Consider the following 72,089-nt stretch of genomic DNA (forward strand, 5'->3'; position numbering starts at 1 on the left):
AAATTCACTGAAGTGACATTGGTGCTTGCTAGTATCCCTATTTACCGCCACAAGTCAGGCCATTAATGAGAAAACGGAAAATCTGGGAAAAGCCCTGGGCAGTAGCGAGAGACATCTGTCAATTTCAATTTTTCTCTATTTTTCCTTTCAGCAATCTGTCAACTTTGCAGGCTGTCAAGCTTCTCCAAAAAAAAAGCATATTAAAACATTTGCACTACTACATTTTTAATGTACTTTGCTATGCAATTCTTGGAGCAGGCACATATTTCTCTAAAATACCCGAATTTTGCAAACTATTTTGCTTAATGCAATGTTTTGTTCAGTCTTTTATTGAGAATATCCTTTCTGATATGGACTCCCTTATACAAAGGTCCCCAACCTTTTGGGCACCAGGGACCGGTTCCGTGGAGAGAGGTTTTTCTTAATGGTCTTCTTTGAACTCTTTCCAGAATCTCAACATCTCAAAATATGATTTATAATAAATATAATTAAGGGACGCAGTGGCTCAGTGGGTTAGGACGCTGAGCTTGTCGATCAGAAGGTCGGCAGTTTGGCGGGTCAAATCCCGAGTGCCGCGTAGCAGAGTGAGCGCCTGTTACTCGTCCCAGCTTCTGCCAACCTAGCAGTTCGAAAGCACGTAAAAAATGCAAGTAGAAAAATAGGGACCACGACGGTGGGAAGGTAACAGCGTTCCGTGCACCTTTGGCATCTAGTCATGCCGGCCACATGACCACGGAGACGTCCTCGGACAAGCGCTGGCTCTTCAGCTTTGAAACGGAGATGAGCACCAGCCCTTAGAGTCGGAAACGACTAGCACGCATGTGCAGGGGAAACTTTACCTTTTTAAAATATAATTATTTGTAATAAATGTCAAAAGTGCAAGGATGAACCTCATGCTAATCAGGTGAAGAGCATCCATGTTTAAAAAGTTGGCCAATAGTGATGTTGTTAACTGACAATTTGGCAGGAAAAAGATGGCAGCCACAGCCAGGCCATCAAGGCCCCGCCCCTTTTTTGCATTCATATTTAAAAGGGGAGGGACTTCAATCACATGGTTGTGGCTGCCATGATGACTATTTTTAACCCTTCCTCTACTGCTCCCCTCCTACCAGTGGACACCCAATTGAAATCTGTGACCAACCTCAGAATTTCAGGGGCTCACATCCCATTTAAAAATAGGAGATTTACCTGAGGTTTTTTTAAAAAAAATCACTTAAATTTAATTAAGTAAAAATCACTGAATTAATTAACTGGGTGGGGTACAGACTCTACAGAGGTGTGAAGGAAGGAACATCTAGCTCGCCCTCCCCATCCAGCTGAAGGTCAAATATATTCCTTTTGCACACATTCCTTTGAGGTTAAATTTAGCAATCAAACACACGACTTAGCATGCAGGTGTCTCCTATCTTAAAAATACTTCCAAGTCAAGCCCCATTGTGATCAGACTCAGAGACAGCCGTTGTTTCTACAGTGATCTGCCAAAAATCTTTAATTAAAAAAAACCCGGTGTATAGGTTGATTGGCCCTGGAGACCAGAAATTAACATAACTAATCCTACTTTTAATCCACATTTGCAGATGCTTTGAATTTTAAAAGAAAAATGCTTCTCTATTTAGCTGGAATATTCAAGTGGCTGACATGTCACAGATTTTTTTTTTTCCGTGTGTACATGCGCCAGAAATAGTTGCAGGCACACAAAAAAAAAACCACCAACAGTTCCGGGCTCAACCAATCTAAACTCGTATCAATTTTAAACTCTACCAGTTATGAATGTACAGCTGTTCCCTAAAATATACCTGCAACATCCCTCTTGTGTGTAGTTTCATAGCAAGAGGCTAGATTGGTACAATTCATGGTGCTTTGCTGAACAAAATGACACCTTTTTCTGTCCAAGAAGACAGCCAGGGGGGAAAAAATCACCTCTTTTTCCAGAAGACTTTGCTCCGTCCTTACACTAACCCTCACTGTTCTGTATTTTTCCCCTTGGCTTTCCCTCTTCTCTGAATAACTCCTGATTCTTCTGAACAGGTCACTACTGCATCTTCGTTGATGAAAGGGGCCAGGATAATGACTACATAGACCAGGGGTCTTCAAACTTGGCCCTTTTATGACTTGTGGACTTCAACTCCAGTCCCCCAATCATCTTTGTTGCTCAAGATGTTGTAGCAAATCCAGCAGCATGCACAGCAGGGGTCTTCAAACCTGGCCCTTTTATGACTTGTGGACTTTAACTTCCAGAATTTCTCAGCCAGGCCCGCAGGCTGAGGAATTCTAGGAGTTGAAGTCCACAAGTCATAAAAGGGCCAAGTACGAAGACCCTGATGCACAGAATTGAATGTAACGACTGCTAAAATCCCTTCCAACACTAGGAGTCTATGAAGCTGGCAGAAAAGCCAGCCTGTAATAATTAGAGGGATAGTTTTGGGATCATGAGAAGTGATGGTGCCGCTTTATACTGTACTGCGCTGGTAAGACCACACTGGGAATACTGTGTCCAGTAATTCTGGTCACTATGATAGGAAGAAGATGTTGAGACTCTAGAAAGAGTGCAGAGAAGAGCAGTAAAGTTGATTAGGGATCTGGAGGCTAAAGCACACGATGAATGGCTAAGGGAGCTAGGCAGGTCTAGCCTAATGAAGAGAAGGACTAGGGATCCTACAATGGATGGAAGCTTATCAAAGAGAAATCGAACCTAGAATGAATGAGAAATTTCCCAACAGTGAGAACAATTACTCAACAGAACAGCTTACCCCAAGAGGCTGTGGATGCTCCATCACTGGAGGTTTTTTAAAAAAGAGATTGCACAACCATTTGTCCTGAATGGTATAGGGCCGTGGTGGCGAACCTATGGCACATGTGCCACAGGTGGCACGCAGAGCCCTCTCTGTGGGCACATGTGCCGTTGCCCCAGTCCTAGGCCTTCAGCTGGGTTTTATAAAACCTTTTCTCTTTAGGCTTCCGCCATGTGCCAAAAAAAAAGTTTCAATCAATCAATCAATTTCAACTTCTCGCGGGGAAAAAAAATCTCGCAAAGTTGGAATTGATTGAATTTTTAGTCCCACCCAGTCTGCCATTACCACCGCAGCCACACCCACCCAATTGGCAATGCCCATCCGGCACTCGACGATACACAAGTGTGTGTTGGGTTGCAGTTTGGGCACTCGGTCTCTAAAAGGTTCGCCATCACTGGTATAGGGTTTCCCTGCTTGAGCAGGGGTTTGAACTAGAAGACCTCCAAGGTCCCTTCCAGCACTGTATTCTAGTCCATTCTGAAGTTGGCATTCACCTATTGCTCATTCTTGTCCTGGAGGAATGTAATGATGGATGTGGGTGGCTGGGTCCTCCAAATTGAAGAAAAAAGCTGGACAGCAAAAATATCTTGTCAACTAAGAGACGGGCACATCTCTTGGCAGTCAAGATAGGGCCATTAAGAAAGAAAAAAGGAGAATTGTCTTTCTTGTCCTGTTGTAATGTCGCCTTTGTCGGCCATTTTGTTTTGTTTTTTTTAAGCTCCAGAGATTCATTCACAAGGTGTTTGATTGTGCATTTCCCAGCAGCCTCTTTAGCACAAGTGGCTTTCAGAGCGAACTGCTGGAAATGCAGAGAGAGAGAGAGAGAGAGAGAGAGAGAGAGAGAGAGAGAGAGAGAGAGAGAGAGAGAGATATGCGGGGGGGGAACTGATTGTGATAAAAATAATTGCCTTCACAGCCCATGCAAATGTCATCTGTTTCGCTCAGTGAAGCATGACTCACACCGTCTTCGCTTACCAGCAAAATAAAATAATGATAATAAAAGATTAAAAAATGGTCCTGTACGTATTCTCTTCCCCTGTTGCACTTTTAATTAACTTAAATCTTCCTGGGAGATGGTCTGACAGAAGCGTCTGGAAAGTCTGACAGAAGCGTCTGGAAAGGGAGCAGCTGAGGACATTTAAACCTCTCTCGCCAGTCCCTGTTATGGTGGAAGGGCGGGAATCCAACATGCACTGCCCGGAGCTAAGTGATAAACGTAGGAAAAAAATAAAATAATCTTTCCCCTCCGAATCAGGAGAGAATCAAGTTCTCTCCTTATCAGCTAAATGAAGCTTCTTCTCAAACTTCCTTCAGAGCAACTTATCACAGGAGCCAGCTTGACAAACAGCAGAGATCAATCAAACATCAGAAATGGTGACAGAGCAAATACAGGGATTCTTTTCACCCGGAATCAAAAGTTGTCAAATCTGGGGTGCATAAACTGGGGCAACCAATAGGAGGGCGGGGGTGGGGGGTGGGTAACCAAACATGACACAAAATCTAAACCTTTGCTCCCATCTAGTGGTGAATTTTTGCAATATATGTATGTCGTCTGAAAGTCCTTTCCTTTCCTTTCCTTTCAATTTTTTTTCCTTTTCCCTTCCTTTCCTTTCCTTTCCTTTCCTTTCCTTTCCTTTCTCTCTCTTCATCTTCTCTCTTTTCCCCTTCCATTCCCTTCCTTCCCCCCCCCCTCTTCTTGAATTGTGCAATGTTAGTCCCAGTGCATTTTTTTTGTAAAAGAAAAAGGTGCCGGAACTCACACGTGTCATACAACCCGCCTTGCCGACCCTACAAGGTTCCATCCAAAAAAGGTGCCGGAACTCCGTTCTGAACGTTCTATGAGAAAAAAAGCCCTGGTTATTCCAAATTTTGATCGTATGACTGCTCAGATCAGTGGTGAGATTCAAATAGGCGAACCACCGGTTCTCGTATGTGTGGATGCCACTTCCGGAAGTCCATTCTGGGCCTCGGCAACAAACAATTAGCTACCGGTTCTGCCGAAGTGGTGCGAACCGTCTGAATCCCACCACTGGCTCAGATGCTGTGACAGTTGCAACTATGAGGACCAGTCATAAGTCACCTTTTGCAGTGCCACTGTATCTCTGAAGAGTCGTTAAACATGTCGTCTGAAATCAAGGATTACCTGTAAATCAATTCTTAAAAGGCAACATTTTGCATTTAAACCAATTCAATTTATTTGGGCCAAAGACCAGCAGAGAAGAAAACCATCAACTAACTGTTTAGATATGAAATATAATCTAAAAGGGCAGAACAGAAGATTTTCCCTACAGTTACCAATATAAATTGTGCCCCTAAAGCTACAAAATAGAATGTGATTTTTTTTAAAAAAAAAATAAAACCACACCAACAACACAAACCTCGTCTGTCAATGGGATTTGTTATTTTTAAAAGAAATAAAGGAGGGAAATCAACAGATAACGCAGTTTTTAATTTCCAGTTCTATGAGATCAGCATGTCCAATGATTGCTATTTTTGGTTCTTCTTTTACAACCAGTCACAGCCAGTCTGGCAAAATAAATCCATCGGCAGTGTATCTCCACATAGGCTGTGAAATAATAGCATTAGCCAGATAATCTGTGAGTTGACACAAAAGAATTATCTAACATAAAAGAAGCAATCTGCCGTTTCCACAGAAGTACCTTATTTCTAGCTTTATGGGAGCACAAAAGCCACAGTTGCTGCTAAAGAATATCTTAAAGCAAAAACTTGTCTTGCTGTGGAGGAAAGAGGGCAAGCATGAAGAGATAACAACTCTCTTTCCAGAAAAGGACCTGTGTATTGCGTGTTTTCTTTTAAATCAGGGGAGTCCAACCTTGGGAACATTAAGACTTGAGGACTGCAACTCCCAGAATAGTCCAGTTGCCACAGTTGAGTACCCCTGATTTAAATATTACAAGGACAATATTTGTCATTTTCTATTTAACAGTTTCTATTTAACATTTTCTATTCCTTAAAAAGGTAAAGGTAAAGGTTCCCCCGCACATCTGTGCTAGTCGTTTACAACTCTAGGGGCCGGTGCTCATCTCCGTTTCAAAGCCGAAGAGCCAGCGCTTGTCCAAGGACGTCTCCGTGGTCACGTGGCCGGCATGACTAGACGCCAAAGGCGCACGGAACGCTGTTACCTTCCCACCGGAGTGGTCCCAATTTTTCTACTTGCATTTTTACGTGCTTTCGAACTGCTAGGTTGGCAGAAGCTGGGACGAGTAACAGGCGCTCACTCTGTTACGCAGCACTCAGGATTCGACCCGCCAAACTGCCGACCTTCTGATCGACAAGCTCAGCGGCCTAACCTACTGAGCCACCGCGTCCCTTTTCTATTCCTTAGTCCCGCTCTATTAAAACCTATAGGCAAACAGATTTACCTGACTTAAGAACCATTCAGAAAAAAAGCCTTCATTTGCTACTGATACTTCTTGACTACCAAGTGTCTAGATTTCCCCCCTCCCCAAAATGTCAACAGTAATAATCCACTGTTCTGGTGTTTTACATTCTGGTACACATTTTATATGGTGTTTTATGCATTCATGCTGCATTGTTATGCCATACGAAATAATAATAATCTGAATAAATATTAGCTACTGAATAAATATTAGTGGGAAAGAAAGAAAGAAAGAAAGAAAGAAAGAAAGAAAGAAAGAAAGAAAGAAAGAAAGAAAGAAAGGAAGGAAGGAAGGAAGGAAGGAAGGAAGGAAGGAAGGAAGGAAGGAAGGAAGGAAGGAAGGAAGGAAGGAAGGAGAGAGGGAAAGAAAGGTGGGAGGGAAGAAGGAAGAAAAGAATGAAAGAGAGAGAGAGAGAAAGAAAGGAGAGAGGGAAAGAAAGGAGGGAGGGAAGAAGGAAGGAAGGAAGGAAAGAAGGAGAGAGGGAAAGAAAGAAGGGAAGAAGGAAGGAAAAGAAAGAGAGAAAGAAAAAAGGAAGGAAGGAAGGAAGGAAGGAAGGAAGGAAGGAAGGAAAGGAAGGAAAGGATTCCTGGTTTGGCAGAGGGTTAGACTAACCAAACTCCAAGGTCTCTTGAAGACCTGATTCTATCATTCTAGATTCTCTTCTATTGGCGCCACGGATATTGTTAAAGCTAAAAGTGGCACTGGAGAAGAAACTCACTTGTTTGCCTTGGAGGTGTGGTGATTTGTAACTTGTTATGCATTCAGCAATCAGGGCTCCTTCCCAACATAACCAAATGCTTTTCTACCATTTTTTGGAAGGAGGTCCTAACCTAAACACCTGCTAAATATTATGAACCATCTTTTCACCAGATGCAAAGAATTGGAGGCCAGGTCTCTGCCCACAAAGGCTTAACATCTAGAAACAGAAGATAGATGCATCAGACAGGGGGTGATGGAGCCAGGGCTGGAAAAAAAAAGAATAGACAAAATTTTGAGCTGTGGTGCACTCTGGGTCTGTCTCCTGAACCAGAATGAACTCGTATCATCAGTGTGAATAAAAATCTGCACATGTAAAAAGCAAGGAATTATCGCAACCAGAAGCTTACATTGCAATAAGAGGAAATTGCAGATGGGGAAAAAAAACAGATTGTGACAATCCCTCGTGGTCCTCTGGCAGAGAAGACAACCAGGAGGTGCTGAGAAGCTTGATAGAACCAAAAGGGGGAATCAAAATTTGCCTCGACATTTTATTTCTCTTAGAGGTTGTACAATTTGCTTTATGCAGAAGAAGCTCAAATTGAAAGCTACAGTTTTGGAAACTTTAGGTATGCGTGCTGGGGGAATCTAGGCCAGATTGCTATAAATTAAGTCCCCAGCCATCCTTCCCCCCCAAAAAAGTCACAATGACATTTGTTCTTGCCCAGGCATTTAGACCCTTTAATGTAGCGTACTCCTGAGAAGCAGTTTGCCGTTGCTTTGACCCACTGACGACGTGCATTCGGCAAGCATCCTTTTTCTCCTTGAAAAGAACAGAAGGAAAAAATGTGGCAATTAGGGGGATGGTCCATGCTGACTGCCAATAATGAGAGTCTTGCACTTCTGGAAGACCCCAGTTCAGAAGCCACACTTAAAGTGAGTAGGAAAAAAAATACCTTGCTATGACAAGAAAGTTTAAAAAAAAACATGAGAAGTTGGCCACAATTGTGTGAAAAGGGCAGAGTTTCAATCATGTTGTTGTGGTCACCCTCATGTAGATGAAGGAGTGGTAAAAGCTGTGGGTGGAGTCAAAAGATAAATTAGCCTAGCATCCCTACATAGTCACAAGCAAACTAGGGAAGGAAGGAAGGAAGGATACTGTTGTTTTTTTAAAAAAAACCAATGCTAAAGGTCTTGAAAGACTTCCAAGGATGGCACCCAAATGCCATTGCGGGTCAAATATTAAATACTCAAAAAAGGATGACTTCAATTTGTATTGAGATTGAATGAGATCAGGAAGAACCATCCCATGGTTTGAGTGGGTCTGTATTTTTTCCCCACTCTTATTATGCAAAGACACACAATATAGAGGCTTGTAGTTACAACAGTACATTGATTTCCCTTGACGAGCTGTCCTCTGGCGCATCTCAGCCACCAAAGCCCACATGTATAATTTCCAAATCAAATCCTGAAATTAAATGTCACATCTGGCTAAATAAATGTGCCAAATAAAACAATCAAGGAATTGTGGATGCCCACCAATAGAAAAAAAACAACCTGGGAAAAGCTCAACATCAGCATTCACAGAAGAGACTTGGAAGAAGCAGGATACAAAGAGTATTGAACTTCTGAATGGCGTTGCAGAAAAACTCCTGAGGCTACCTTGGACAGTCAGGAACACAAACAAATGGATCACAATTTCACTAAATACCATGGCGACAAATAAGTGCTTCAATGTAATCAACAAATGGATCATTGAATAAATCAGTCTAGAGTTCTTATTTGAGGCACAAATGACCGTACATTTAACATTTTATATGTAGACCTCTCTCCCTCTCTCTGGAGATGTTTATAATACTGGGAAAGGAAGGAAGGAAGGAAGGAAGGAAGGAAGGAAGGAAGGAAGGAAGGAAGGAAGGAAGGAAGGAAGGAAGGAAGGAAGGAAGGAAGACCACCAGCAGACAGTTGGGTTGACTCAATTACAGTCTCAATGGATGCATTATTCCATCACTTGAGGTTTTTAAGAAGAGATTGGGCAACCTTTTGTCTGGAACTGTAAAATGTCTTAGCCCCAAGATCTAACCATCTCTTTCTCAATTGAGGACTTTGTGGAGGCACTTCCCAGAAACGTGGGACAGACTAGAGAAAAGTTGGCCTATGCCAACATGATGAGAACTTCAACCAGCTTGTTGACATGGTGTAACTGATATGTATTTCAATAGAGAACTGCTCTGTGGGTTTATTCAGAATAGCTGTGGGATCTGTAGCCAAAGGAACTGATAAGGAATTCAAATAACCTTCTGGCTGTGGGAAAAATGTAACCAGAGTCCACATGAATGCTTTCATCTTAGGCATGTGACAATGAAGTAATGGCTACAGATCAATGACTTTGACCTAGGAAAGATATCTCTAGATCAGACATGTCAAACACAAGGCCCGGGGGCCGGATCCGGCCCGCAAAGTGGTTTCATGTGGCCCACGAAGCCATCCTGGAAACAGTGAGGGAACGGCTCCCACTGCCTTGGCCCTGGCCCAGAGACCCTCCTTCTGCCAGAGACCCTCAGATATGTCCCACTCCTGCCCAGGCACCCATAGGCACCCTTGATGCAAACGATGTAGAGCTGGCCATGCCCACCCAGTAGGCCTTACGCACTCCAGCCATGCCCACCCTGGCCATACCCACCCGGCCCCTTGAGGGCAACCACAATGCTGATGTGGCCCTCAATGAAATTGAGTTTGACACCCCTGCTCTAGATCAAAGGGACATCAGTTTATGACACTCGTCTATCTCCTCAGAACCATCAGATTTCAAACAAGGATTCCATAAATCATCAAACTGCTCTGACTGTCTCTGAAGAGACCAGAAGACACAGACTCTGTGCTTGAGATAGTTTTACGTTTTATTACATCACAAAAACTTCCAAGGGTTTCTTAGACAATGGCTGAAAACTTGGAGACTGTCTCAGTAAGCAAACTGGTTAACTGGGTGAAGAAGGGCGAAGTAACCAAAAAAAGAGTAAGGCTGGCTAAGTGACCCGGAGGCTAGTTCACACAATACATTGGTCTAGATTGTGGTTGAGTAGCACAAAATTCTAGATCAGGAATTGTTTTCACAAAGAGGGTAAAGCAACCAGGCCATCACCAAATGTCAGTAAATGATTCATTGGTTTGGGTATTGCATCTTCATGGAAGCTGGCCTGGATTTAGGATGCAGCCACTGGCAGAATTCAAATATGTGAACAACCAGTTCTCTGCATGGATGCTGCTTCCGGAAGTCTATTCTGGGCCTGGGCAACAAAAAATTAGCTACCGGTTCTGCTGAAGTGGTGCGAACTGTCTAAATCCCACCGCTGGATGTCTATGCAATTTCCGAGTGGATTTTATTCAATGTACATGTGTGTCAGAGAGTGAGAAAGTTTTGGGAAGGAAATTAAATGAATAAATTACACACAGGAAATGTGGAATGAATGATAGCGTGAGCTGTGTGTGTGTGTGTGTGTGTGTGAGGAACAAACATAATAAAGAACAAGTTCAAACGCTGTTTGCCTTTGGCTCTTATTTTTTATTGATTAAAATAAATATTATTTATTTTTAAATTTATAATGTTTTTCATTTATTAAATGTACATGCCATCCATCTCACTGTTACACCGCTACAGCCACTCCGATCTGCCTTCTTTTAAAGTAGTGTTTTTCAAACTTCGCAATGCTAAGGCGTGTGGGCTTCAACTCCCAGAATTCAGATGCTGGCTGGGGAATTCTGGGAGTTGAAGTCCACCTGTTTTAAAGTCGCCAAGATTGAAAAGCATGGCTTTGAAAAGATAACTTGCAGTTTTGAGGGCCAAGGACACACATCCTTATTTGAATTTGAATGAGCACTCGATTAAGGCCACCAGGGGCCAATAATTGTGCCCCTCAGCCCTCCCATTGCTGAGTTGACTACATTAAGACTCTGTAAGTGCTGAAAGCTGAACACAAGGGTGAGAGCCAGGGGGAAATAAAACTCTGGCTACGTGCAAAAAACATCCTCTCTCTCTTTCCCAGAGAGACATTATTCCTATTTAAACCTTTTACTCCAATATTGCTAGCGGTAATGAAGTTGTCTGAGTCATTTTCAGGAGAAAAATAAAACGCTGCTTCAATCTCCCTTTCAACAAAAAGAATGTCAATGTTTTGACATTTTACAAAAAAGAAAAAGAAAAAAAGGAGGAAAAATAAATTTAAAATGCGCCGGCATTGGAAAACTTCCAAAGCCATATCATGCATTGGTCAGGTAGGCAAAAAAATAAAATGAAATTGATTACTTACCTACTGAAGTTATAAATTCCCTCCCTTTTTTTTTCCTGTGTAAGACACGAGATGACAGATGGGGAAGAATTAAGAATCTGAAATGGTTCTGGAACAAAACAGGGCAGAGCGTCCTAACCTGGTTCTCGGAGAGAGAGGATCTCCAGGGAAGAAAAGGGCAAACTATAAGTCTTTCGTGTGTCAGAGATCAGAGCAAGGCCAATAGACTTCATAAAGTCTCTTTATGGGGTGCTTGGCATCCATGAACACCAACTAGCAAACAGAAGACATGACGAAAACTTCTTAATTTCACGACGCATGGAAAGACTCAGTCATGGTTTCAACTGGGAAAACGAGCATCCTAAATCAAGCCAAGTTCAAAAACGCCAAAGAAAATTCCTGGAAGCTTGGCATTCAGAAAACAATTGGCCATCAACAGGCACAGAGAGATAAACAACCTCTACATGCCACTTAGAAGGGACAATCAAAAAGCAAGAAAAGGAAGCCACCTCCCTATTAGCAATCAATACCCATATGAGCAGATTAACACTAGACCAACCTCCAAGAAGTAAACAATACCCCAATAGAAGAATTATCAGTAAACAACAGCCCAATTGAGAACAACCCCAATAGAAGAATTATCAGTAAACAACAGCCCAATTGAGAACATTCCCACCAAGCTAGTACGCAAACAGAGAGCAAACCCCACTCCCTATTAGCACTGATGATGTTACCTGGTTTGGTAATGAAACGTCTGCCAGAAAACCACCCAGCTCACAGAGCACCAAGGATTCCCCAGTCTCTTTAATGCTACTCTGGGACAAAGACAGAACCTTGCAATTCCCATCCTCATTTAAAGTGGATTGGGCCAGGGTGGAGTCTATGGGAAGGAGTTGCAAAACTCATTCCCAAATTTCTCCTCCCCTGGATATTTATGCAATTAGCTACCAGCGGGTTCACCTTCTCTCTCTGGTTAATGTTGGTGTTTCCAACCTTTCCTTTCCTCGTCTTCCTTCAATCTCTCCCACAAGAGGACCCCTTCTGCCACACTCTGCAATAAAGGAAGCTCGGGACAGCTGCTCTTTTTCCATAGGAGAAATTTGGAAGAAGTTGCCAAGCACACTGACAACATGGATGGGCTGAGAGGGAAGGAACCCTTCCCCCTGCCCAAAAAAAATCAGCTTCCATGGTTGAATGTAGACTTGAATCTGGGTCTCTCCAGCCCCAGTCCAACATTTTAACCCCTATGCAATGTCTACTGTTACCTAGTGTGCAAAAGTAGAATGGAATGGAATGGAATAGGATAGGATAGGATAGGATAGGATAGGATAGGATAGGATAGGATAGGATAGGATAGGATAGGATAGGATAGGATAGGATAGGATAGAATAGAATAGAATAGAATAGAATAGAATAGAATAGAATAGAATAGAATAGAATGGAATGGAATGGAACGGAACGAAATAGAAATAGAAAAAGAGATAGAAATATAGAAATATAGAAATAGAAATAGAAATATAGAAATAGAAATAGAAATAGAGCTGGAAGGGACCTTGGAGGTCTTCTAGTCCAGCCCCTGCTTAAGCAGGAGACCTTATACCATCTCAGACAAGTGACTGTCCAGCCTCTTCTTAAAAGCCTCCAGTGATGGAGCGCCCATGATTTCTGGAGGCAAGCTGTTCCACTGGTTGATTGTCCTCACTGTTAGGAAGTTTCTCCTTAATTCCAGGTTGCTTCTCTCTTTGATCAGTTTCCAACCATTGTTTCTTGTCCTGCCCTCTGATGCTTTGGTGAACAACCTGGCCCCCTCTCCCCCTCCAGCCTCTCAGATACTGGAACGCTGCTATCATGTCTTCCCTATTTCTTTTCTTTAGACTAGCCAAACCCAAGTCCTGCAGCCGTTCTTCAGACATTTTTTTCTCCAGGCCTTTGATCATCTTAGTTACTCTTCTCTGAACTTTTTCGAAACTCTCAACATCTTTGTTCTGATATGGTGACCAAAACTGGCTGCAGTATTCCAGATGTGGTCTCACTAAGGTTTTATAAAGCCCCAAGGAAGCAGGATATGACCCTTGGGACATAATAGGATTAGCACACCACCATCGGAGTACCAAAAAGGCACACCCAGACTCAGGTCAGAATACGTGACACAGGAAATACAAAGCCTGAAACAGGAAACAACTCCAAACAAAAGGCTCCAGAGGGTATAAAAACCCACTCCCTACATGTGCTGAGCCCTTTTTTCTGCTAGAGCCATCTTTCTGTCTGGCTCTCCTCTTCAATAAACTGTAACCTTCTTCCTAAAGTAGTCACCATGTTGTTTATCCCCGGCTTGGACTGAACCATGCTGAAGACTTTTCCTTCAACACTCCCCTAGTGCTTCCTCTCTCCTTTCTATCTGTAGAATCCAGGCATGCATTTATTAATTTTTGGACCAAACGAAGAAGTCGGCAAACATGGATAATAAATATAAGCAGTTATTAGATCTTGACACTTTTACAGCTGCATGTTGAAAAAGTGAGTTCAGTTTGGATAGTAAATATTCCAGGGGAAGCCCTGCCCTCTGCTGGCTAGAGAAGGCAGTTCATTTTAGCTACTGATTAAACCAAGTTAACTCCCTTGGTTTATTTCTAGAAGAAGCAAAAAAAATCCCAGATCATCCATAGCTCTGTAAGATCATGCTAAACTGAACAAATCATATGCAAACGTTTGAAATTTCCAGAGCTTTTCATAGTACAAAATGGTACCAAAAATCTAACAGAAACTGGCCAACAAGGCCAGATTATTAAAGTGGAATTAAGAAGAAAGAGGCAAGAATTAATTGTATTGAGGATACATGTAGGACTTGCGTGCATGAAACATTTAACTGGATAAAGAGGGGCAGAATATTATGGGAGCTTCTGTAATAGGCAAGAGGAATAACCTGAAGGAACAGGAGGAAAAGTCACTACTAAGAGAATACAAGTAGCCCTAAATGTATGACAATTGAGCCCAACTTTTCTGTTGCTAAGCGAGACAGCTGTTAAAGTGAGTTCCCCTTCATGTTATGACCTTTCTTGTCACAGCTGAATCACAGTGAATCGCTGCAGTTGTTAAGTTGGCTGTTAAATGAATTCTGCTTCCCCGTTGACTTTTGTCAAGTCACAAGACGTGACCCTGAGACATTGCAACCATGATAAATATCAACCAGTTGACCAGTGTCCCAATTTTGATCACATGACCAGGGGGATGCTGCAACTGTTGGGTGAAAAACGGTCATGTCATTTTTTTCTGTACTTAACCTCAGTCACTAAACGAATGGGTGTTAAGGACGACCCGTATCGCCATTTGGAATAGGAGAGTGTTGAGTTGGTAATAGTAGTGATGGAGGTGTAAGGGTCAAGTATTAGGACACCTTCCTTGGGTAATCCCAAAAGAAAAGAATAAAGTGATGTGCTGGATGTGTGGTCGATCTGGCTGCTACATGTTACCCGACTGATTGCCAGGGTTGATCCAGTTGATCTTGTTGACTAAGTGGGTGCCCCATTCCTCCCTCACTGCTTCATGTGTGTCCTTCCCAAAGCTGACTGTACAGTGGAAGAGGATAGAAGTGTACTGATCTTCAATCAAGGGTACACAATAGGACAGGGGTCCTCAACTTTGGCAACTTTAAGACTTGTGGATGTCAACTCCCAGAATTTCCCCAGAAGACATGCTGACTGGGGAATTCTGGGAGTTGAAGTCCACAAGTCTTAAAGTTGCCAAGGTTGGGGACCGCTGCAATAGGACTAGGGATGACATGATAAGCAGTCTTCCAATATTTGAGCGGCTCCTACGAAGACAAGGGGGTCAAACTATTTTTCCAAAGAACCAGAAGGCAAGACAAGAAACAATGGTTGGAAACCAACCATGGAGAGAAGCAACCTAGAACTAAGGAGAAATTCCCTAACGGTGACAGCAATCAATCAATGGTATAGCTTGCTTTCATAAGATGTGGGTGCTCCATCACTGAAGGCTTTCCAAAAGAGACTGGACAAGTATTGGTCTGAAATGGCAGGGGATTGGACTAGAAGACCTTGGAGGTCCTTTCCAACTCTTATTGTTCTATGTTCTAGGCTAGTTTCACTCTCCTGCTAGAACCTCCCACTAAGGTCCACTTGTAAGAAAATGAGCTGGAGAAAAATGCTGTGGTCAGCCATAATGTGCTAAAATGGCCACCGTTTTATTTGTCATGACTGATCATTGGGAAGTTCGTGAGCCTAGCAGGGCACCAACAAGGGGGGATGTGGGACGTGGTTAGCCGTAAGCTAGACAGAGAAGCTCAAAATTCTTCCAAGAAGGCACCAGTCACAAAAATGTACAGAAAACTGCTTAAGAGCCTGCTAGGTGCTCAGAATGAGCCCTTGGTTCAAGGAATTTACCTTGGCAATTTCTAGGTAAACGGTATGCTCCTAGTCAGGGCGGGCACGTGTATATAATACTTTCAAATTACTCCCTGCCATTACTTTTTGTAGGGAAGGAGACATACTTCCTCTTCCTTGGTGATGCATAAGTCAGTTACACAACCAGGTGTCAAGTGTGAATCCAAAGAGATTTCAGCCAATGAAAAACTGTAATCTCCTCTCAAAGGGCTCCTAAAATATGGGAGGGTATAACACAAGCTTGACACATCCAAGAAGAAAGTGAGAACTTTGCACAACAATTATGGGTGTTGGACAGGCGTTGTGAGGTCTTCAAGCTTTCCCCACTTTACGTAGCCCCACTGATGTCTGGAACTACGGAGATTTGTTACGCTAAACCAGGAAGATCTTTTAGCTGGATTGAGGTTCTGCTCAAGTCCTTGAGTCTAATCGAAGAACTTCATGTCTGCCAATTTCACTGAACCAGCCCCCTATTTGGCCAACCCAGGGGGCGTCCACCAGCCAATCAGTTGATTATCTCATCTGCTGTCCAATTTTAGTTGTCTATCACAGATGAGGAATGCGGTGGCTCAGTGGGTTAGGACACTGAGCTTGTCGATCAGAAGGTCGGCAGTTTGGCGGGTCGAATCCCGAGTGCTGCGTAACAGAGTGAGCACCTGTTACTTGTCCCAGCTTCTGCCAACCTAGCAGTTCGAAAGCACGTAAAAAAAATTCAAGTAGAAAAATAGGGACCACTACGGTGGGAAGGTAACAGCGTTCCGTGCGCCTTTGGCATCTAGTCATGCCGGCCACGTGACCACGGAGATGTCCTCGGACAAGCGCTGGCTCTTCGGCTTTGAAACGGAGATGAGCACCAGCCCCTAGAGTCGGAAACGACTAGCACACATGTGCGGGGGAACCTTTACCTTTACCTTATCACAGATGAATCTTCTACACCCAGACCCTCCATGTTCACACTAGGCCCAAACACAAGAAAGCCATAATAACTCAAGTGACATTCTCTTGTACACTCCATACCACAGGCTTATTCCACGAAAAATCAAAACACACTGGCATTATCTATAGCACTTCATAAATTTTATTAAGTTATTAAAATATGACAAATGTGAAAAAATCTACTCATTCATACACAAAAGAAACAATTTATAAAAACAAGGGGCCTTGGCAGACAGTGTTCTGTACAAAATACTATTAGACCAAAAAGCAAATTCATTGTTCTGCCTCTGAAACTCTTGAGTGTCTCAACGCACTCAACACAAACCAGCTTAATAGCAAGAATTCCCCATTTGCACTTATTGCTTCTTACACAGTGACCTTAAAACTTTGCTGCAGCAGTAACACTTTAAGTGGACTCAACTCCCATTCAGCATATGCACATTTATATACATTCATACATATACAGAGATGTGTATGTGTATATATACACATACACACACATTATACACACACACACACACAGAGAGAGAGAGAGAGAGAGAGAGAGAGAGAGAGAGAGAGAGAGAGAGAGAGAGAGAGAGAGAGAGATACTGTATATATCTATAAACACAGAGACATATATACATTTATTCACACACACATACAAATGCTGGAGTATATATATAATCTTACTATATTTGGTCCTTAGAAAGTATTTGGGTTTTCAAAAAGCCAAACATCTGTATGGATTAAAAACTGTTTATAAGCACTTATGATTTGAGAGACATTACCTTGAGTCTGGGTGAGGGAATGCAACCTTCATACACTCTTGGTAACCAATAAAACCATGATCCAAAGAAATACATTCTAGGGCTACTAACCAAAATCTTTACCCAGTGAAAATGTGAATCTGAGCACTTAATTCCACAACCTATAAAGAGCCACCGCGTAGCTTCTTCAGGCTGACGCTTGGTCCAGAAAAGCAAGTTTTACAAAACTAATTTGCTACTTGAGATTTGTGGCCGTGACTCGTGGACAAATTAAGACACTGGGCAAGCTGGAATCTACTGAGGGTTGCGAGCCACCGTAATTCACAATATTAAATGGTAAGGCTAAACACTTTTTTTTTTACTGATCCTGGATTGCTGCATGCATAAACTGTGGGTTGTCTGAGCAAGATTGACCACAAATGGCCCAAGGATGAATTTTTCAGAGGATGACACTGCAAAGGCACCACATAGACAAGACGACAAGGGGTTTCCTGAAAGAACAACAAAAACCCCACAGCCACCACCACTTATAGAAGCACCAACAAAATAGCTAAGGAAGTTCTGCCTAATCTATATTTGACAGCTAGCAGAGGATGCAAATATTGACACAAAATTGTCAACTTACCTGGTGGGGTAGAAGATGAAAGCCTAAATCAGGGAGGGTCCAACCTTGGCAGTTTTTAAGACCTGTGGACTTCAACTTCCAGAATTCTGGGGAATTCTGGGAGTTACAAGTCCACAGGTCTTAAAGTTGCCAAGGTGGACAGCCCTGGCCTAAATGGATCAAGGATCGGAGGGAAACATTCTAATGGCACTGTTAAATTGGAATGAGACATGCCCAGAACTGTTGCTTGGGCAATGGCCTAGGAACAACCCATTCCTCTATGGGCATGTGTGCAATCATTGGATTAATATTAGGACTTAGTCTCAATTGAGATAAGCAGTGGGCCTATGTACATTTGGGGAGGGGGAGTTGCTTAAATTTCCCCCTTCCTGCACCAGGCATCTTGTAAATAGTGCTAGATAGCCAAACACTGAAGGAATTTCACATTCTTGTTCCAAGGATGGAGCTTCATGCCCATTCTCTACACCAACAAGCTCAGCCGAGTTTGCTATCAAGGCCAAATGAAGGATCTGCCCACAAAAGCAGCTTAGAAAAGTGCATTTCAGCCTCAGGGCTTCACCTGCCACTTAATGCTATCTTGAGGCTTTAAAGGCAGGCCCGATACGATGCAACAATTCCTATGAAACATTTCACCCTCTAATCAAGTCCAGGGAAGGTGGCTTTTCAGGTTGCATCAGCACAGAGATCCCGAAGAACTAGAAATTATGACCATATTAAGAGAGAGAAAATTCCTGACGACGTTGAGGCATGGCTCACAGCGTTCTCACGGAAGAAAACGGTGGAAACTTTCAGAAGTCTCCTTGGTTTGCCATGATTGTCAACGAAGTACAGGTATGATTGATCAAAGAAGCCAACACCAATTTGATGCTAAAATGCTTTTCTCAACTTGGCTTGGAGGATGGATTACACCCTGATCCGTGTGCAGGCAACCAATTTGGGTGTCTGTCCAAAAATGCAATGAACTGAACTGCCCTATATTTTACAATCTAGAAAAAAAAGGAAGATGATGAAAGTCACCCAACTAGCTTTCATCTAAGATGGCGGCGCCTGGAATGGCTGCGGCTGCATTGGCTCTTGAAGGCAAATAGTTTTGGGAGGGATAGTAAGGGTTATAGGCCACATGATCAGGAAATTTTAATGTGTTTGAGCAACATGGTGGAACTAAGGTAACACGACATACGACCGACAATCTCTGCTGGCATGGCGAGTTTCTAGTTGTTTTGGAACTGTTGGTGAGACCGTTAAAAGTCGTTGGTGCTGTTTGAATTTGTTCTACCAGCAGCAAGATCTGACTGCTGGCCTAGTGATGAATTGTATTGCAAATCAGGGCTGTTTCCAGAGGAGGCAGAGGAGAGGACCTGGAGCTTATGGGGCGAAGGAACTGGATGAGGCTGTCGGCAGGCCCAGAGGAAGAGAGAGAGGCTTTAGCAGGAGTTGGTGGAGGTGGCAGCGTGCTCCAGGGGCGAAAAGAAGCAAGGCCTCTTAAAGGAAAAGGTGGAAGTCAGGACCAGAAAAAGGAAAGAAGGCAAGGTTGTCGGAATACAAGCGAATTTGAGGGCTAATCCACACGGAGCCCCATTTCCATCTGTCCTGTGTGCCATCGTTCACCCCCTAGAGACTAAAATGGACAATGTGAAATTTGAGCGGGCCCCGAACAAGGAGTATATATCGGAGGTGGTGACCCTTTGAGAGCTGTATGCAACGAAATTTCATTTTGATGTATGCCGATTGGTGTACATTCAAAGTGACAATAAAGTTATCATCATTTCATCATTTCAAAAGACATAAACGTATTACATATTAGTGAGGGAGAAGATGGAGAGATGTTTTGTGTAGGTTCCATGGGTTTGCTTTCTCAGGCCTACAGACCAAGGTCTTAGAATCAGGAATAATACATTTGCTCAAGGAGTTTACCACTGGTGTTCCACATTCTGGTCAGAGAAGGCCTGGTTTGAAATCACAACGTTGAAACTTACAGATTTGTCCGATATTCCAGCTGGGAGGTTTGGCACAGATCTCAAGTTTTTGCATTCAAAGCATTCTATGAAACCACTGGTTGGAAAAGGTCGATTTTGTCATTCGAACGTTCGCAACTACATTCAACAGACAGGACAATAGGACAACGCAAGCCGAAACCAGCACAGGGCTGCATTCCTGTAAAGCAGGGATGTCCAACTTTGGCAACTTGAAAACTTGTGGATTTCAAGTCCCAGAATTCCCTAACCAGCATGGCTGACTGGAGAATTCTGGAAGTTGAAGTCCATAGGTCTTAAAATTGCCGAAGTCTAACACACCCATGCTGTAAAGAGACTTGAGCTATTTTATTGCTGGATTGCTATCGATCAGATGACTCGTTGGGTGGCTACAAATACCAAATGGCAGCCTTTGAATCATTAGTCTTCTCCAGTCCCAGGTAATTTTAGGTATTGTTTCTTCAAAGGCCTTCTCACAATTTATGTGTGCTTGCTGCAGATCTGAGTGATGCCCTTCTGTTTTCTTTAGCTTTATGCAAGAAGATATAATCAAAGGACTAGGGTAGAGAATTGACACCACCAGGAGAAAAAAGTAGATGTCCATACTGTATTGAGGGTACATCTGGATTTGGGGAGAGATATTACTGAAACTCACAATGGCAATATGTGTAAGAGCAAAAATAGTGGGATTAGTATCTCACTTCAAAAACCAACGGGTTGTTAGAGAATCACTCCAAGGTCTCAAGTGAAAGGCATCTGGCTAAAATAGTTCCTATCTTAATACTGGCCTTTGACCATATCGAAGACATCAAGTACTAATGTCACAGCTACTGTTAAATGATCTGGATCACCAGCTTAAAATATAATGTGAAAATCATTGATAGCAAATTTTATTATTATCCTTTAGCCTTCATCTTGTCAAGTAGGAACCAAATTAATAGGCTCATCTTACTTTAAAAAATCTTGTTAAGGACTTCCAGCTCCTGCATTGTCTTCAAGAACAATTCACATCTGGGCTGTTGAGGCCAATCTAAGGTTAAACCCATGCCTGTTTAGATCAACACCCTTTGCAGGGGCTTCACAATTCCCAGGTTCATATTGGCAACAACAACCCAGCATTGGTGACCTCTTGGCGAGAACATCTTAAGGTCTTCTCCTTTACCTTCTTGCTCGATAAACATACAGAGGAATACCGTCTACGTCGCCTTCACACAGATGGGCACTGAGACACGGCACTAGCGCATTTTGTCAGGCCTGTTGTGAATGTTACTCTAGAAAACAAGTAACCATTAGCTGACCAAAAATAGTGCTAATTTCCAACAAGATTCAATAAGCCCAAAAGAAGAAGGAAGAAGAAGAAGCTTTAAAAACAGAGGTCCAAAACATCCTTTTGTGCTTTCCCGTTGGAAAAAAAAAGCATTTAAATGTCTTGGAGGAAAAGGTGGAACTTCTACTGTGTCATGAGCCAAAAAGAACTTTTTTAACATAGGATATGGTTAAGTTATTATAAAGCATCTCAATATGTTCACATCCTGGAAGCTCATAAAGGATGACCTTTTGTTCCTGCTGACCTACCCACTTCTGGCACTGTAAGGCACTTTCTACGTTTACTGTTCCGTCTCCGTTCCCATAAAAGATTTTTGGCTCCTTATCTGGTAAGCTGTCATAAAAAAATGAAACCGGAGTATTGACTCCGGTGCCGTAAAGACAGTGTGTGCGTACGCCTGGGGGTGTCATGCTGTAAATCAAAGCTTCGGTAGCTTTTCTCATGAGCCAACCATCCTCGAAACCAATGTCCACGTAGAACTTCTGGAAATCCCGAATCGTATAGTTTGCCGACGGTGTGCTGACAAAGATCTTCTCTGGAGACCAAGTGTAATTGTAAGGAAGCAACCAGCTGGTGGAAACAGCCGACCTTTGCTGGTCCCTGATCTTAAAGGAGCTGATCACCGGGATCCGATTGTTGTCACCTGTGACATTAAAGCAGGACTTGTTAGGAATTCAGTTGATCATAAACTCGTAACTCAGGTTTAAGTCCCCCCCCCCGCAAAAGAGTACAACTTGGAACTTAGATAAGGACCCCCTTCCTCAACAAATAATGTGGAGAGCCTCAGTTCAAAAGTTTGATATAAAAGCTTGAAGTACATTAAGAAAAAAGCTGCTGTCCCCTTCAAAAACAATCATGTACCGTATTTATCGGCGTATAACACGCACTTTTTCTTCCTGAAAATAGGGGGCAAATGATGTGTGCGTGTTATACGCCGATATAACGTTAATGACCCATTATCCGAAGCAGCAGTTTTTTTCCTGAAATTTCCTTTTTAAAATGAGGTGTGTGTTATACGCCGGTGCGTGTTATACACCGATAAATACGGTAATTGTGCCACTTCCCGTGAGCGTTTTCTTTCAGAGAGAGGAAAGTGATTATACCAGATTAATTTTTAAGTGGTTGCTTTAACAGTATCTTATCGAGACCACTCCCATTAACAATGACAGGCCAAGCCACTAGTATATAACATGAGAAGAAACCCCACCCCGTTCTACCACTGATGAGGTCACCTAGTTTGGTAATGAAATGTCTGCAAAACAATCAAGAACAACAAGTGCAATCTACTGAGAACTTTGACAGCCAAATCCTGACTGCAACTAAAAAAAACCTACAATCCCAAAAGCGACAGAAGCGGGAGAAAGCAATGCTAAGACGGAGGGTGCTAAAGATCAACAAGTACAGCATACTGAAAACCTAGACAGCCAAACAACAGTCACAACATTGGACATGACTTTTTACTTAAACCAGATGAAACCTGAGGAAGAAGAAGACCAGACTGAACTGAAGATAAATATACCAAACCAAACACGGAGATTTGAACTACTAGGGGAACAATTTACTGATTATAAATGGGCCAGTTCCTTTGGAAAATTGGTAACTAGATGGGTCTCCCTTGATTCAAGTAACATGTACAGGAATGAAGGGAGATCTACTTGAGGATTTAAAGCCACTGGTATGGAAGCAAGCTTGGCACAAAAAGAAAGCCAGAGTTAGATTTAAAAAATGGGATTGTTTGATTCATGATAGAAGAGCCTAACGCAGGGGTAGGCAACCTCAGCTCTTTTATGACTCATGGACTTCAACTCCCAGCATTCCTGAGCCAGCATAGCTGGCTCAGGAATTCTGGGAGTTGAAGTCCATGAGTCATAAAAGAGCCGAGGTTGCCTACCCTTGGCCTAACGTCTCAATTAATGGGCTAAAGGGAGATTTTAATAAGTATCAGTTGGCTTAATATTTAGGACTGAAGATTTATAAGGGAAATGAAAATTAGTTATTAGAACATAGTTTTGAATTATAATACAGAAGATGGACTGAGACAGTAAAGGATATTTTATTAGTAAGTGATGAGGTCCTAGGATGAGAAATAGAACAGGTTTGTGAAATAAAATAAGAATGTATTTAAGTAAGTAACATGTGTATTTTAGATGTGACAATTGTTATGTAGTGAAATAAAGGAAATTTGGGTTACCCGAAATCTAAATACTATGGATATTAAAGGTTGAATTGGAATACTGTAATTGAAAATTGAAATTAGGTAAAATTTAAAAACAGGACATGGATATGCACAAGTAAAACTATATTGATAAAATGTTTTAATCGAACGTGCTATAACTATAAATGTATTAGCTTGAATGTGTTATAATAAATGTTAAGGGAAATAGAGAGGGATTTTTTGATGATGCAACCTGAGACATGTACAAAAAGATTTTGTTATTGAAATACTGATTACACAATCACCACGCTGCTTTCTAAATATTTGGATGTAAAACTGGAAAACCAGTAAAACTTGTTTTAAAAAAGAAAAGTAAAGAAAAGAAAGCGAGAAAGAGACTGGTCCAAATTCATCCAGCTGGCTTTCATGACTAAGGAGGGGCTAGAACTCACTGTCTCTTGGCGATTGGCCCAAAGTCACCCAACTACTTTCATGCCTCAGATGGGACCTAACCATCTCCTGGTGATTGGCCCAAAGTCACCCAGCCAGAATTTTTAAGGTGGGACTCAATCTCCTAGTGCCGTGGTGGTGAACCTGTGGCACGCATGCCACAGGTGGCACGCAGAGCCCTCTCTGTGGGGCACGCACGCAACTGCCCCAGTCCTAGGCCTTCAGCTGGGTTTTATAAAACCTTTTCACTTTAGGCCTCTGCCGCCGTGTGCAAAAAAAAAAGGGTTCAATCAATCAATTTCAACTTCTTGCGGGGAAAAAAAAGATCTCGCAAAGTTGGAATTGATTGATTGAACTTTTTAGTCCCACCCAGCCTGCCGTTACCACCGCAGCCACAGCCACCCAATGGGCCACGCCCACCCAATGGGCCATGCCAACCCAGCACCTGATGATACAAAAGTGGGTTTTGGCTTGCAGTTTGGGCACTCAGTCTCTAAAAGGTTCGCCATCCCTGTCCTAGTGATTAGCCTAAAGACCCTCAACTTGTTTTCATGCGTAAAGTGGGACTAGAACTCACTCTCCCGATTTCTGATGCCTTCACCACTAGACCAAACTGACTTGTTCCCCACATCCTCTGAGGATCCAACTGTGCAACACAGCCCCCACAGCTCCACCTACCTGATGCCAGCACTCGGAAAGCTTTAGGTACTCCTCCCCACGGAGCTCCCAGGGACACAAAATCCCTGACGTATTTGTCTTTCCATTCCTGGGGCTGATGGCTGAGAAAGTACAGAGAATACATGTTCCCCATGCTGTGGGCAATTAAGACCACCGGCTCGCCATACGCTTCATACATGATCTCGATCAGCTTCTGGAGAGCCTCAAAATAGTCTCCATTCTCATCTGCAAGGATTAAGACACAGAGGTTACCCCATGGAAAGAAGGAAGTCATTACCTTCATTCAGTTTCAAAGCCTTTGTTGACCTGTCAACTGATTATCAACTTTTGAATTGGCTATTGCACAAGGGAGTAAGTAGCCTGCTAGGGAAAGAATGCAAGAATTTTTAATAGAGTAGTGATTTGTTTTCAAGGTGGCTTTATACGCTAACAAAAAAGGTCTGCCCAAGGAAATGTAAGAAATGACCAATAATCAATCAATCACAAACATTTCCAGTGATTGTGCTCGAGTTCTGAATTGGTTATTTGCTAACAAAGTAATTCATGGCCTTCAAGATAGGCTGACATAGGAGATAAAGATTTGTCCCATGTTTGGGGCCTAGCAAGGTAATCTAAGAGTTAACAAGCATTTGTCATATATATATATATATATATATATATATATATATATATATATATATATATATATATATATATATATATATATATACACACACACACACACACACACACACACACACACACATATATATATATATATATATATATATGTATATATATATATATGTATGTATGTATGTATATGTATAGATATAGACACATACATACATACATATACACATACACATATACATATATATATATTACACAATGACTTTATGAAGGATATGCACACTAGCACCTACATTTCAGGGAAGCCCTAAAGTTAATCTTGATTTCAACAATATTTATAAAACTATGAAGACATACTTGTATTTCATCTTCTGATATAATTGTAGAATAAGGACAAAGTCTGCGTAAGACTTCAGAGTTTGCTTATTTTTCTGACACCCCTTCAGTGAATCACACAGAAGTGAAACCTGACATTTCCGATAAAAATTAAATTTGAAAATTAATGCCCTTTTTTTAGAACTGCAAAGTTTTTATTCTTTACATGACCGCCCTTAACTAATTTAGCCTTATAGCCCAACAGTCTGAGCTCAGCGTGAATGTCTATTTTAAAAAGGATCATATTTGTATATCTTGCAGGTGATTTGTTTAGTTTTGTATTTAAAAATCCCTTTGTTCTTGCTCCTTGGGTGATATTTTAAAGCAGGAATTATATATATATATATATATATATATATATATATATATATATATATATATATATATATATATATATATATATATATATATATATATATATATATTAAGAGCACTGCACATTCTTTTCATTGTTTCTATTATTCCACTGTGGTTGTTTAAAATTGTAACAATGTACAGCAAAAAAACTGACAAAGATATTTTTTGTCAGCGTACTCAGTTTTCTAAAAGTTTCGGCCTGAAGTTCATAATTCCAAGTAAAAAACTCGTGTAGCAAGTTAAATGTTTTCTGCGCTTGGGTTAAAAAAGGTTGGTCTTTCAAATAGGGAGAAACCAACTTTTTATCATCCGGCATAAACGAACAAAACAAAAAAAGTTGGTTCAAACACAAATAATACACCTGCAATCTGCTTATGTGTGATCAGGTAAAATAGTTTTAGAGGGACATATTTCTCCCCCCCCCACGGTTGGGGTAATTTAATCATGTTGCTTTTTTTCCCCCAGCTGTGTTTATCAATCAGTCGCTAGAGCTCTTGGCTTTCTTGCAGCATCCAATCAACGGAGCCACAAGACTGATTGGCAAACAGCCTTGCAACAGTCAGTTGCATCATTGGGTAAACACTTCAAGTCACTAAGCAGGTTTATGTTTGCATGCAATTCTTAGGATCTCAAATTCCTAAGGCTGTTTTTAAGGCTGAGCAGCAGTGTGAACTGGCCAGAAACACCTGGATACCTGGATCACTTGGAAGGACTTGGGTAGCCTCACATTAAAAGGCAGATGTTTTGGGGAGCTGTAGCTCATTTCATTAGATCCATCGCATGGAATGAGCTAAAGCAGGGGTCCCCAACATGTGGGCCGCAGCCTGGTAGTGGGCCACCACGGGACAGGCTGGCCAGAGTCCGTGTGTGTGCATGCACAGCCCCTCACTTGTGCCAGTGCCATGGCCGCAGGGTGCAAAAACAGGACGCTGCGCCACAGGGCACAAAAATGGGCTGCCACTGCACCTCAGGGCGTGAAAACGGGATGCTGCTACTGCTGCCATACCTTGGGGCACGGAAACAAGCCACTGCTGTGCTGTATGGTGCAAAAACAGATGCTGCCACGCTGTGGGCCACAGAAATAGGTGCCGCACCCACAGGGTACAAAAATGGGTACCGCCGTGTCACGGTGCAAAAAAACGGGCCGCTGCTGCGCTGCAAGGTGCAAAAACAGCCACTGTACCACGTAAGAACGGGGTAGGGTTAGTATCATGTGGGCGTTAGCCCTGCCCTGTTTGCGGTGCACGCATGCATGTAAAATGCTTCCCCCTCCCTTTGCCTCCAGTCCAGCAACCGACAAAGCTTGGTGACCTCTGAGCTAAATCAAGGAAGTCCTTGATTTATAACCATAACGGAGCCCAAAATTCCCATCGTAAGTCATGACGGTTGTAAGTCAAGAGACCCACACGACCCACCCACTTTTACGATATGTTTCATGGTGGTGGTGGTGGTCAAGCAAATGCAGTGGTTGTAAAGAGAGTGGCATAGTCATTAAGCCAACCTCATGTCCATAATGGGATTTTTTAATTTTATTTTATTTGCTGAAAACAGGAAGTAATCTCTATTAGTTTCTGGCCAAAAAAAAAACCCACCCAACAACCCACACATCATAAATTGCAGTTGCACATCTGTAGGACACTGCAAGAAGCCATAAAAGTGGGCTGGGTGACAAGGGCCCCAAATGTGGTCACATGACCACAAAAGGCCCGGTGGTCCGAACTTCAAATTTGCTTCCTAAGTACCTTTTCCAGGGTTGGTCATAACATCAAACATTATTCACTAAGTGACTGATTGTTAAACAAGGATTATCTGCCATTCACCAAAAGCACATGCCTTTTAATAAATTGCTTCAGTTGGAAAAGGTGTCACGGGTTGTCCTCAACTTACAATTTGTTTAGTGACCGTTCAAAGTTACAACATCACTGGAAAAAAAATGAGTTATGACAGTTTTTCACACTTATGACCACTGCAGCATCCCCGTGACCATGTGATCAAAATTCAGACAGGCTTGGCAACTGACTCATATTTACGACGGTTGCAATATCCCGGGGTCGTGTGAATCATCTTTTGTGACCTCCTGACAAAGGCAATGGGGAAGCCAGATTCACTTAACAACCGTGTTACTAACGTTAACTGCAGTTTATTCATTTAGCAACAATGCCAGGTCATAGAATGGGGCAAAAGTCACTTAACAAATGTCTCACTTAGCAAACAGAAATTTTGGGCCCGATTGTGGTCATAAGATGGGGACTACTGTATTCTAGTCCTGCTTGATTTTTTTGGCTACTGTACATTAACCAGGACATTTTCCTCCTCTTCCTGAAGAAGCTGGAAAGCTTCCATGCGGCATATGAAACGTTCCAATTTCTTATGAAATCTAACCCTCACGATCCTGTTTTGCAAAGATATGAAAAGGAAGCAACGCTTTCTCAAGAATGAAAGTTACACACACACACACACACACACACACAGGGGAAGGGAAGTTGTTGAGATTTTTTTTAAAAAAAATTAGCTCTTTAGTGGTTGAAAATAAAACCTGGCAGACGAGGCAACAAAATTAAAATCTCAAATGCGGCTGCAGAGCCTGCCAAATGCCGAAGAACACAACTAGCAAAAATAGCATCAAAATCACATGCCATCTTCAACAATGGGCTGCGACTGGTTTGAGAGAGAGACAAATTGCATAAGCTGCCAAAAAGGGGCAGGAGGAGAGATGAACAACGTAGCAGAAGAGGACCTAGGTCAACGGTCGAAAGCAAAATTTCTTAGAAAGTGGGAAAATCTGATTTATAGTGTTCAAAGGGTTTAGGTATACCACACATTAAATAGAGAGAGATGGAACTTTAGTTACACTGCTATGATTTTTGGGGGGTATAACCTGAGGACACCTTGTCACTGTGTATAATAACAGAATGACAGAGTTAAAAGGGGCCTTGGGGGTCTTCTAGCCCAACTTCCTCCTTATACCATTTCGGATAAAGGCTGTCCTATCTCTTCTTGAAAATCTACGGTGAGGGGGCACCCAACATTTCTGGAGACAAGGCATTCCACTGGTTAATTGTTCTCACTGTCAAGAAATTTCTCCTTAGTTCTAGGTTGCTTCTCTCCTTGATTAGTTTCCATCCGTTGTTTCTTGTCCTGCCTTCAGGCGCTTTGGGGAACAAGTCAACCCCCTCTATTTTGTGGCAGCCCCTCAGATACTGCTATCATGCCACTTCTGGCCCTTCTTTTCATTAGACATACCCAATTCCTGCAACTGTTCCTCCATATGTTTTAGCCTCCAGTCCGCTAATCTTCTTGTAACTGCTATCCTCGTAATCTTGTAATCACATCTTATATCTCACACATCTTATAATCACTGTCCCTTTTCTCCCCATTGATGCATTTGAAAATTTAAAGCCAAAAGAATGGGATTTATTCATTGAGGAAATGTCTGCCGGGGGAGACACAACCACATCAAAAAAAGGAGAGTTATAAGTATTAACAACATTCCGATTCTACGTCCTCCTATCTACACAGGCTACATGCTACTCTCCTTGCACAGATGTTCTCAATTTTATTTCTATCTTGATCTCTGTACTTATTATATGTTTTGCTGTTAGCCGCCCTGAGTCCTTCGGGAGATAGGGCGGGATATAAATCCCATCAATAAATAAATAAATAAATGTGACCATTTTTTTTGGGGGGGGGGAATATGAGACATTTCTCAGCCAAGTAAAAGGCTGCCCATCATCTTGGTTTTTAATTGGAATTTTAAAATTCCATTTTAATTGTTTTTTGCACTTTTAAACTGTTATTTATTCAGAGAATTTATATAGCCGCCTACTCGCTCACAGTGACTCTCGCTGGCATACAATACAAACAATAAAAACACAGTATGGGGGGAGGGGAAACAATAAAAAAAAAATCCCCCCCCATCGATAACACATGGTCAAGTAATCCACCTGACTCCCACTCTGGGTTTTCCAAGCCCGCTGGCAAAATAAAGTCTTGAAGGGATGATATTCCAAGCTCATAAATTTCCCAGGCTCACTGTCTTAGTGAGATAGGTAGCACAGAAATTCAGTAAATAAATAACATCCGTAACCTTAATTTTCTGAGTAAACTTACCTAAGGCTACTTGAGGTCAAGAAGCAACCTGGGGGGGAGGGGGGGACAATTATTCCAGAAGATGGCCTTTTGCTTGATAGCATGGTAGCTTTCTTATTAGATAACCTTTAATAATCTTATCATCAAAAGATTTAAGAGCCCAAATCCTTATAATTAGCAGTGGGCTAATGCCTCCTTAAGTAACACCAGCTGCCTGCAATTAGTGCAGGTTCGCATCCCACCAGGCTCAAGGTGGACTCAGCCTTCCATCCTTCCCAGGTAGGTAAAATGAGGACCCAGATTGTTGGGGGCAATTAAGCTGACTTTGTAATAATGCCGCTTGGGGGTGTGTGTGAAAGCCCTAATAAGCAGGCATATACATAGAATGAAGGCTATTGCTAAGCACATTGGTTTGTGCTTAAATTGTAAGCCGCCCTGAGTCTTCGGAGAAGGGCGGGATATAAATGGGATTAAAATAAATAATAATAATAATAATGTAAGTCATACTTGGTGCCTTCCGCCAATCATAAGGAGCGCCTCTAATACTTTCATCTCGCTGATAGCCCAGATCTACTAGCTTTTGCACCAGCATGTAGAAGTACGTGCCTGCAGAAAAAAAAAGAACCTGGGAGTCAGCAACAGTTCCAATTAACAATCTTCCCTTTGCACAGAGAGAGCTTAAACCAGAGATTCTTCTCCAGCCCAATTCTCATACGTTGCTTTTCCAAGGGGGCATTGACTTAATGAGCTATTATGTGTAGAAGCACATTCCTCCTCACTTGGAAGCTTTTCTTTTTTTATTATGAATTTAAATTGACAAAATGAACTTTAAAAATTCATTCTTTTTAATTTTTAAAAAAATACTTTTTCAAAAAAAAAAACCCAACTTCTGCACACACCAGGTGGCCTTATCTGTAAGTTTAACGTTACGTTAGTTGTTGAAATGGGGTGGGGGGTTGAGGTGGGGAGGTGGGCATGATGGCTCAGTGGCTAAGGTGCTGGGCTTGTCAGCTGGAAAGCCAGCAGCCCAGGTTTGAGACCTGAGCACCATATGATGGGGCGAGCTCCTGTTCCTTGCTCCAGCTCCTGCCCACTTAGCAATTCAAAAGCATGCAGCTGCAAGTAGATAAACAGGTACCACTTTGGAGGGAAGCTAACAGAGTTCTATAGACCTTTGGCATATACGATCAGACCTACAGATGTGCTCTTTTGTTCCTCCTCTTATTGATCAGTCACACACAAAAAAGCTAACAGCGGACAAAATTGTGCTCTGAGAAATGGCTATTCAGGCTTCGGCTACCTAATACTGCCCCATACCCTGATGAAAACAGATTACCTACCAACACTTCTTTTACTAGGATCAAGGAACTCCAAGGCAAAAGTCTTTCCAAATCCAGGGACTTTGATATCGACTCCATCTGGGGGAGCAGTAGAGCCACTAGTTCGATTGTACACTAGCCTGGGGAGAAAAATCAGCATTAATTCAAACAGGAACAGAATCCTACCTGATTGCGTATTTTTGCCTATTTTCATCCTCTGTGCCAATCTTTCTGGAAGCTGATTAGCTGGTAGCAGTCAGCGTGGACTTTATGGACCTACAGTTCTGCCTCTAAGTCAACAACAAGGTGCTGGTTTCCGTTCTAACTCAGAATGCATTGAACTTTGTTGAAAAGAATGTAGCAAACTCATAATTTTTGTAATGTTGTCATTTCAGCTTTGTTCTGAGCTGAAAGTAAATAATTTAAAATTAACTATATTCTATGTAATACTTTGCGTATCGTAGCTATCAGATAAACAAAATGTACATTTTTAAATGGGATTTTCTGAACTCATTTCTTCAGGATCAGCTTTCAGGATCAGACCGTACCATTGTAGGGCAAAACCATGTCTAGGGAGTGATTGGCTTCCTTTAATAATTTATTGGTAAGCGGAATGCGCCATAAACATAGCCTGCCTTTTGCTACATTCCACTTAAGAGTTGGGACAGTGTCAGTCACCTTCGGATAGAGTAGTTTAACGAAGTCCCTCTAGAAGACTTAATATAGCCTAAGAAATGTATCCACTTAGCATTGCAAGCCCTAAAAGTCAAGTTTAATTGTTACAAAAGGATCCTAAGAAGTAAACTGTTAATTCATCATTCCCAATCAAAGGTGCTGGGCTACAGCTCTCAGAATTTGTAATCCCCATAGTCAATAGGCTCTAGAGGTAAGAATTCTAGGAATTATTATTCCGACACATCTACAGTAGTGGCCAAAACTGTGGAAATCTTTTGGGGAAAGCATACAGTAGAAATGCCACCTTTGCTTAAGTTTCCACCAATTTGTCTTCTAATTTCTTTATAACTGTAGCCTTGTTCACTTAATCATACTATTTTACATCGCTTTCTGGGCGACCAGTCAACTCTTTGCACCATGACTTTAATTTTACAAGCTCACTAAATGAAAGAACACAAAAACCCCCAACCAACCTGATAGCCATCACATAACACACTGACAAATGTCCTCCTCTGAGCTTCAATACATGACATCAATAACTGAATCCTGCTGTGATCTGATCGGCTCATTGCCAAAACGACACCTGATTGGCTCTCTAAACACTCATGCTCATTGGCTACAATCAGATGAAGGAAAGCTACCTGACATCAACCTAAGCAAGTTGTGCTTCCTTTTTCTGGTTATTTGGCTATAGCTTTTCACAGAATACAGATAGTTGAACAAACTTTGTTGCATTCCATTCTTGATTAAATTATCTTTCCATTGATATATAATTTTAGGGTACTATTCCCAAAAAAAAGTGGTGTTATTAGCCATCAAACCTCAAAAATACACTTTTCCAAAAAGATTTCCACAGTTTTGGCCACTACTGTACTTAAGCAAACTAACTAGGTTAAACTTAATTGCCGGGTCGTTTTTTTTCCTAGCCAGTCACGTTCTCCACTCCTTTATAATCTCGGTCAATAGAAGCACGGATGACGTATCTCCTGAAATCTCACCATTTTGTTTCTTTCTCCTGCAATTGATGTAATTAATGGCTGTAACTTAAGTCATTTTGACCAATAAATGCACAAATGCCTTGTCAACGAGAGATTTATTAACTTGCTTCTACTTTCCAGTTGGGGGGGGGGAGGAAGACTGCATCATCTATACTGTTTGTTCTTTTGAAATATTACACATTCCTGTGACAAGCAAGTTGATCATTAACTCACAGAAAACATGCAAAGAAGAATGAACGATCAGATGCTTAAAAGCCACAGTGCAAGATGGATAACTGGGAAAACTCAAAGCGACTTGACCACTGACAAGATAAATTGTCTATCCGTGTGATGTCACAAAATTTAAACCTTAAGCCTTCTCTGTCCTAGTGCCTGCCTTTTGGACTGCCATTCTCCCAGCAGATTCATAAGCCCCCCCCCCCACTCATCCTGGCCCTATTTAAGCAAGCCCTAAAATTTGGCTCCATCTCCAGGCTCTGAATTGGGGGTGATGGGTCCCTTAGTATGGTCTTCTCCATCTCCAGGCCTTGAATTATTGTAGGTAACAGAAGCCTTGGTATGGTTTTCTGGTCAATGACGGCTTTTTCTAGACTTTGGGTGATTTAACTAGGTTATAATATTGCAATATTGCTGTCTGGGGTTCTTGAGTTTGGTTGTTTTCTTGCAGATGTTTCACTGCCAAACTAGGTAAACATCATCAGTGCTACAATATTGCTGTACGTGGTATAAACCCCGGCTTCTTCAAACTTGGCCCTTTTAGGACTTGTGGACTTCAACTCCCAGAATTCCTCAGCCAGGCACGCTAAGGGGTTGAAGTCCACAAGTCATAAAAGGGCCAAGTTTGAAGAGCCCTGGTATAAACCCACCCCACGCCAGACTTGTAATAAATCAGGGCAGCCTATAAATTCCATCAGTCAAATCCACTCAACTTTTACAGAGCATTTTTCTCTTAATTCACGATTCTTCATTTCTAGCCAGTCTTTTGCCCCTGCCCCCTCCCAGCACACACATCCCAGTATCTGACTGAATTATACAAACCACAGTCAAGCCCACCTGATATTATCTATCCAGCAGTCAATGATAACTGGAAGCAACAATTCTAAATTCAGCCACAATGTAAAATAACTGTCTGTCTTCTTAGAGCAGAGATAGTGCACCACGGCTGGTTTGTCCAACTTGGCTTCTAGCTGGTTTCCCAAATCTCCTGGCACTGTAATTATACAAGACAGGGAGACTGACATGAAATTCTGTAAATTTATCCAAGCCTTTTTCTCTCAAAAGATGGTCTTAGATGCTTGGGAACACGTTGGATTTTATTTTCCTACCAAACATGAAGCTCTTTTTTTTTTTTTTTTGCTCTCAGTGGGCACCACAGAATTGCTGAAAGTTACTGAGCAGGCTTCTCAGTAAGCAAATGGAGTGAGGTAGATTCCCAGCAATTACAGCTAGTCCTTGACTTACAGCAGTTTAGTGACCGTTCAAAGTTACAACAGCACTGCAAAAAGGGAACTATGACCATGGTCATATGATCAAAATTTAGACACTTGGCAACTGATTCACATTTAAGGCCGTTGCGGGTCCCAGGGTCAAGCAAAGTCAATGGGGACAATTGTTAAGTGACTTTGCTCCTTACCAGCAAAGTCCCCTAACAACCGTGGTAGTCACTTTATAATTGCAACAATTTACTTAACCACCGTGGCAGGAAAGCTTGTAAAATGAGGCAATGTTCACTTAGCAACAAAAACGTTAGGCTCAATTGCAGTCATAAGCCGAGGACAAGTGTATCCCCAGAGCAGTGTTTCTCAACCTTGACCTGGACTTTGAGAAGCCTGGACTTCAACTCCCAGAATTCCCCAGCGAGATTTAGAATCTTAGCTTAGCATTACTTCCAAGCAAAGAGCCTGATCAGCACTAATCTCCCATGTTTATTTCGTAAGCGTGTCTGTGGATTTTATTTGGATGAAAGGATTTCATAGGCAAAGTGGATAATTTTTTAATTTTTTTTAATTTTAATTCCATTTATATCCCGCCCTTCTCCGAAGACTCATGCTTTATCTGAGCTAAAGAGATCACATCCTCTGCCAGCAAAATAGTTCTGTTAGGATTTTAACAAATATATAATGGAGTTTCTAAATAGTGCATATCCTTCATACAATGAAAGTCTTTACTTAGTGAGCAATGGCCTTGCACAATTCCCCAAAAAGGCTTAATTGCAGTAATTTCCTAAACACGTATTTGGTAGCCCTTTGCAGGCAATTATCTCCCTTGGCAAAACATGAAAATTATAATCTATCTATCAATCTATTTGTCAATTCGTCTCTCCATCAATCTATTTATCGATGTCAGTCTATCTGTCACTATCTGTCTGTCTGTCTATCTATCCATCTGATTTATATGGCTGTCCACTCTCAGTGATTCTCAGTGACTTACAAAGAATAAAAAACCAATATAAAAGAAAAAACAAAATACCCAACCCCCCACCCCCCTGGGGACAACACACAATCAAATGAGCCACTTAATTTTCAGGATTTCTTTTTTAAAAAAACAAACAATCTTGTATCACACCCATGAAAACCTGGTTTTGTAGGTATGAGGAAACTTCATTTGTATTGGATTTTGCTGTAAGACTGAATGAAACAGAAAATCATTTGCACATTATTAAAGAACATAAGCCAAACTTCTTGAAATAGCAATTATTGCTAAGCACATTGATTTGTGCTTTAAATTGTAAGCCACCCTGAGTCTTCGGAGAAGGGCGGGATATAAATGGGATTTAAAAAAAATTATTCTAAATATACTGTAAATCACATTGTAGAGTTAGAAATAAAACAAAAGTAAACACACACACACACACACACACACACACAAATACCACCCCAAAAAAGCAACTCTCAGGAAAATCCTGTGTGGCATGACTGCTCTTTGAAAATGAGAAAATTATATATACTCAAAGTGTACAACACATTTAGATTGTAGATGCTGACAGTTTTTTCATATGAAGTTGGCTGTTCCGACTGTATAAACATACTAGGAGGGTTTCAAACTTCAAAACACATCCAGTAAGGTTTGTTTCAAATGTGAACATTTTTTTTAATTACAGGTAGTCCTCAACTTCAGATTACAACTGAGACCAACATTTCCTTTTGTTAAGCAAGGAATTTGTAAATTTGGGGATATGTACCAGGATACAATTCTGGGAATCAGGTTTCAGATAACAGAACAGAGTAACAGAGTTGGAAGGGACCTTGGAGGTCATCTAGTCCAACCCCCTGCTCTGGCATGGAAACCCCATAACACTTCAGATAAATGATTGTCCAATTTCTTCTTAAAAACTTCCAGTGTTGGAGCACCCACAGCTTCTGTAGGCAAGTCGTTCCACTGATTAATTGTTCTGTCAGGAAATTTCTCCTTAGTTCTAGGTTGCCTCCCTCGTTGATTAGTTTCCATCCATTGTTTTTTGACTTGCCTTTTGGTCCTTTGGAGAATAGCTTGGCTCCCTCTTCTTTGTGGCAGCCTGAGATATTGGAAGACTGCTGTCATGTCACCCCTGGTCCTTCTCTTCATTAAACTAAACATACCCAATTCCTGCAACTGTTCTTCCTATGTTTGAGCTTCCAGTCCCCTTGTCATCTTTGTTGTTGTTCTCTGCGCTTTTTCTAGTGTCACAATATCTTTTTTGGTTCACGATGAAACTTTGAGCTGAAGCCCAAAGTAGAAGCACATACTTCGCACATGCTAAATTCAGTTTTGGACATCCAGGCAAGAGAGAGGAAGCAACTCAGCCTGAAACCCCAGAAAAGCCTAGTCAACATGGAGAATATTAGCAAGATGTACAGGTTGCAGCCACTGAAAAAGTGACTGATAACTTAGCTTGGGCACTTATTTATTTTTATTTATTTTTATTACATTTATATCCCGCCCTTCTCCGAAGACTCAGGGCGGCTTACAAGCTTAGCAGTAGCCTTCATTCTATGTATATGCCTGCTTGTTAGGGCTTTCACACACACACCCAAGCAGCATTATTACAAAGTCAGCTTAATTGCCCCCAACAATCTGGGTCCTCATTTTACCTACCTCGGAAGGATGGAAGGCTGAGTCAACCTTGAGCCTGGTGGGATGCGAACCTGCAATAATTGCAGGCAGCTGGTGTTACTTAAGGAGGCATTAGCCCGCTGCTCCACCAAGGCTCTTAAGGCCGTTGCAGCATCCCCAGGGTCATGTGATCAGAATTTGGGTGCTTAGCAATTTGGAATTTATTTATGGGGTTTGTAGTGTTCCTGGGTCATGCGATCCCCCTTTATGACCTTCCCAGCAGGCTTCCAACAAGCAATGTCAATGGAGGCGATCACATGACCCCAGGATACTGAAATCATACTGAATATATGGCAAGTTGCCAAGTGCCCAAATTCTGATCACATGGCTGCAGGGATGCTGCAACGGTCCTGAGTGAAGTTGGCCGTAAGCCACTTTTTTTTCAATGCCACTGTGACTTCAAATGGTCACTAAATGGGTGATGGTAAGTCAAGTTCTACCTGTACGGCAATCATATTGCAGGTGCTATGTAGTTGTCTTTAAAACTGTCTCTGTCAGTATGTACAAATCACAGTGCTTCCCCTGAATAGGTTTCATCTGCAGTAATATCTAGCACTTGCTCAGGTGAATTCAGATTTACCCTAATCATACCTTATTAATAAAGCAGAAATTAATTGTACGTGGAAACAGGAAAAAAAGACTTGGATGTTGCAACCCTATTTTCAAGGAGAGTATAAACATCATTATTTTGAAACAATATAAGGTAGCAAAATTTGCAACAATATACAAAAAGGAAAAAAAAACACAAATAGACAAAATATACTCAAAAAAGAGGTCGTTTTGTAACTTTTCAGTAAGAGGCAATTTTGCATTTGTATTTGTAACTGTTGCAAAGAAAACCAGAAGCTACTTCTTCCTATTTCTTGCTGCACTTCTGGAGTTTTTCTTTTTCTTTCTTTTTCTTTTCACTTTATATTCGTTGGTGTTAGTCTTTACCTTTGATGAGTTTTTTTTTTAAAAAAAAAGTGTGGGGGGGGTGTACAAAAAAAGTAGAAAATGGGCAGCAAGTCAACTATTTGCTTCTCTCTGCCACAGAAACATTCCAAATGGGAAATTATCATCTATTATATTTATGGCATCCAGAAAGTGATTAGAAGGCAAACATTTCTGCCAAGGAGAATACAATATAATAGCAATAGCATTAGGCTTACATACGGCCCCGTAGTGCTTTAGAGCCCTCTCTAAGCGGTTTACGGAAGAAGCGCATTGCCCCCAACAATCTGGGTCCTCATTTTACCAACCTCAGAAGGATGGAAGGCTAAATCAGTCTTGAGCTGTTTAGGATCGAACTGCTGATAGTTGGCAGTCATCCTGCAATATTGCATTCTAGCTACTGTGCATCATGGATGGATGGATGGATGGATGGATGGATGGATGGAAATAAGGGCAATAGCAATAGCACTTAGGCCAGGGGTCTTCAAACTTGTCCCTTTTATGACTTCTGGACTTCAATTCCCAGAATTCCTCAGCCAGGCATGCTGGCTGAGGAATTCTGGGAGCTGAAGTCCACAAGTCTTAAAGTTGTCAAGGTTGCAGACCCCTGGTCTAGTGGTTAAGACACCAGGCTAGAAAACGGTAGACGGTGAGTTCTACTCCCGCCTTAGGCATAAAAGCCAGCTGGGTCACTTTGGGCCAATCATCAGGAGACAGTGAGTTCTAGTTTCTAGTTCCACCTTAGCCATAAAAGCTGGCTGGGTGACTTCTCTCCCTGCCCAGCCCACCTCACAGGGTTGTTGTTGTGGAGAAAATGGGAGGAGGGAGTTATTTGTAAAAGTAGTAAAGTTATTTGAGTTATTTGTAAAAGTAGTAAAGGCAAGATACAAATCAATAAAATAACCCAAACCAGTGGATTATCATTAACAAGTGGTAACCTACGGGTTTGGGGTTGTTATTTTTGCATGCCAATTTTCCTTACCAGGATGTGTTCTCTAATGAAAGCAAGAAAACAAATGATTTGCAATTGTTCATTTGACCAAACAGCCTACTTGGTACTACAGACAGTTCTTGACTTATCACCATAATTGGGACCAGAATTTCTGTGGTGGTTAAGTCAATTGCATCCAATTTTGCAACCTTTTTTGTCGTGGTCTTTAAGGTGTTAAGAGAATTATGAGTTGTTAAATGCATCCAGTTTTTCCCCTCGGCAACTGGCCATTATTGTAAATACTTGCAAGCTGGCAAGTGCCCAAATTCTGATCACGTGACCGTGGGGTTGCTGCAAGAGTCATAAATGTGAGGACTAGTTGTAAGCCACATTTTTCAATGCTGTTGTACTACCTGCACAGAACATCCAATCCTCCATTTGCATGTACTAAGAATATTATTCTGGGAGCAAGCAAAGTAGCTGTGAATTATCTCTTAAAGAGTTTCAGGCATTTTATTTACAGATATTCGGACAAGCCGTTCTATAACTAATGAAAACTATTTTCAGGAAGGCTGGAATTAAAAATGAGACAAGATAAGAGCTTTGATTTGATGCTGGTTTCGGAAGATCCTTTAAAGGGAACTGAAATATTAATGGGAAAACCAAAAGAATTTAATGCATTAGCAGTTTTCAAAAGATCTTAACCAAAAATATAAAGATATAAGACCAAACAAAATTGATGGATAAAACAGGTTTTAAGATCAAGAAGATAAAAATATTTGTTGTTAATATGACCAACATGAACTGTATGTTATTTCAAAATAATAATATTAAGGTATGGAATGAAGTTATAAGGTAAATGACCTTCGCTCATTCCGCCGGGACCTGAAGACTTGGCTCTTTGAGCTTTCTGGCCTGGACTGAGAGTATTAATTGGGGTTTTAATTGGATTTTAATTGGGGTTTTATATTTATTCAAGGTTTAAATGTAATCATTTTAACTGTTCTTAATTTTTGTAATTGTTGTATTGTTATTTCAAAAACCTTGTGAACCGCCCTGAGTCCTACGGGAGAAGGGCGGTGTATATAAGTCTAATAAAGATAAAGATAAAACCTTCAGTCTGGTTTAGCCAATTAGAAACATGATATAATTAGCAATTTTAGACAACTATTATCCGAAGCTGATTAAGAATCTAAGCTTCTGGATACCTTTTCAAAGTTTAGACCGTCTTTGTTTTCTGATTTTTGCCTTTCCCCTCTCTTTAAATGTATTCTCCACTGGAACACTTGAATGAGGTTTACTTATGCAACAAGTCAGTTCTTCCAAGAATTCTGGAACATTACATTCACAGAACTACGTGGATCAACATACGGTTACTCAGCAGATTATTATTAGAAGTCAGTGACAATCAGGTGACATTCAGAAAAATGCATCAACAAGAGGGGGGAAAAAACTAATGGTAGTAAGAAAATATAGTCCCCAAACTGGTGACTGAATAACATGCATGTGGGAATACAATGGCATTAAAGCCACCTAAAATGATGTTCTTGACAATTAATTCATGCTCCCTTCTCTGATTCTCATCCCCAGTACTAGTAGTCCTTGACTTACGACAGTTCATTTACTGACCGTTCAGTTACAATGACACTGAAAAAAAGGGACTTAGGACCCTTTTTCCCACTTACAACCTTTGTAGCAAATCCCAGGATCATGTGATCAAAATTCAGACACTTGGCAACTGACTCATACTTATGACCATTGCTGTGTCTCAAGGTCATGTGATCCCCTTTTGCCATCTTTTGACAAGCAAACTCAATGGGGATCCCAGATTCACTTAACAACCGTGTTACTGACTTGTCAACTGTGGTGATTCACGTAACAACTGTGGCAAGAAAGGTCACACAATGGGGCAAAATTCACTTAACAGCAGAAATTTTGGGCTCAGTTGTGGTCGTAAGTCGAGAACTTCCTGTAATTCCTTTTTCTCTTTTAAGGGTTAAGAAAGCAGAACAAGACGAGGAAGTGGTCTTCAGAGTAAAAGAAAAGACAATAAACAAGGATAAACAAAGCAAAAATAATGGGGAAGCTTCTCTCTCGAGAAGCCTCCACCTGCACGCCCAGCCACGTTCACACCATGCCACAACACCCTCCACTATGGCACCCACCCGTGAGCCCACCTGCAGCCACATTGCAGCATGTGCGCTCACACATCCCTGAGCCACCCGTTATGGACCTGCAACTTCCAGCTGCCTTCTCCACTGACTTTGTTGGAAGCTGGCAGGGCATCACAAGAAATGGTCAGGTCCTCGCTTAACGGCAGTGGAAACTGTCAGGATTGTTGTCACTAAGTAATACAGTCATGTGATGCTTTGCGATATCTTTGTGCAGTGACAAGTTTCGGGCCTCAATTGCCGTTGCAACCAGAGGACTTCTTAATTAAGGAAAGCAGGCAGAGTTTCCAGGATCTCTCTCCTCCTGTTAAAAATACAGGTAAGTCCTCAATTTATAACCACAACGGGGCCCAAAATTTATGTCGCTAAGTGAGAAATTTGCCAAGTGAGTTTTGTCCCATGTTACGAGATTTCTCGCCACATTTGTTAAGTGAATTGCTGCAGTTGTTAAGTCAGGGACACCGTTGATCCGTGAAACCAGCTTCCCCAGGGACTTTGCTTGTCAGAAGGTCACAAAAGGAGATCACATGACCCCAGGACACTGCCGTCATAAATACGAACCAGTTGCCAAGCGTCTGAATTTTGACCATGTGACCATGGAGAGGCTGCAATGGTCCTAAGTGTGAAAAACAGTCATAGGTCACTTTTTTCAGTGTTGTAACTTTGAATCATCACTAAATGAACTTCTTGCGAGGCAGGACTACCTGTAAAGCAATTAGTTTAAATAACAATAAAATGACTTAAAAACAATCAAAGGATTGTTTTCAGTACTTACTTAAGCTTCAGACCAAACTCCAGACTTGGAAATCTCCTGTTCCACACTTGCACTCAGAACATATTTGCATACACACTAATCCAGGGGTCTTCAAACTTGGCCCTTTTATCACTTGTGGACTTCAACTCCCAGAATTCCTCAGCCAGGCATGCAAGCTGAGAAATTCTGGGAGTTGAAGTCTACAAGTCATAAAAGGGCCAGGTTTGAAGACCCCTGCACTAATCCCTTCTCTGGAGACACAGCTACGAAGTATTTTCTACCCCAAAATTCTAGAGATAAGAAACTAATACTGCCCTGTAAATCTTATTTGTAAAAGTTATGTGGATTCTTACAGAAGTCGGTTAAAAAAAATCTTACTCATAACAGAATGCTTAGTTACTGAATTAAGAATCCTATCCCGAACATCTGCCTATCACATGATGGATATAATCTTATTTTCATCATTTTCAGTTTCAGATTAAATGTCAAAACTTTTTTTTCCCATGAAGACAAAACAATAAGGATGAATCACTGGAGAAAAGGCATCTATTTTTTCCCCCATGAATTCAACAGGTCACAATTTAAATTTAATCCTTTTTATAGCTAGTTTCTGAAAAGAGAAAACCACCCTTGTCTGTAAAATACATTGTAATTAGCCAAAAAACTTATTTTTTTCCGTTCATCTCTATACAACAAAGCCTACCAAGTGAAAGGGGGCTATTTCTATGTAGGGCAGGGGTCTTCAAACCTGGCCCTTTTATGACTTGTGGACTTCAACCCCCAGAATTCTGGGAGTTGAAGTCCACAAGTCATAAAAGGGCCAGGTTTGAAGACCCCTGATGTAGGGTCATAGACTGAAATCAACCAAAATTACAAATTTCTGCAAGGAAAAATTGGTGTGATAGGAATTTGCCCAGACAGAGCATGTGCTCTTATAAATCCGTATTTCTCTTAGAAACATTAGACTCTGGATATAGACAGTAAAGAGAAGTCAGTGAGTTTAGTGAAGTTAAAGACAGCCTTTAAACATGCCCCAGAATTTACACTGATTACCCAAATACCGCAGAGACAGATTCCTGTTTTGCATTGATTAAAGTCTTGCATCCATATAATGATTATAGCCATTTACGTAACATTAGCAAACGTACAGATGTCTGCCCTAGTTTCAAAGTTAAACAGACCTTTTTTTTTTGCTTTTGCCTTTAAGGACAAAGGCAAAATTAGTATTTTAAAAGACCAGGGTCCCTAAACCCATTTTTAATACTAGGATTAGTCCCGACTGCAGGCTTTGCCAAGCAAGAAGGGATCTCATTTTAGTTCCCCTAAAGAATCCATTTATAGATATTGGAAAGAGAGAAGATACTCTCATGAAGAAATAAATGACCAGTAAAAGCTTCAAGGTGTTTGGTACGGGTAAGTAACCCGGGATGGTTCCCTTCCCACCTTCAACCCCATCTTTCAGCCCAATTGCATACAGAAAACCTGAGCTTCTTGGCTTCTGGTCCCCCATCCCCATCCCACCAAAAAAAAAAAAGTTCAAGCCAAGAACCACCAAGAGAGCTGCAAAAAATTAAACTTAACCAAATTTTAAAAATACGTGCACTCTTTTATGGCATCGACCACGGAATTTCCTTTTAAATAAATAAATTTCCTTTGGAAAAGGCTTTGGCTCCCTCTTCATTTAGGCAGAAACCACAACTCCAAAAAAAAAAAGCCCATCATCCTCTCAATTACTCCACAACCCCAAATTATGCAAATCGGCCCCAGGTCAGTCAGTAGGCAGGAGAAAACAAGAGAGACAAACCCAGATCCTTCACATACCCAGCCTACTTCGAGGCGAGCCAGAGTTATGCCCTCGCAGAGAGCCCCGAAAACTTTGCAAGAGCCGGCCGCCATCAGAGCGCTTTTCCCACGACTCCCTTCCCCTTCCCCGCGTGCAGCTTTGGCCCCGAGTCGAGGAGGTCCCGTTTGAACCATGCACACGTACACCTGTGTGTGTGTGTGTGTCACGTCGGAAGCCCACTTTGCAAGCCCGCCCCCAGCAGGCGCATCTACGCCAGGTCCTACCCGACACGCGTTCGCCCATCCCACGACCCGCAAGCCCCCCCCTCTCCGCTGACCCAGAGGCTTGCAAAAAAAAAAAGAACGACCCCCCAAATTGGGATGGGAAGAGAAGCGTGTTGGGGGGTGGGGGTTTCTCCTGAAGCTACTCGAGGGCTTCGGGGAGCGGGGCTACGACAGCGGGCGCCCCCCACCCCTTACCCAGCACGACGGGGGGGCCCGGGGGGCGAGTCCTGCCCCGGGGAGGTCCCGGAGTCACGGCAGGCGGCTGGGAGCAAAGCAGGAGCAGCGCCAGGAGGGCCAGCGGGGTGGCCGGGAGGAGCCGCGAGGCGGAGAGTAGCGGCGGCGGCAGCATCAGCCGCCCCATCGCCTCAGTTAGGACTCGCCCCGCCGGCGAGCGCAGCAGTAACGGAAGAGAAGCGACGGAGCTCCGCCCGCCTCGCGCTCCCGAGCCGAAATGAGGCGGAGCGCGCCGAGCGCAGGCGGGTCGCGCCTAAAAAAAAAAAAGGAGAGCCTCCGACCAATCCGTGGCTCGCCGGCTTTCACCCAGCCAATGAGGAGGAGCGGGGGCGTTCCGGAGGAAGCCTCGCGCGCCTCACCTCCTCCTGGAAGCCAGCCAAGTTGGGCGAGTCGAGAGCGGATATATCGATGAAAAAAAAAAACCTCTCTCCCCCCCCCTCCCCTCGCAGGGAGGAGGGCGCAACTGGGTTTCTTTCTTTCGCCTCCGGTGTTATCGCCGAGGCACAATCGATCGCCGATCGAGTCGATGCCATTTGGCTGGGACGTCTGCAGAGGAGCGAGGGAGTTAGGATTCCTGCTTTTATTTTGTTTGGGGGTTGTTGTTTTTTTGGTAAGCGTCCTTAGTGCATTTTTTTTTAGTTCACGTTAGTTTAATTCAGTGTCGGCTAAGGAATTATGGGAGTTGGAGTCCACCCTTCTTCAAAACAGCCAAGATTGCAAAACACCTGTTTTAACTGTTTTGCACGCCTTGTTTTCATGCTGCCACGTGCTGGCTTGTTAACCTGTTGTGTCCCGGTTTGGTACTTGCCCCCCCCCCCCGCGCCCTCTCTCTCTCTCTTACTGTCTCTTTCTCTCTGTCTGTCTGTCTGTCTGTCTGTCTGTCTGTCTCTCTCTCTCTCTCTCTCTCTCTCGGACTGTCTCTCTGTGTGTCTCTCTCTGACTCTCTCTCTTACTGTCTCTTTCTGTCTGTCTGTCTGTCTGTCTGTCTGTCTGTCTCTCTCTCTCTCTCTCTCTCTCTCTCTCTCGGACTGTCTCTCTGTGTCTCTCTCTCTGACTCTCTTACTGTCTCTGTCTGTCTGTCTGTCTGTCTCTCTCTCTCTCTCTCTCTCTCTCGGACTGTCTCTCTGTGTCTCTCTCTCTGACTCTCTTACTGTCTCTTTCTCTCTGTCTCTGTCTCTGTCTCTCTCTGTGTCTCTCTCTCTCTCTCTCTCTCTCTCTGACTGTCTCTCTGTGTCTCTCTCTCTGACTCTCTCTCTTACTGTCTCTTTCTCTCTGTCTGTCTGTCTGTCTGTCTCTCTCTCTCTCTCTCTCTCTCTCTCGGACTGTCTCTCTGTGTGTCTCTCTCTGACTCTCTCTCTTACTGTCTCTGTCTCTGTCTCTGTCTCTCTGTCTCTCTCTCTGTCTCTCTCTCTGTCTCTCTCTCTCTCTCTCTCTCTCTCTCTCTCTCTCTCTCTCTCTCTCTCTCTCTCTCTCTCTCCCGTAAGAATTCAAAGATTCTCAGGATGGTGACCCTGCTTGCGAGCCAATGGATAAAAGCTCTGAACTTTTTCAGGTGCTTTGCTCCAGACTTTTTAAAAAAGCATCAAAAGTAACGAGGGAAGAACTTAATATTTTATTGTAAAACTTTTCAGTTAAAAAAAAGTAACGAGGGAAAAAAAGTTTTCGTCGCACTTTTCAACAGCTGCTTCTGTTGTGTAATGTAATCGTTTCTCGTAAAATCGTAGCCGCAAATGAGCAGAGCGGTCAGCTAAGCCCAAAGCTCTTGCTCAAGGGTCTTCAAACTTGGCCCTTTTATGACTTGCGGACTTCAACTCCCAGAATTCCTCAGCCAGGTTTGCTGGCTGAGGAATTCTGGGAGTTGAAGTCCGCAAGTCGTAAAAGGGCCAAGTTTGAAGACCCCTGCTCTTGCTTGATGCAAGCTCAGCTCGAGTTCCGCCGCAGAAAAGAGGCAGAGGAATCAGCTACCCAAAAATTAAATGCTCTGCACCACGTGACTTGCTTTAAAGGTAGTCTCGGAGATAAAGAAGCGTGGGAATTTCCCCCCAAGATCTGGAAAGCAAAAACAGCTCAGCTAAAATTCAGAACCGCGATACCAATAATTGGAACCCTTCAAACGCGGGGAGCTAATTTTTAAGATCTCCGGATCCCTTCATCAAACTGCTCTCAAATTGGATCGTTATTTTTGGGGTGTGGGGAGGGGGGGGGAAAGAGAGATTGGTATTCACCCCCCAGCTTTCTATTCTCTAATATCCAGCCTTCTCTGGACTGGTAGTCAATTGAAACTCAGGATACAGCATGCATTTTTGTAATAAATAAATAAAGCTCTATACAGGTAGTCCTCAAATTTATGGCCGCATCTGGGACCAAAATTTCCATTGGTAAGCAAGGTGGCTGCTAAGTGAATTGCACCTGATTTTACTTTTTTTTTCTTTTCTTTTCATGGTGGTTAAGCCAACTCAGCTTGCCTTACAACTGGAGTGCAGTAGCTCATGAGGTTAGGATGCTGGGCTGAAGATTGTGAGGCTCACGTCGAGCTCCCAGCAAATGCTACACTTCCTGCCAACTCAGCAGCGTAAAAGTGGGCAGCTGTGAGCAGATAAATGGCTACCACTTTGATGGGCAACTTTTAATGGGGGTCATGAAAAGAGCTCCCAACTGAGCATCCCCTCATGTCACTGTTCAATCCTTTCAACTCGGAAGCACTTCCCTGCTCCCAAATCAAATATAATAATAGCAGCTGTTGATTATGCTTGTTGGGAAAGGGCTGGGAAGGTCAGAAATAGTTACCAGAAGATCCCCAGGGTGCTGCAACAGTCGTAAACACATGCTGGTTGCCTAGAGCCAGAATTTTGAACACACAACTATTGGGATGTGAGGACTGGTTATAAGTTACTTTTCTCGGTGCACTGTAATTTTTAGCAGTCACTAAACAAATGATTTTAAGCCAAAGGGTACCTGTGCATATTGCTCTGCTTTCATCCATACTGTTTTAAAGATATTGTCCATGTAAATCTTCAAAACTTTATTCCCATTAAAAATTGGAAGTGTCCATTATTTTGTTTTATCCTCCTCTTTCCTCTTTCTCCCCTCTCCACCCTACTGGTCTTGAAAATTTGCTGCCTATGCCGGACGTTTTCAGTTAGTCTCTGAATTTTGAAATTCTTGCTCAGGGTCTAAGAATGCATTTTAAACTGCATGCAACACTGCAAGTTCATTCTTCCCCTGTCACTGTCATTAAGCAACTAAAGGAAGACTTCCTGATAAATCCATCAAATTCACTCCTTTGAGTTGAGGAAGAGTTCTAAGTATGTGGTTGGACTCAGAGCTCAACTATGCTGCAGGAGCCACATGACACAACTCCGTTTCAATTAAATTGATTGCCATGTGGTTAACTCATTGAAAGATAGGTTTAATGCCAAGTTTAAATTGACTCAACACAACTGTTCGAGAGACAAGTTTTTTTCCCTCCAGCCTAGCATCCTCAAGTTGGGATGAATGACAATCAGTCATCCAAAAGATGCTTTTTCCAAAAGTCAACTGGACTTTCTTGGTTTTCTTTCCTTCGAAAACATTTCACATCCAAGAAGCTACTTCAGCTCTGACTGGTGGGGAATGAAAGGATTTCATAAACCTGTATGATTGAGAATCTCCACTGACATACAAGCAGTCATCATTTCCAAGGCGTAGGATCAAGGTAGCCAAAGTCTATCGGCCAGCCTAATAAAGGATGATAGGAGTTGTAATCCAATACATGTGAAGGATTTGCAAAAGGCGATTCCTTACCCTGATATCTGATGTACTCCTAAATTTATGAGTACATTCAGTTGCCTTCATGTGCCCTGAGTAAATGTGCTGTAGAAATATCTAAAATGATCCTTGTCTCTTGCATAATTTTCCATCCTTGGAACAAGTTTGCACAAAAAAGATGCTTGGGCTGTTTTTCGGGTCCACTAAATGATGCAATGGGGTGGCTCCAGGTGATTCACAGCTGCCAAATGATTCTATTTCCACTTGTAGTAACTGGGAAACCTCTAAAATACCGTCCTGTCTTCCAGATAGTTGGATTTAGCCCTTTTCTTTTGTCAAGGGCACGGTGGTCTCCACCCATCCTTGAATTACTGTATACATTGCTTTAAAAGCACAGCTAAGGAAAACAAAAATAAGGTGGCTGTCCTGAGGCTTTTTTCATTCTGCTGAGTTGAACTGCTATCCATCCATTTTTAAATCAGCAGAAAATTATTCTGGCCTGACCTTTGCTTTCCCCTAGTCTTTGTTTCCAGTCACTCAGCCTTCTTCCAAGATAAGAGGGGACAAAGCTAACAGAACATCCATATCTTGAGGATGGCATAACTCAATTGTTGAAATACAAAGAGCCCCTAGATTGTAGCAAAGAGATTAAAAAGTCACTAATTTTTTGCTGGTCTTTGCATCTGGATTTCGCAGCACTGATATCTGAGTCTTGCTGTTGGATGTGGTTGGAATATGGAAGACTAAACAAGTTAAGGATGACTCATAGATGGCGGGCCTACTTGTATCCTGGTTTGGTACAAGTCAAAAAGGACCTATGATTGCATTTGCACAATATAGTACCCTCCTTCCATCAATTTCTTCGGGTTTATAAATGATGGATTATGGTTTAGTTTTACCCCCACCTGTCTTCGTTTGGCTTAACAAAGGGCTTAAAACATATTGTGTGAAAAGTGTCAGACAGCGGAAGCAGAGAGGGATATTTACATCCAGCTGGTCATCAGAATCTAATCAGCCTTAGTCACTCTGGAAAAGCAGGGCCAACATTTCAACATGAAACTTCCTAGAAATCCAGGAATCTAGACTAGTTTGGTACTTTTCTTATATTTAATAGTAAAGATGTGACACTTCTGATTTCTCATTAATAGATAATGTCATGGGCACCTGTAGCATTCTCATCTTCTACAGTAAAGGTTCCCCCGCACGTGCGTGCTAATCGTTTCCGACTCTAGGGGCCGGTGCTCATCTCAGTTTCAAAGCCGAAGAGCCAGCGCTTGTCCGAGGACGTCTCCGTGGTCATGTGGCCGGCATGACTAGACACCAAAGGCGGACGGAACGCTGTTACCTTCCCACCAGAGTGGTCGCTATTTTTCTACTTGTATTTTTACGTGCTTTCGAACTGCTAGGTTGGCAGAAGCTGGGACAGGTAACAGGCGCTCACTCTGTTACGCGGAACTCAGGATTCGACCCGCCAAACTGCCGACCTTCTGATCGACAAGCTCAGCGTCTTAACCCACTGAGCTACCGTGTCCCTATTCTTCTATAGTAGGCATTAGGAAATTTCCAGTTTAGGAAGAAAAATGAAATTCTGTTGACAGGAATAATTAGGCAAATTGGGAGGAGTTCGGCTCTTTTACTCAATCAACTTTTCCACTGCTGTTTTAATTTAAACAGGATCTCAGGGTCTCTTGCTCAATGCAACCGCTGCATCTGCTAATCTTTTTTCTCCAGACAAACAGTGGCTTCTTGTCAGCTCCCTAAGATAATGTTTTGGATAATGTCTCCAGAACATCTTGATCTCCTCCAGATTAGGTTGTAAAATAGTGCTAGGGAGATTGCTTTGTTTGGAGAGCCTGAGTATTGAAAGAGTTTATTGTACAATTGGTTCCTATCAAAACGAAGTCCTTCTCTGACTTTGGGCCAATCACCAGGAGACGGTGAGTTCTAGTGCCGCCTTAGCCATGAAAGCCAGCTGGGTGATTTGAGCAAATCACTAGGAGACAGTAAGTTCTAGTCCTGTCTGAGCCACAAAGGCTGGCTGGTGGATTTTGAGCCAGTGACTCTGTCTCAAGCTCACAGTGATGTTATTGTGGGGAAACTAAGAGGAGGAAGGAGTATTAGGTATGTTCACCACCTGTTCGTAAAAAAACAACAACACAAAAAGTTATAGAAAACATAGTTTCCAACTTTCTTTCATACAGTTTCAGACTCATCAACCTTGGATCTAAAATTCAACAATGCTCATTATTTCTACAAACATAGACACTTCCAATTTTCAAACTGCAAAACTAATGTGTAGCATTTCTTCCAGTTTCTAGCAAAAAAAAAATCCAAAAGTGATTTCCCCGTAGAAGCTAACTTAGACAAAGTCTTTCCTTTAATCAAAATAATTAATTTTTTGCCATCTCAGCCAGTCCCATTAACTTTACCATCCATTTTTCCAATCTGTAAGTCTTTCTAGCTCTGTACATACAAAAGTCTCTCAGCGCGATATTCACTGCATTTGCTTCTTAGTTTTTCTCCTTAAACAAGGAATTGTTGAATCACTGAGTCGAAGTTGCTGACTAGCTCAAACACTTTGCAAAGCAATGCAGAGCTAACGTTGGGAAAAGCAGAGGAAGGGGGAAGGAAGGAAGAAGGAAACCATTAACAGGAAGGTGAGGGTCAAGAACTAAAGATTATGCGGGACTGAGATAGAGGGAAGCATGAGAAACAAAGTTAAAATATGTCAGCCCTCTGAGGTTGACCACATCAGCAAAGTCCACAAGTCATAAAAGAGCCAAGGTTGCCTACCCCTGGTCTAGTCTAATGAAGAGAAGGATGAGGGGTGACATGATAGCAGTCTTCCAATATCTCAGGGGCTGCCACAAAGAAGAGGGAGTCAAGCTATTCTCCAAAGCACCTGAAAGCAGGACAAGAAGCAATGGATGGAAACTAACCAAGGAGAGAAGCAACCTAGAACATTGAGAACTTTCAGTGGAGTGGTTTGCTTTCAGAGGTTCTAAGTGTTCCATCACTGAAGGTTTTCAAGAAGAGACTGGACAGTCATCTGTCTGGAATGGTATAGTCCAGGGGTAGGCAACCTTGGCTACCTTGCTATACTGGCTCAGGAATTCTGGGAGTTGAAGTCCACGAGTCATGAAAGAGCCAAGGTTGCCTACCCCTGGTATAGACTCTCCTGCTTGGGGAGGGTGTTGGACTAGAAGACCTCCAAGGTCCCTTCCAGCCCTATGATTCCATGAACTTCTGCTGCTTCTCTCTCTCTCTCTCTCTCTCTCTCTCTCTCTCTCTCTCTCTCTCTCTCTCTCTCTCTCTCTCTCTCTCTCTCTCTCTCTCTCTCTTTGCTGAAAGCAAAATCTGGGAGTGATTAGAGTCTTAAAGTACCACAAATGAGGCCTTCAACCAATTCACTGGCTGTGTTGATGTGTAAGGAAAACTAGGACAACAGGTAATTTAGGCCCAGCATGTTCTCTCATTTCCAGTCTTCTCCTCAGGCACAGATGTTTTGGGGATGGGTAACTGCATGATCCTTGTAGCTGCGAGCTGAAGGGATTTGACCCAGATAAGGGCGAGCCCATGTCAGCAAAAAAGAGCCAGAGTTTAGCAATAGTTGTTAGTCTGTGCAAACAAGGAAAGTGGCCTCATTTTGTCCTGGCCTTGGAGTGTGTAGCAACCGCAGAACCCCCTCTTTCTGGTGATAAGAAGACATCTAGTTCAGAGAGAAAGAGTAGAGTCAGTAAAAAGCGGAGAATGTATTTAGCTCAGGGTTGAACTGTGAAGCCTTTGGTACTCTCTGAGGGAGGGGCTACAACCAAGCTTGGAGGGCACCAAGGACTGCACAAAGAGAAGTTTGTGTTACGTTGGTCAACAAAGAAATCTTCCTGAGCACCTGTCTTGGCCTGACTATGTTTCCCATCAATAATATAGCCATCAGGGATTATAGGGTTAGGGTTCAACAAGCCTAGCTTGGGGAGTCTAAGTTCATGTACATGGAATCTGGTGCCTGACTCAACAGCAGCAGGGATCTGTGAGAGGGATCTAAGTTTTCCTAGTGGATCACCACTTAAGCATGAGCCAGCCGTGTGCTGCAGCTGCCATACAAAGCCAATGCAGTCCTGGGCTGTGTCAACAGAGGGAGAGTATCAAGATCACGTGAAGTGTTAGTACCGCTCTCTATTGCACTGGTAAGACCACACTTCCAATTATGGTCACAATGATACAAAAGAGATGTTGAGACTCTATAAAGAATGCAGAGAAGAGCAGAGAAAAACCATTTGCAACCAGCCTGCCTTCCATTGAGGACTTATACACTGCACAGGCCAGAAAGAGGGCTGAGAAAATATCTACAGACCCCTCACATCCTGGACACAAACTGTTTCAACTATTCCCTTCAGGATGCCAAAACAACCAGACACAAAGATGGTTTCCCCAACCCCCCACCCCATGCCATCACTCTGCTAAACACTTAATTCGCACAGCACCGTCTCATTTCTCATCTTTTCTCATCTTCTCTGGCATCCTCTCCTATCGTTTCTTACGGTTTATCAATTGTTGTAACTTATGATTAATGGTTGTAACTGTGATTGATGATCTATGACAGGGGTTCCCAACCGGGGGGTGCGAGTCGACATTCCAGGGGGTGCAAAAAGTTGGCTTTTCAAAATTATAGTGTATATGCATAATTAGTTGCCGTTATTTTGAATTTTTGTAAGGGCTGCGAGAATATATCAGACACGTTCTAGGGGTATGGGGTATAGAAAAGGTTGGGAGCTGCTGATCTATGACCTACTACTTGCTGTTTATATGTACTCTGTGAGCTTATGCACCAGAGACAAATTCCTTGTGTGCCCAAGCACATTTGGCCAATCAAAAATTCATACAAGATATGAATCCAAAAGTCTCTCTCAGTCATGATGCTTTGTGCCTCTCTTCCACCATGTCTATCAGTAAAATTTCTTTTGTGGGGGAAAAAATATAGACTGAGCAATGGGGATGACAGCAAAACAGAGAATGATTGCTTCACCACAGGTGCCTCCAGCACACACACGCATACAAAACACACAAAACACACACCCCTCAGGGATTTGAAATAATAATCAGGAGTTTTGAACTGTGCCTGTTTTACTTCCGTAGATTAAATTATAAATTTTAAAGTTCAACCACATTCCCAGCAGGACTAAATGGAATTAATGGAGCCATATCTGTCTATTTAAAAATGAAAGAAAAAAATGCTCATTTCTTTCAGCAATAGGGATGAAAGGAGAAAGTTAAGAGGAAAAGAATTATTCACCACATTCCAAGGTTTGGGGTACTTTCCCATCTCCAGTCTGGTATCACTGTTCTTTCACAGATACGACTTAATACAACAGATAAAAATAGCTGCTGTCTAACTAACCCTGATAATGTGATAGTCTGGTTACTGGGGAAAAGTGAGTTATATGCCCATGACTCATTTTTCAGCACTTAAGAAATCCTATTTAATCTTCATACAGGTTACGTAAGATAGAAAAAGGCAATTGTCGAGCGCCCGGGAGACCAGGAGATTCAGGCAAATTCAAATGAGTATAAAGATTTATTACAAGCTTAAGCTCTCTACAAGAATCTGGTCGACTAACAGTCAAGCGAAATGAGCGGGGAATAAGAAAGACATTCAAGGTGGGCTGGACTTAGATCTCCTGTGAATGCGCAGGGACTCATGACTTATGATGCGTTTGACACTTCCCCCCCCCCACCTCGGGCTCAGACTGATCATCCACAGCAATACTCTTTTACTCTCCTCTGAACTGGAGTGGTTGTTGTGATTCTACAGTGTGTAGACTCATCCTGTCTCATTGGTTGTGCTCATTTTTGACTCATTAAAAAAATGTTTTGTCTACCAAAGCCAGTTCTGCCAGAGACATCCACAGAAGAAAAACAAACTGCCACTGAACACGGGATATTCATTTTTACTCAGAATATTTCATTTCATGTACTTATTGACCTACTTCTACTTCCTCCAACTATGAGCTGTGTGTCAGGCCTGGTGTCACAGCTGGGGAGTTTTTTTTTCCTGAAAGGAGAAAGAAACATTTGTTTGTTCCTTGTGAATCTTTGAAGTTTTCCTAGATGGAGGATGGTCTTCACGAATGGTCTTCATGGATGGTCTTCATAGATGGTCAGGTTCTTGGTACCTAAGCAACAAGGATCAGAAAACTAAGGGGCTCTCTGTTGCATTGACTTCAGCTCCAGTTCCATTCCAGTTCCTTAGCATGACACACAAACGAATTAGTTGAGGATGACGGTATAATGGAAATTTTAAGATTTATCCCAGGAAAGTCCAACCTTGACAACTTTATGTCTTGTGGGCTTCAACTTGGTGGAGCAGTGGGCTAATGCCTCCTTAAGTAACACCAGCTGCCTGCAATTAGTGCAGGTTCGCGTCCCACCAGGCTCAAGGTTGACTCAGCCTTCCATCCTTCCGAGGTAGGTAAAATGAGGACCCAGATTGTTGGGGGCAATTAAGCTGACTTTGTAATAATGCCGCTTGGGGTGTGTGTGAAAGCCCTAACAAGCAGGCATACACATAGAATGAAGGCTACTGCTAAGCTTGTAAGCCGCCCTGAGTCTTCGGAGAAGGGCGGGATATAAATGGGATAAAAAAAAACAAAAACTCCCCAGCTAGCATGTATGGAGGGGGAATTATGAGAGTTGAAATCCATAAGTCTTAAATTTGCCAAGGTTGGACACCCCTGATTTATTCAATCTGAAGAGAATCCAGGCTATCTAGTTCATTTCTTGATTGTTTATGGTCCATCAAGATGACATTGAATCTTAGGAACCACATAAATAGTTCTTCTCCAGGATAATGTGTCCTGAACCGTGCTCTTCAGGTCTCCGAATAGGGTAGCCATCATCTGAAATCAAGTCTCTCCACCTTGCTGCTGGTTGTCTTCTTCTTTTTCCTTCTTCGTTTCATGGACTTCTCAAAGGGGCTGCACCTTTGCATCATAATATGTTCCCCAAAATATAATATTGTGATCCTGGTCATAAGTGAGAACTCTGGTTTAATTTGTCCTAGGATTCCTTTGTTTGTTGTCTTGGTTATCTGTGATATTCTCAGTTTGTTTCTTAGATGGCTTTAAAAGGGTTCAAGTTGAGTTATGAGAGAAAACAGAGAGATAATTTTGCCAGGAGGGACAAATGAAGCCTTCACAAGGGCTAGAATAGCGGTTGTTCCAAAAAAGAATATTGTCTTCATACCTTGCTTATAAGTTTCTCAAAAGCAACTGCTGTAGTTTGTGGGTATGTATCATGTGTCTGGGGTTTTTTTGTTCGTTTGTTTTTTGCAATTCAGTAGAAAAGGATGAAGGAAGATACCAAAATGACGCAAGAGTAGACTTAGAGGACGGTTGTGGACAACACGGAGATGATGCAAAGGTGTGTAATTGGAAACAGCAGTTACAGTACTTCCACATATCCAGTCATCAAGCTCAGAAAGGCAAGAATGTGAAAAAAATAAAGAATGAAATGAAATAATAAAAGAAAAGAAAAGAATAAAAGAAAAGAAAAGAAAGCAAAATAAAATAAAATAAAATAAATCGAAGCATTTTTAGAATAGACAAAAGTTTATTTTAGGAAGGAAGAAATATTCTTCAAAATTGCCCAGCAGATTTCAATCCCATATTATTATTATCAGGGCTTTTTTCCTCATAGAACGCTCAGAACGGAGTTCCGGCACCTTTTTTGGGATGGAACCTTGTAGGGTAGGCAAGGCAGGTTGTATGACATGTGTGAGTTCCGGCACCTTTTTCTTTTACAAAAAAAGCACTGATTATTATTATTATTATTGCTCCTTAGGTGATCCTAATCTACACCTTGGCAAGCTTGTTCCAACCCAGTCTTGTATGCTGATGTCCCAAACTCGACTTGCTAGCTGATATATAGATTTATCTGATAATAATAATAAAAAAACAAAGCAATCAGATGCTAGACAGGATGGGCCAACTCTCTCGAACAGCAAAATTCCAGACCAAAAGAAAATGTCTTTTTCTGAACTATTGGCAGACATTTCTTTCTCCCTCTCTTTTTCCTGCATTTCTGCCTTCCTTTCTCCCTTCCAGATGAGAGAGACTTGCAGAGCCAAGGGGAGGAGTCAAACAAGACATCAGTTTAGAGTTGTCTAAACTCTATGTTGTCACAAAAGAACAAAGTCCAGCCTCCCACCCCTTGAATGCCACTGAACCTTATCTAGTTTCACCCAGATGTACACTGTCAGTCTGAGAAGATTCCTTTGCATAGGCTTGAGCAATAAAATACTAATTGAACTTTTGAGATGTGGGTCTGGTTTTTTGTGCCTAACACCTTCTTTCCTTTCTTCCTCTCCCTTGCTCCCTCCCTTGGTTGCTCCTTCATTCCTTCTCCCTCCCTCCCTCCCTCCCTTTCTCCCTTTTCTTTCTTTCTTTCTTTCTTTCTTTCTTTCTTTCTTTCTTTCTTTCTTTCTTTCTTTCTTTCTTTCTTCTTTCTTTCTTTCTCTTTCTTTTTCTTTCTTTCTTTCTTTCTTTCTCATTATAAACCTTGATACATTGCATTATTTCAATACAGGACGGAGATATTTGTACAATATTAATGTAAGATGATTGACATTCTATTCTTTAGATAACTTAGAGGGTTGAAAATGGAGAAGAGCTTTCGATCAATGCAGTATTAGTTACAATATAGGATGTCAATATTATAAGCATAAAATCGTTTAACTTTTTCATTCAGAGTTGAGTATGCCATTAAAAAGAAAAAGAACTGCTGAGAATTCCATTAAAGTATGTGTTGTATGCCAAAGGTTTTTCTTGACAACTTCCCTGTGTCTGTATACTGAAAACAAAGAGGACTTGTGTTATGACTTTGGGAGTCTATGTAAGAACAAGGCAAGATGCCAAGGCTGTCACAGCCACCTAGTTTAGCAATAACGATGTTAATGGAAGCCATCATGGACTAAAGTAGCCAGAATATGATGGCTTTATATTCATTTCACTTGCACAAAAGAGTGAATTGATGGACTGAATGGACTTACGGTAGTCTTTGTATGTGTCATGCAAATTTAGTTGCTTTCTTCTTCATATGTTTATATAACTCAGTGATTCGCACTTTAAGATGTGTGGGTTTCATGAACAATATCAGTGAGTTCTGGGATCCATTTTGCAGGGGTAGCATTGTATTATTAGTTTGTGGACATTCTGGAGAGTTCTTGAATGACTCCCCATATGTAGACAATCTCAACTTTCCTGAATAGCAATGCCAAGATAATGGTATAGTTAACCACCTATCTATTGCAATTTTCCCCAAATTAGTGATGCATAGACAGCAGTTTCCAGGGTTTTTTAAGGCTGGTATAGGGGTTGGCCAGACAGTTCCATTTTCTGTATTATGATATTAATAAAATTATTATTAAAAGATTGTGCACCATTCACTACCTACTGCACAGTGCCAAATCTAGACCAAGGCAAGTTTACAAGTGTTAAAATTCCCTCTCTTACATATTTAACAGTGTCTTGATGGGTAAACTACTCCATTATTAAAGGAAAAAGGGTTGGTATCTTTGAGCCATGGTGACCCAGTGGTTGGAATGCAGTATTGCAGTCTAATTTTGCTAACTGCCAGCAGTTCGATCCTGACCAGCTCAAGACTGACTCAGCCTTCCATCCTTCCGAGGTCGGTCAAATGAGGACCCAGATTGTTGGGAGCAAATATGCTGACTCTGTAAACCGCTTAGAGAGGGCTGTAAAGCAGTGCGAAGCGGTTTATAAATCTAAGTGCTGTTGATATTGCCCTTCCTTCTATCCATCCATCCATCCATCCATCCATGAATGATGCACAGTGGTTAGAATGTAGCATTGCAGGCTAATTCTGCCAACTGCCAGGAGTTCGATCCTCACCAGTTGAGGTTTGACTCAGAATTTCCACACTTCCAGGTTCAGTAAAATGAGGGTCCAGATTGTTGGGGGCAAATATGCTGACTGTGTAAACCACTTAAAGTGTGTAGCTGTATATAAGTCTACGTGCTTTTGTTATTGATATTGCTTAACATTAATTTGCAGGTGTGAAAAGCTTTGCTAGCAAATGTCCTACTCATGAAGCCTCTGAAATTTCCCCCACCTGATTCAGGATTCTGGCTGTTGGTAAAGTGATTTTCCCATCTGGGCGCACAGCCCACAGGCATGTTTCTAAATATGCAGATGAAGTAAGTCATGTGTAAATGAGACTGTGAAAATGCCCTTTCTCCAAGCCTCTAGAAAAGATTTCCCAAGGCAGCGGTATATGTCTTGCCAGACAAAGGTGTGTTTTGTGATGGCGTAATACAGTTGTGCAATTGCAGTACTAAGTACTGTACTTCAGAAAATTGGCTCCCTCCATTGGCAACAAATGCTGAGTACAGGGCACGGAGAAATAACTGGGAGGACCACGGTAAGTGTAGGTGTGAGTGTGTGTGCACATTTTGCAATTTAAAAACCAGCCATAAAAGCCAAGCAACATTTAGAAAAACCAGAAATCTAATTCACAAGCTTAGTCTATTTAAATGAAAGTCCTACAATATTGCAAAGTGTGCATACCGGTATTCCCCTCACGAGCATAAACAAGACTAGCTTTAAAAAAAGACAAACCTAACTGTTTAAATGATTTTAACATGTTAAAATTGTGTTTGGTTTAATTTTGTAAGGTACAATAACTGGCTGTGCCCTAACCTACAAATCAAATTAAAATCTACTTAATCCCCTTGAGGGTCCTTGGGGCTATCCGAGCTTGCTTGTTGTCTTGCAGACGTTTCATTCCCCAATCATTCATTCCCCATCAGTGCTAGTTGATGATGTTACCTAGTTGGGTAATGAAACGTCTGCAAGAAAAAAAGCAAACTCAGAGAGCCAAGGACCACACAGTCTCCTCTCCTCCTCCTCCTCCTCCTCCTCCTCCTCCTCCTCCTCCTCCTCCCCCAATCATTCATTCCCCATCAGTGCTAGCTGATGATGTTACCTAGTTGGGTAATGAAACATCTGCAAGAAAAAAAGCAAGCTCAGAGAGTCCCATTGTTTACCCATCAGTGCTAGCTGCTGATGTTACCTAGTTGGGTAATGAAACGTCTGCAAGAAAACAAGCAAACTCAGAGACCCAAGGACCACACAGTCTCCTCTCCTCCTCCTCCTCCTCCACCTCCTCCTCCTCCTCCTCCTCCTCCTCCTCCTCCTCCTCCTCCTCCTCCTCCTCCTCCTCCCCCAATCATTCATTCCCCATCAGTGCTAGTTGATGATGTTACCTAGTTGGGTAATGAAACATCTGCAAGAAAACAAGCAAACTCAGAGACCCAAGGACCACACAGTCTCCTCTCCTCCTCCTCCTCCTCCTCCTCCTCCTCCTCCTCCTCCTCCTCCTCCCCCAATCATTCATTCCCCATCAGTGCTAGTTGATGATGTTACCTAGTTGGGTAATGAAACATCTGCAAGAAAAAAAGCAAGCTCAGAGAGTCCCAAGGACCCCACAGTCATCGTCGTCGTCATCCTCCTCCTCCTCCTCCTCCTCCTCCTCCTCCTCCTCCTCCTCCTCCTCCTCCTCCTCCTCCTCCTCCTCCCCCAATCATTCATTCCCCATCAGTGCTAGCTGATGATGTTACCTAGTTGGGTAATGAAACATCTGCAAGAAAACAAGCAAACTCAGAGACCCAAGGACCACACAGTCTCCTCTCCTCCTCCTCCTCCTCCTCCTCCTCCTCCTCCTCCTCCTCCTCCCCCAATCATTCATTCCCCATCAGTGCTAGCTGATGATGTTACCTAGTTGGGTAATGTAACATCTGCAAGAAAAAAAGCAAGCTCAGAGAGCCAAGGACCACACAGTCCTCCTCTTCCTCTTCCTCCTCCTCCTCCTCCTCCTCCTCCTCCTCCTCCTCCTTCTCCTCCTCACCCAATCATTCATTCCCCATCAGTGCTAGCTGATGATGTTACCTAGTTGGGTAATGAAACATCTGCAAGAAAACAAGCAAACTCAGAGAGCCAAGGACCACACAGTCCTCCTCTTCCTCTTCTTCCTCTTCTTCCTCTTCCTCCTCCTCCTCCTCCCCCAATCATTCATTCTCCATCAGTGCTAGCTGATGATGTTACCTAGTTGGGTAATGAAACATCTGCAAGAAAAAAAGCAAGCTCAGAGAGTCCCAAGGACCCCACAGTCATCGTCGTCGTCATCCTCCTCCTCCTCCTCCTCCTCCTCCTCCTCCTCCTCCTCCTCCAATCATTGTTAACCCATCAGTGCTAGCTGCTGATGTTACCTAGTTGGGTAATGAAACATCTGCAAGAAAACAAGCAAACTCAGAGAGCCAAGGACCACACAGTCCTCCTCTTCCTCTTCTTCCTCTTCTTCCTCTTCCTCCTCGTCCTCCTCCTCCTCCTCCTCCTCCCCCAATCATTCATTCCCCATCAGTGCTAGCTGATGATGTTACCTAGTTGGGTAATGAAACATCTGCAAGAAAAAAAGCAAGCTCAGAGAGTTCCAAGGACCCCACAGTCGCCGTCGTCCTCCTCCTCCTCCTCCTCCTCCTCCTCCTCCTCCTCCTCCTCCAATCATTGTTTACCCATCAATGCTAGCTGCTGATGTTACCTAGTTGGGTAATGTAACATCTGCAAGAAAAAAAGCAAGCTCAGAGAGTCCCAAGGAGCCTTCAGGTCAACCCTGAGCTACAAGATGTCAAGTTTCCGACCTATGGGCTTTTCAAGTGACTCTGAGGCATTGTTAACCTTAAAAGTCCTTTATTAGACTAATACACCGGCAAATGCTTGCTCGAAGGAAGCTGGAATCGCGGCATCTTCATGGTCACACGATCAAAATTCAGATGCTTGGCAACTGACTCACATTGATGACGGTCGCAGTGTCCCGGGGTCATAAGATCCCCTTTTGCCTCCTTCTGACAAGCAAAGTCAATGGGGACTTCACAACTTGCAGTGACTCACTTAACAAATGTGGCACAAAAGGTCCTACAATGGGGCAAAATTCACTTAACAACTGTCTCATTTAGCAACAGGAATTTTAGGCTCAACGGTGGTCGTAAGTCCAAGACTAGCTGTAATTCTACACGCTGAATTATGCCATACCCCAAATTTGAACTCTCTACAATCCTAACCCAGAACTAACCTGGATGTTCCCAGGTAAATAGCCCATCGACCCAAAACAGCATAAGGATGCTCTCGCAGGAGACCTATACTATTTCTGACAAATGCATACTATTTCTGAAAAATATTTTACTATTTCTATACCATTTCTGATAAATAGTATGCATTTGTCAGAAATAGTATAGGTCTCCTGCGAGAGCATGGAGTTGGACTAGATGAACTCTAAGGTCCCTTCCCATTCTGTTACTGTTATAGTTTTGGAGGTTTGAACTTCCCGTTGCTTCTCCAAGACTGACTTCGCAGGGAAACTAAAACTCTACTTATCTGAGTTACTAGATTAAACATAGAATAATGGCTGGAGATCTTTATACCTTTCCTGACAAGTGGCTGTCCAATTTCTTCTTGAAAACCTTCCAGCGACGGAGCATCCACAACTTCTGAGAAGGCAAGTCGTCCCTGTGACTGTTCTCGCTGACAGGAAATTTCTCGCTGACCGTGTCACTGACAGACCCTGGAGACTGCTACATAAATCCTTGCATTTTTCTTGGCAAGATTTCGCTAATTGTCTGCCATTGCCAGCTTCCCAGGTCTGAGAAAGCCAGACTAGTCCAGGATCACTCCGCTGACTTTGGGCCTAAGGCAAGACTAGAACTCGTGCACCCTCAGTCTCTGGCCTCATACGTTCACCAACTTGGCTCTCTAAATAATCTGTGGTGTTCCAGCAAGGTGGTACCTTGGTACTCAACTGCTTTGAAACTCATCGAATTTGGTACTCGACACATTTTGACGTGGAAATTTTCTCCCGGTCCTCGTTGTTTGTTTGGTACTCAACGCACAAGCTAGAACTTGTCGGTGTCGGCTGCCTTGTGACTCGCTACATTATTCCTTATGGGGTGGTGGGGGAAATGGTTGGTGCCAATTGTTTTTGATGCTCTTTGTACCTCACAGAACCAATTAACAATGAGTAACCGAGGTATCGCTGTGTTATGAAAAAGTTCTTTAGCATGACGAAGTCTGCTAGCAACACCTAATTCTTTAGATAGCAAATAAATGTCCTGAGCAAGTGAAGAGCAATAACAGTCTTTGGACAAAATGTACAGGCAAGCAAGTCCCTGGTAATAACCAACCAAGGCAGATCCTCCGATTACAATGTAGAGGTCAACTCAGTGTAAACATCAACTCAGAGAAGAGCTGTTGTGAAAAGGAAGATGAAAGGAATTGCAAACAGAAACAGCCAGGACCATCGTGTCTTTAAGAAAAGCTTTGCTTTTAGCAAAAGGGTGCACCGTGAAGAAGCAGAAAAATCAGAAGCTTGAGCAAATTTAAACAAGGGCGGTTTTTCTGTGGATAGCAGGCAAACCTACATAGAGTTTTATTTTTAACCGAAAACAATTTATGGAAGGAGTGGAATCAGAATCAAATATAACAATAAATAACAATAACAATAATAATAGACTTGGAAGAGACCTTGGAGGTCTTCTAGTCCAGCCTGTGTTCAGGCAGGAAACTCTAGACCCGTGGTGGCGAACCTATGGCACGCGTGCCACTGGTGGCACGCAGAGCCCTCTCTGTGGGCACACGCGCCGTTGCCCCAGTCCTAGGCCTTCAGATGGGTTTTATAAAACCTTTTTGCTTTAGGCCTCCGCCGCCATGTGCAAAAAAAAAAAAGTTCAATCAGTCAATCAATTCCAACTTCTTGCAGGAAAAAAAAAGATCTCTCAAAGTTGGAATTGATTGATTGAACTTTTTAGTCCCACCCAGTCTGCTGTTACCACCACAGCCACGCCCACCCAATGTGCCACGCCCATCCAATTGGCCACATCCAGCCAATGGGCCACGCCCACCCGACACCCGAGGATACATAAGTGGGTTTTGGATTGCAGTTTGGGCACTCGGTCTCTAAAAGGTTCGCCATCACTGCACTAGACCATTTCAGACAAATCATTGTCCAGTCTCTTCTTAAAAACTTCCAGTGTTTTTTTTTGTATATATATATATATATATATATATATATATATATATATATATATATATATGTGTGTGTGTGTGTGTGTGTGTGTGTGTGTGTGGGACGCGGTGGCTCAGTGGGTTGGGACGCTGAGCTTGTCGATCAGAAGGTCGGCAGTTTGGCGGGTCGAATCCCGAGTGCCGCGTAACAGAGTTGAGCGCCTGTTACTCGTCCCAGCTTCTGCCAACCTAGCAGTTCGAAAGCACGTAAAAATGCAAGTAGAAAAATAGGGACCACTCCGGTGGGAAGGTAACAGCGTTCCGTGCGCCTTTGGCGTCTAGTCATGCCGGCCACATGACCACGGAGACGTCCTCGGACAAGCGCTGGCTCTTCGGCTTTGAAACGGAGATGAGCACCGGCCCCTAGAGTTGGAAATTATATATATATATATATATATATATATATATATATATATATATATATATATATATATATATATATATATATATATATATATATATATATAATACACACAACATACATATACATATTACATATACACAATATAACAAACACAGAGATACATAATATAACACACACAGAGATGTCTATATATGTATGGGTGTTTATATACACAAATATAGGTAGTCCTTGACTTAAGACCATAACTGGAAAGGAAAACAGATGTTAAGTGAGTTTTGCCCCATTTTACGACCTTTCTTACTATGATTGTTAAGTGAATCACTGCGGTTGTTAAGTTAGGAAAATGGTTAATTGAATCTCATTGATTTTGCTTGTCAGAAGATGATCACATGACCCCGGGCCCTTGCAACCGTCATAAGTATGAGTCAGTTGCCAAATGTCTGACTTTTGCTCACAGGACCGTGGGGACGCTGCAACGGTCGTATGTGTGGAAAAATGGTCATAAGTCACTTTTTTCAGTGGCGCAGTAACTTTGAACGGTCCCTAAATGAACTGCTGTAAGTCGGGGACCACCTGTATAATGTAGAAATGAGGGCAGAGAATTTCCTTCCTTTTGTAATACCAGAATAGCACACAGAATCTGGGGTCCCAGTCTACTCTCCCGTCCAAATCCCGAGAGCAGTTTTTAAAACATCTCCAATCTTCCCTGTGCACTCTATATATTAACTACAAAGGCCTAATATTTTTCAGGCCGGTAATGGTGAAACCGCTGTCCGTTATTAAGTTTAACATATTTACTTTTTTAATATCATTCTTTTTTTGGTTTCCATTATTTTTTTTTCTCTTTGGTTTAACTGTGGTTTTCTGAATCCATTGTGGTGGTCACTGTAGTGGAGGGTGGGGGGAAGAGAGAGAAGTATATTTTTAATAGAATTTTTCCAAGACAGTAAAAGTGTATGAAACAAAAAAGGGGGGGGGAGAAGAAAAAAGGAATGAAAAAAAGCAAAAAAGAATAGAAAAGAGATGCATTTATGCCTTTTTCCTTTTCTGCCCTCAAGTAATTATCATCTTATTCTTCCCCCCCATCTTCTTATGCTCCTTTTAATGGCCGCGTCTGTATTTTGTATTCTGAAAAATAGCCGAAATAAATAACTACAGAAAAAGAGCTAGTTCTGAGCCAGCTCTCAACTAACCATCTCCTACGTCACACCAAAAAGGTAAGCAAAGCAGAACAGTCAGATGCCTTTCTGCATTCTTTCCAAAGTATCTACAGGATGAGTACCTGCACCTCCCTTATCTCTTGAGTACAGGTCAGCTCTGGAACTTCAGCTTCCTTGTTTGGTTATGAGCCATTTTTTTAACGTCGCCACCAGGGGGCAGCAAATATCCACACCATGAAAAGGAGACCACAAGTCCTGGATATTTGCTCAAGGTAACCTGGCTGGGCTACCTCTGCGACAGGAAGAACAGGTGTAACAGGCCACACCTGAAATGCACGGCAAATATATTGTAATATTAGCATTGCAGAATATTGCGCAACAGGCTTTTCATAACAAAACATTTCCAAAAGTTCGGACACTTCTTTGGGAAACTTGTTAGTATTTTTCACGTACTTACGTTTTAATGTCTTGTATTCAGGGAAATGGAAATGGGCTGATCACAGAACAAGACGAACCAATGGCAGGTGGAGCAAGGCAGTCGTAGAATGGATCCCACTTGATAAAAAGCGTCCATGAAAGAGACCTAAAACAAGACGGATCAACGACATCAAGAGCACTAGCAATAGCACATAGACTTAGATACCGCTTCACGGTGCTTTTCAGCCCTCTCTAAGCAGTTCACAGAGTCAGCCTATTTGCCCCCAACAATCTGGGTCCTCATATTACTGACCTCGGAAGGATGGAAGGCTGAGTCAACCTTGAGCCGGTCAGGATCGAACTCTTGACAGTCAGCGGAATTAGCCTGCATTCTAACCATCACAGATGGGTAGATGGATGGATAGAAGGAAGGGCAATAGCAAATAGCACTTAGACTTAGATACCGCTTCACAGTGCTTTTCAGCCCTCTCTAAGCGGTTTACAGAGTCAGTTCATTTGCCCCCAACCATCTGGGTCCTCATTTTACTGACCTCAGAAGGATGGAAGGATGAGTCAACCTTGAGCTGACCAGGATCAAACGTCTGGCAGCTGGCAATCAGCAGAAGCAGCCTGCCATACTGAATTCTAACCACTGCACAACCAAGTCATCAGCATGTATCGTGGGCCCAATTGGCAAAAGAAAGGACTCAAGATTGGAAACGTGCGGAAAAGGCCTTCATCCTACAGTGGATAGACAATGGCTAGAATGATGATGATGCCTCTTTCTTTACACCATCATAAGCCAGAATCACCCGATAGTGAGATGGGCGGCATATACATTTAATAAATAAATGAAATAAGTAATAAATTTTGGGGGAAGTTACTCTCTCACCATGACTTTTTCGTTCTTTTTAATGTACTTTCCAGGTACCATGCAAGCTGTTTTTTCATGTGGGAACATGGATCTTAAAAAGTTAAGCCCATGAAACAAATCATAAATAATATTCTACTACACATAAAGTAGCTCAGAAATTTCCAGACTTTTACCTAGTGTGAAAGAAAATAAAAGGTGAAAAATTATAATTCGGGATCAGGCTCGCTGGTTTTCTTCCAATACGCTCTTCCTCCTGTCCGAGGTTTTCATTGTTGAGCATTTCTGTTGAGGATTGGCAGCGGGGGTGGGGGGGGGTGTTTGGTTTTTATTCCCCCCATCTGCTGGGTGGTTGCAGCAGGTTTTGGTCACTTCAGATGACCCTGGGACACTGTGACCGTCATAAATATGAATCAGTTGCCAAGCGTCTGAATGTAAATCACAAGACCCTGGAGATGCTGCAACATTCCAGCTAATCGGTGCTTCTTCTGGGCTCAGAAGCACCAGGATCAGCGCCGAGCTCCAGCTGGATCCTGGTGCTGATCCTGGCACTTCCACTGAGCCCTGAAAGCCCTGCAGCTCCAGCCGTCTCTCGCTCAGGCTTGTGCGGTGCTGCCACCGGTTCAGCTCATTCCCCTCCTCTGCTACCACTTTTCTAGGATGGTCGCGTACCACCAGCCAGTTGCCAATGTACCACAGGTGGTACCACTGATTGAAAAGCCCTGGCTTAGATTAATTGTTGATTTTTAAGTCTGGAACTTGCATTGTTGATGATCTCCTGACTGTCACTCTCCAAAGAGTTCTGCTTCTGCTTTCAGTTTTAAAATCTAAGACACATCTCCCTTTTCTTTCATAATAATGATGTAGCTGTGTGGTTTAGCCTCTCAAAAATAGGAAAACCAAGGCTTAGCAGAAAACAGAAAGGATGTGAAACTGTGATTGAAGATCTCTACGTGCTGGCAGTGTAGAGAGAGTTGAGGCATTTTCTGTCATCTTCTACTCTGATGAAGAGGCAGGCCAGCCCTCTTGCTGCTCTAGATTTTGAGGACTCTATGCACCCTGAATAACTACTGGATAAATCCAGTCTGTGGGCTAGATCAAAATGACTCCACCTACAGAAATTGATGATCACCTGCCAATGTCAGTGGCAAAGATTTTCATCTGTCTGATCCTGAGTTTTTCCTTTGTCCTTGGAATCCCTGGAAATTCTTTGGTCATCTGGACCATTTGTGGACGAATGAAGAAGAAGCCTCCAACCGTTGTGCTCATCCTACAACTGGCTGTGGCTGATCTCCTGATTCTTGTGACCCTGCCAATCTGGATCTATTCTTTTGCCAACCAGTGGCTCTTTGGGATCGGCGCCTGCAAAGGTCTGGTGTTTGTTATTTACTGTAGCTTGTACGCCAGCGTCTTCTTCGTCATGTGTCTCAGTATTGAGCGGTTCCTGGCTGTCGTTCATCCCTTTGCTCTTCAACAATGGAAGAAGACAGTGGTCATCCACCTGGTGGTGGTCATGATCTGGTTCTTCTCCATTGTCCTTGGATCAGCTATCATCCCATTTCAGGCCATCGATGACACTGTAGGGGGCCTGCAGTGTGCCACTCGTGAGTATGCAACTGACTCTCAAGAGGTTATCCACCTCTTGTCTGAAAGCATTTTGGGCTTCGTAGTTCCCTTCGCCGTCATCTGCACCTGCTACATCTATGTGGGCAAAAGAATTGGGGTCATGGCTTGTCCATCAAAGCGACGCTCCGCCAAGTTGATTACATCCGTGGTAGTGACTTTTTGTCTGTGTTGGTTCCCCCACCACTTCTTCAACCTCGTAACAATCATCTCAGTTCTGCTGCAGGACTCAAATTCAGAGACCGCTCAAACCTTGGAGAAGATTTCAGAGGCAGGAGCGTGGATTGCGGGCGCAGTTATTTTTATTAGCAGTTGCATCAACCCGCTCCTCTACGCTTTTGCTGCTAGGAACATTCGAAGCAATGCCAGGTTTACAAAGTTGTCCAAACTCTTCGAACAAGTGGCCCCTTCGGAGAGGCAGGAGTCCAAACTGGAAACACCTTCTCCAGATGAAAAAGAGGAAAGTTTGACAAGCACAGAGATAGTCTAGTGCCAACGGCAGGAAAATTGTCCTCAGCCCATAGCAAGGACTTTTCCTAAAATTTAGATACTGTTCTTGGCTTTCGATGAGTTCTTATCAACCATCTAAATCCTATTCAGATTTTTTTTAATATGGAAAACTGCCACATTTCTCTTGTTTTTTTTCCCCTAGACCGGGTTCTATATTTGTCTGCTACTTGCGTGTAGAATTCTGTGCAGTTTTGCGCAATACACAGTTCCAAATATCTGCTAGGTTTTAGATCTGCAGAAAGGAGGGACGGAACCATGCACTCCCAAAGTGATTGGTGTCACTACTGTACAAAGCCATTTGTGAATGTAAGGTAAAGGTAAAGGTTCCCCCGCACATGCATGCTAGTCGTTTCCAACTCTAGGGGCCGGTGCTCATCTCTGTTTCAAAGCCGAAGAGCCACCGCTTGTCCGAGGATGTCTCCGTGGTCATGTGGCCGGCATGACTAGATGCCAAAGGCGCATGGAATGCTCTTACCTTCCCACTGTAGTGGTCCCAATTTTTCTACTTGCATTTTTTATGTGCTTTCGAACTGCTAGGCTGGCAGAAGCTGGGACGGGTAACAGGCACACACTCTGCTATGCAGCACTCGGGATTTCACCTGCCAAACTGCCAACCTTCTGATCGACAAGCTCAGCATCCTAACCCACTGAGCCACCGCGTCCCTGAATGTAACGTAAAGTAATTAAATGCACTCTGGCTTTGTCGCTCCACTTTCGGACTGTGACCCTGCTTAGACTAATAAAAATAAGATGGTCTTTAAAGATTCTTTTTCTGAGGAGGATCCGTTATTGACAATGTCTCTTGACAATATCCAGATAGTTTCTCCAGCCCAGTGTTTCCTACTTTTGGTTCAACTTCTCAAGTGCTGGAGAAATCAAAAAACTTTGCTCAATATTCTATGATTTGTTGATATTTTTGTATTGTATAGTAATGAAGGTAATTGGTCTTATCTGCTTTTTGTACAAAAGGTGATTATAGATTAATGAAGTTTAAGCTAATTAGATCTTCTGGCGTATAGTTTGGCATGTGTGATAAATAAAACACGAGTTTGGGGGCTGGGTCCCACAAGGTGTAACAGCATAATGTCTTTTTTCCAGGGGGAATTTTATTTGCCAGTGAACTATCTGATTAATTGTATAATTATGGGATGCGTTATAATTATTTTTCAATTTGAATTTAAACCTCCAGATTACACCCTTTCCCTTCACTCATGCAAATTACTGGACAATCTTTTATGAAAGGAGTGAAAACTATCACAACCAGGAAAACATGGACAGCTTAGTCTCATCTGATTCAAATATGGTTTACCCCCCAATGAGGCTGCTAGAGGGTGTGCTTGAATTTTAAGAAACTCCAAGGAATTTCCTAGGATCACGTCTGGGATCTTCTCAAATTGTTCTGACCTACAGAGCTTTATTGATGCCACAAAGCATCAGTGAACAGTTGAATTTCCCCTCCAGAGTTGCATAACTTTTCATCCATTAAAAAAGGTAAAGGTTCCCCCGCACATGCATGTTAGTCGTTTCCAACTCTAGGGGCCGGTGCTCATCTCTGTTTCAAAGCTGAAGAGCCAGCGCTTGTCCGAGGACGTCTCCGTGGTCATGTGGCCGGCATGACTAGACGCCAAAGGCGCACGGAACGCTGTTACTTTCTCACCGTAGCGGTCCCTATTTTTCTACTTGCATTTTTACGTACTTTTGAACTGCTAGGTTGGCAGAAGCTGGGACGAGTAACAGGCGCTCACTCTGCTACGCGGCACTCGGGATTCGACCTGCCAAACTGCTGATCTTCTGATCGAGAAGCTCAACAGAAAACTCACAGCCTGATGGATCAAACATCCCTTAGTTTGTGGTAGTGCTACCATAAATGCTTTCCCCATGGCTACTAGTTAAGGTCTCATTTTTGGAATTTCAGTAGATGCTTACCAGTTTTCTTGGGTGTTGGATTTTACTGGAAATTCTTTTTTCTCATGGTTTTATTTGGGTGGTGATTTGTTTGGATTGGATTGGTGTGTGTGTGTGTGTGTGTGTGTGTGTGTGTGTGTGTGTAGGGTCTGCTTTTGTAATTTGGTGCACTGGCATTTTTTTATTTTTGTAAACCTCTGAAGATTGTGACCATCAAGCTAAAGTTTAATAAATAAACCATTATCTCCTTTAAATTGCACTCTGCCGTATGGGTGTTATTGGGTATGGATCTTTCAGTTGTTCCGATTTAGTGATTTGTTCAAATTTTTACATCATGTTATGGCGGAAGAACAAAGCCCAGAATAAAATCAGTAACATTGTAAGGTAAAGGTAAAGGTTCCCCCGCACATGCGTGCTAGTCGTTTCCGACTCTAGGGGCCGGTGCTCACTTCCATTTCAAAGCCGAAGAGCCAGCGCTTGTCCAAGGATGTGGCCAGCATGACTGGATGCGGTGGCTCAGTGGGTTAGGACCCTGAGCCTATCAATCAGAAGGTCGGCAGTTTGGCAGGTCGAATCCCGAGTTCCGCATAGCAGAGTGAGCGCCTGTTACTCATCCCAGCTTCTGCCAACCTAGCAGTTCGAAAGCACGTAAAAATGCAAGTAGAAAAATAGGGACCACTACGGTGGGAAGGTAACAGCGTTCCGTGTGCCTTTGGCATCCAGTAACATTGTAGAAGGGCATAAAATAACTTGAAGAGATGGATTCTCACTAGTTGGCTGAACGTGAATCCCACTAGAACCAAATGTAATTCAAAAACTTTAATTTAATGTGCCTTAAACATTCCCTTTTCAACCTCTATCTTTGAACAACAGTAGGAACTTAAAGACCTCATTACTCAGAGGAATTACATTACTGAGGAGGCTCCTGGTTATCCAGGGTAGGAAACAATACCTTTCCAGATCTTTGGGAAGGTGGGAAAATAGTTTACTTTTGAGTAACAGCTTTTGCTCTTGAGCTGAGTTCATCATGCCGTCTTCCTAGTAACAATAGAGAAGTGGTTTTCCACTGTCTTCTTGGAATAGGTTTCGTTTGTTTTGATTTTTAAACTTCTTGGTATAGTCTACATCACTGAAGTTTCCAATCTTGCTTATTTTTGCCAAGGTCAGTGTAGCTGGCCCCCTTTGGAAATAATGCCCACCGAATTTTGGGAGCCAGTTTTCTTAAACCTACTTAACAGACTCAAGGATTAGAAGATTCTGCAGTTATCTCTCGGTGATAGTCGCAGAGGAAAATGTTTGCCTGTATTTAATGTTGGTGAAATATTTTCCATTGATGTTATCAGTTGGAGTCAGAGACCGTTTTGTCCCAGAAAAAAAATAGTTTGTCAAACTAAGGTCACTTAACAACTGAATAATCTTCAGAAAGAAAGAAAAAAAAAGTATTGCAAAAATATCCAGGCCACTTATTAACTTCCAGCTTGTAGAGTTAACTTCCAAACTGTACTGTACTTAAAAATGACTTCCTTATCTCTACTCTAGCAAAATAATTTCCTTTTTTAATACAACTTCCTTATATATTTGTACGCTGCAATGTATTATTTGTATTGTACAAAAAACCCAATTAATTCTGGGAGTTGAAAGCCACAAATCTTAAAGTTGCCAAGGTTGGGGACCCCTGCTATAGACCCTCATCCCTAAAACAAGTGCAAGGATGCTTCATTCCTGGCCCTAAGAATTTTCCTCTGATTTTTCTTCTCCCCCGAAAGAAATTTCGAAAGCATTTTTTTTTTACAAAGTCAAAAACATTGGATAGAACAACAAAAAAAAATTTTTTTAAGCACGGAAGTAATTACAGCACTTCACCAAATGATAACCAAATCAACAGGATTGCATATCTTGCCTACTCCTAGGGTGTGTTTCTCCTAGTTCTAGCACAAGCCTGGGAACAAAGCTATTAGCTGCCTTCCCTTCTGGACACACCCAGGTTTTTTTCTGTGCACCCTTCTGGCTCCAAGTGAACCTGTTTGCTGTTCCTGGGCCCAATCCACTGCACAATCTCTCCCAAAGAGAAGGAGTAGTTATCCAGGAGGAGAAATCTGGAGCACGTGCTTTGTTCTTCATTGCTCATGTTTCAGAATGCATATATTTATTATTTTATTGATCTATCCCATTTAGAAAGTGCCCATCTGCCTCACTTGGTGACTGGGTAGTTCTTAGTATAAGGACAAGGGCTGTGTGTAGGACAGAGATTAGCCTACCTGACCTATTCTCTTTGCTTTCCATTAAATCCCA

The 72,089-nt window shown here is 42.4% G+C and overlaps 2 protein-coding genes across 2 annotated transcripts; one reads left to right on the top strand and one right to left on the bottom strand.

Moving 5' to 3' along the window:
* Window positions 1–19,465: 19,465 nt before the first annotated feature.
* PLA2G15 (phospholipase A2 group XV) lies at window positions 19,466–44,314 on the bottom strand. The gene is made up of 6 exons (XM_083370368.1): window positions 44,037–44,314; window positions 33,947–34,103; window positions 31,242–31,360; window positions 30,409–30,507; window positions 24,469–24,693; window positions 19,466–21,828 (listed from the first exon to the last, which is right to left on the bottom strand). Exons 1-6 carry the CDS (start codon window positions 44,200–44,202, stop codon window positions 21,317–21,319), a joined length of 1,278 nt encoding a protein of 425 aa, XP_083226494.1. The 5' UTR covers window positions 44,203–44,314; the 3' UTR covers window positions 19,466–21,316.
* Window positions 44,315–66,832: 22,518 nt separating this feature from the next.
* On the top strand, window positions 66,833–67,872 carry LOC310644918 (leukotriene B4 receptor 1-like; the record flags this gene model as incomplete). The annotated part of the gene is made up of 1 exon (XM_083370252.1): window positions 66,833–67,872. The coding sequence occupies exon 1, from the start codon at window positions 66,862–66,864 to the stop codon at window positions 67,870–67,872; it is 1,011 nt and encodes a 336-aa protein (XP_083226378.1). The 5' UTR covers window positions 66,833–66,861.
* Between the last annotated feature and the right edge of the window lie 4,217 nt (window positions 67,873–72,089).

The sequence above is a fragment of the Vipera ursinii genome (assembly GCF_947247035.1).
Source record: "Vipera ursinii genome assembly, chromosome: 10".
Taxonomy (NCBI): Eukaryota; Metazoa; Chordata; class Lepidosauria; order Squamata; family Viperidae; genus Vipera; species Vipera ursinii.

What these genes read in the sequence shown, in the direction of transcription:
- PLA2G15 (XM_083370368.1), bottom strand. Translation starts at nt 44,202, where the DNA reads ATGGGGCGGCTGATGCTGCCGCCGCCGCTACTCTCCGCCTCGCGGCTC. An exon ending in GGGCCCCCCCGTCGTGCTGG is followed by an intron (nt 34,104 to 44,036) that starts GTAAGGGGTGGG and finishes GTATAATTACAG; the next exon opens with TGCCAGGAGATTTGGGAAAC. An exon ending in TTTCCGAGTGCTGGCATCAG is followed by an intron (nt 21,829 to 24,468) that starts GTAGGTGGAGCT and finishes TTAATGTCACAG; the next exon opens with GTGACAACAATCGGATCCCG.